This window comes from Schistocerca gregaria, chromosome 2 (genome assembly GCF_023897955.1).
Source record: "Schistocerca gregaria isolate iqSchGreg1 chromosome 2, iqSchGreg1.2, whole genome shotgun sequence".
NCBI classification, from domain to species: Eukaryota; Metazoa; Arthropoda; class Insecta; order Orthoptera; family Acrididae; genus Schistocerca; species Schistocerca gregaria.
The window spans coordinates 1,008,750,009-1,008,822,097 of record NC_064921.1 but is presented as its reverse complement, the minus strand read 5'-3'; positions in this window follow the sequence as shown (position 1 = coordinate 1,008,822,097).

Sequence of the window (72,089 nt, the reverse complement as noted above, 5' to 3'; positions counted from 1 at the left end):
TGTAAAGTACTTCAAAAGTTCAAGATTATTTACACTACTGGCCATTAAAATTGCTACATCAAGAAGAAACGCAGATGATAAACGGGTATTCATTAGACAAATATATTATACTAGAAAAGACATGTGATTACATTTTCACACAATTTGGGTGAATAGATCCTGAGAAATCAGTACCCAGCACAACCACCTCTGGCCGTAATAACGGCCTTGATACGCCTGGGCATTGTGTCAAACAGAGCTTGTATGGCGTGTACAGGTACAGCTGCCCATGCAGATTCAACACGATATCACAGTTCTTCAAGAGTAATGACTGGCGTGTTGTGACGAGCCAGTTGCTCGGCCACCATTGACCAGACGTTTTCAATTGATGAGAGATCTGAAGAATGTGCTGGCCAGGTTAGCAGTCGAACATTTTCTGTATCCAGAAAGGCCCGTACAGGACCTGCAACATGCGGTCGTGCATTACCCTGCTGAAATGTGGGGATTCTGCAGGGATCGAATGAAGGGTAGAGCCACGGGTCGTAACACATCTGAAATGCAATGTCCACTGTTCCAACTGCCGTCAATGCAAAAAAAAGAGGTGACCGAAACGCGTAGCCAATGGCACCCCAGACCTTCACGCCGGGTGACACGCCAGTATGGCGATGACAAATACACGCTTCCAATGTGCGTTCACTGCGATGTCGCCAAACACGGATGCGATCATCATGATGCTAGAAACAGAACCTGGATTCATCCGAAAAAATGACATTTAGCCATTTGTGCACCCAGGTTCGTCGTCGAGTACACCATCGCAGGCGCTCCTGTCTGTGATGCAGTGCTAAGGGTAACCGCAGACCTGGTCTCCGAGCTGATAGTCCATGCTGCTGTAAACGTCGTCGATCTGTTCGTGCAGGTGGTTGTTGTCTTGCAAACGTCCCCATCTGTTGACTCAGGGATAGAGACGTGGCTGCACGATCCGTTGCTGCCATGCGGATAAGATACCTGTCCTATCGACTGCTAGTGATACGAGGCCGTTGGGATCCAGCACGGCGAACCGTATTAGCCTCCTGAACCCACCGCTTCCATATCCTGCTAACAGTCATAAAATCTCGACCAATGCGAGCAGCAATGTCGCGATACGATAAACCGCAATCCGACCTTTATCAAAGCCGGAAACGTGATGGTACGCATTTCTCCTCCTTGCACGTGGCATCACAACAACGTTTCACCAGGCAACGGCGGTCAACTGCTATTTGTGTATGAGAAATCGGTTGGAATCTTTGCTCATGTCAGCACGTTGTAGGTGTCGCTACCGGCGCCAACCTTGTGTGATTGCTCTGAAAAGCTAATCATTTGCATATCACAGCATCTTCTTCGTGTTGGTTAAATTTCGCGTCTATAGCACGTCGTCTTCGTGATGCAGCAATTTTAATGGCCAGTAGTGTAAATGACCTTAGTTCCTTTCTAACCGCTCTCGGACCTCACGTGACGTCGTGTGAAGTACCACACGCCGGACACAAGCCTCTTACAGGTGGGCGAAGCTCGAGAGAAATTACACGACGCATTGCTCCTCAGCCTCACTTGTAGATGTTCATCGGTCGTCCCTGGTTAACCCTCTGCTAAATCAGTTTAAAAAAAAAAAGAATCGCTTACCTCTTTGGCTCACAAAATAGTGCCTAAAGTATCACAACATCTATCCCACTAACAAATGTCCTGTATGCATCCAACTACTTTCCGGAAGACTCTCAGGTCTCTGCATTGGGAAACGTATACCAGAAACCGTCAGCACGCTGTCTCCACGTGGATTCTAACACTTCCGGCCTATAATTTTCTTCTGAATCAAAACAGGATAACAGTGCGAAGTCAAGCCACGAAAATGAGACATAGCACAGTTCAAATTGCCACTGAAACGAAAGGAAATTATAGCCTCAGTAAGTCGACCACGTTCATTAATTACCACCTACAGGTAGTTACTGGCTCTACACTCCTAAACCATCACCTTCACTCCACGGGACCGAGGACTTTAGTCCTGCACGTGGAAGGCTGTCAGCCGACTTCTAGATTTTGCGACTTCCAGACAGCTTCGTGAACTTATTTTACTATCAGGCTCAATAGCAAAATACAGTCAGCTGGACTGGCTGTATGCTGTTCCAGTTTATAACTCCTATGCAGTACGCTACTTGCTTCTAGGAACTTTCTAAAGTTAATAGCTAATGCATGCCAGAAAATGCCAGGTAGCAAAGGAAAGTCACTCATTCTATAGCAATCCATTTAGGAGAACTATGCAAAGACATCTAAAGGATGAACACAGCCCCTGCCAGCGGATAATTAAAAGCAGCTCTGTCTTACACAGCAACCGAGGAGACAAGGTCCCAAACCTGACTGACTAGGTTTCAAGTTTTCTACTTAAAGTGAATCTGCAAAAGAAGACGCCCTACTTGTCCAGTATTAATTTTAGAAAACACATCAATCCACGAGACAAAAAGGGATGTACAACTAAGTTGACTTACTTGACATACAGTTAATTTGATCCCTAAAGCGAGCGTCACTGAACTACTTTTATTAAATCTGTTCTCTGGTTTGATGTCGCCCATCACACTTGTACTCCATGTCTAAAATATCTGTTCAATGTGATCTAACTCCTCTTTTCCTTCAGTTCTTACTCTCTGCAACTCCCACTAGTAGCTTGAAAGTTGTTTCCCGATGTCGTGATGCATATTTATCCTCCTACCTCGTCATCCACACTGTATATTCAATACGGTCTTTCTTCGCCAGTTCGGTGGAAAGCGTCTTCATGACTTAGCTTATCAGCATCCTACTGTAGCTCCAATTCTCAAACGTCTACGTTTTCTTCATTTCGTGTTTTCTCCACGGTGGTCAATAAACGTAATATCGTAGGCAAGTGTGTGTGTGTGTGTGTGTGTGTGCGTGCGTGCGTGCGGTATAGGGCGAGGATAGACGGGGAGAGGGGGTAAAATAGCAGAAAGAGAGCAAACGATTTCTGGAAGCAGATTCCGATGGCTGTGGGTTGCAGGATTTATTTGGAGGTGAAGAGGCTTACACATCATAGAGTGGAGAGCTGCTTCGAATAAGTATTCGGGCTGAAGACCTAACAATATTCTAAGTAGACTTGATTTGGCCAGGACAGTTCTCTTTGCCTAGCTAGTCCACTTTTAATATTCTCTTTGCTTCATCCACCACGTGTTACTTTGCTCCCAAGAAAGCGTAATATCTTAACATTGTCTAGTACGTGGTCATCACTTCGATGGTAAAGCACCCGCTAACTTCATTTCGGCTACTTCTCATTACTTTAGTCTTTCTTATGTTTACTAACAATTAATATTCTGTACACATTAACTGTTCGTTCCCTTCAATAAGACTTGTAATTACTATTAACTTTAACGGAGATGACAATGTTATCAACGAATCTTATCACTGACACTCATTTACCTTGAACTTTAATCCCAATTTTGAACCTCTCTTTTATTTCCGTCATTGGTTCTTCGATGTAAAGACTGAACACTAGCTGTGAAAATCGGTATCACTGTCTTACTCCCTTTTACGAAGGCGTGCTGAAAACTAGTGCCTCCAAATTTCTTACATGAAAACCCCTACAGCTTTTTAAATGAAGCAAATGTTATGAAAGTCTTACAACTTTATTCTTCATGTCTACATATTTTTTATCAACCTTATCACCCGGGCATAGAACACATTTCTCCCAGCGAGAGACCAGCTTGTTGACACTATCACTGTAGAATGTTTGTCTTTGTTGATGGGGCCACACCGTTCTGCTTGCACCGCTTGTGTAGGTACATAAAGGAAAAGCCCCGACACGCTACGATAAAAGTTATTACAAATGGCAATAAACACTAGCGCGGCCACTGTAAGCGTCAGCAAAGAGATACTTTGCTACACCGGAAAGCGAAAGACAAATGATGGAAAATTTTTTAATTTTTTTTACAATTTTTAGAGAGACTCTGTCGTTAGTTCTCGTGGCGAGAAGACGTATTTCGTGTGATACGGTACATCGTATAAATAATAATTTTATGATAGTATGAAGTCTAGGAGTTCGTTTTTGTGCAAAACGACAAAAGTTTTCTTCTGCGTATCATCATAATGTCATGTCACTTTATGTGCCTGCATCAGAAGAGGAAGTCCGATTAAGAATCAATATAGTACACACAGTCAAGAACGAGAACTAATTATGGTGGAAGAAATGGTTCAAATGGCTCTGAGCACTATGGGACTTAACATCTGAGGTCATCAGTACCCTAGAACTTAGAACTACTTAACCCTAACTAATCTAAGCACATCACACACATTCAGGCCCGAGGCAGGATTCGAACCTGCGACCGTGGCGGTGGCACGGTTCCAGACTGAAGCGACTAGAACCGCTCGGTCACTCTGGCCGGCTATGGCGGAAGAAGAAGAGCCATATAACCAACTAGTGTGAATCTCAAACAGCATAGCGAATACGGGAATCAATGTAAGTTAGAAGTGAGTGGCATCGCATTCGTTTAAAAATCTATAAGGAATATAAATGATAAAAGCGCGAAAAAATTAATCTGTTTAATTAATATATTACAGATTTTTAATACAGATTTGCTCACGCACCATCACTAAATGATCTCTTCGAAGGAGTTCTTTACGTTCTGGAAACAGATGGATTTCGGATGGGAGCAAGTGAGAGCTGTATGGAGGGAAATCGATGACAGTGAACTCAAGGTGTCGGATTGTTGTACGTGTCGCAGCGCTCGTGTGTGTTCGCTGCCTAGGTCAGCGTAATTATTTAAATATCGTAAGCCCGCGGTAATCGATATACAGACACATTTTGTGTACGAGATTCTGTTGCAATCTGCTATCGCTCTCTCAGTATAGACATGTCTCACTAATATTAGCCCACTGCAGTTCCTGTCTCCATGAAAATTCCATACCAGTTGTAACACTACTGTCCGCTACTGCTAAATTATAACCTCAGGGCTGGAGGCAGTTTGTATAATGAAATTATTTTTATTCAGCTAATTATAGTGTAAAAAAGAATAGCGGTGTTACTCTCTGAGAGGAATTTTGTTATGAGACCCAACGGAGGTCTCTTATCGGAAGTGAAAGTCAAAATTACATAAATATTTAAACAGTAACAAACAACGTTTTACCTAGCTACACTGTTCACAGAATTAAGAAAACGGTTGCCAGCCTAATTAGGCAAGAGAATGAGTAACATTCTTGTTCAGGAAACTGAAGGTAAGTAACTTCAATGGGCAATCACAGCCTATACTATGTCATACGAGAGCGCAATGAACTATGGCACATACATATGTTAACGTTAAAGAAAGTGCTACGAGTTATAAGACAATAAGGCTATTTGCATAATGGTAACAGAAAATGACATATACTTTTGCTTTCAAGGCATGGTCAAACTGAGTGGTTTTAATAATATTACTGTTACAGTGCAATCAAGAATCAAAATTTGGGCATAGGTTCAATATCACTTTTCAAACATTTTCCTATCTGACATGAAAAATGGATATGGTGCACAGCAAAATTAGTTATTGTGCATAGATTAAGCCTCTCACTACCAAACACCTTCTTACGTAAAATAAAAATCAAATCGAATTCACTAACAGATTACTTCTTACTGTGTTTTGAATAAAGAAGTTACTGTTTTCATAGATAGTAGTCTTTCTATTAATCTTTATGTAGCATGAGCACAACTGACAAATTATGGATCCTGTTACAACATTAATATTCACTTTTAATACACAAGAGAGACCCAATATTATACAGAATTTGACTTGAATAGGAAGAGTAATTGACACTTTCTATAATTAAGTTACTTTGAGCATTTTATCTCCTTCCAATGGAGGGGGGGGGGCTTATTCTTAACCACTATAGGAAAGCAAACTAAACACACTTTCATTACATTAGTGAAACACTTAGCAAGCATTAACATATAACTCTCAACAGTTGCAGCTCTGAACTTTTACCGAATGAAACACAGAATTGAGATATTTGTTAGATCCTTTCAACAGACATTATTAATCTGAGCACACGCTATTGCCATATTAATTTTAATATGCTTACAACAAAGGACACTCGGTAATCATAGTTCAAACGGAGAGAAACCTGAGAGGTGTTGTGACAAGCAAAAAATCAAGGTAGGTATATAAATTCGGTTACATTTTTCCTTATATTTGGGTACACTATAACATCCTATGGGCTGATCCTTCACTGTACATTACTATAGTGTTCCATTACAGTGATTGAGAAATGTGGTGGCGACTACATGTTGGTAGGCGGATTTGCAGGTAGAATTGCTGGACTCTGTCATTTCTTGGTGGCGATGATAGAATCCAATTTCAGGATAGCTCCAGCTCTTTATCCATCCATCCGAGGCATTGGAAAGTGTCAGGAAAATCCTCTCTCGAAACCGGCACAATGCACAACTTTTACTTGAGCAGTTGATAGTTTGGTAGCTCGTCCCCGACTGACTCTTGGTTCCACCTTCTCTACCTAGGCCAACCACATGTTGCGCGCGCTACATGCTTCCGTTTCGTGAGTGGAACATGCAAATTAACTAAAAACCCTAAGTGAAGGTCAGCAGTATACATAACACCAAACAAACATTTTAAATAAAGCAGAACATTTGCATATATTGGTAGTTCTGCACAAAATTAATTAATTATAATTATTTAGTTTTAAAGATAACCAAAGAGATTATATGACAAAGACAAAACATATAATATGCTCATATTGTACATATTACAGAGATTACACTTCCTACACTCTAAAAGACATCAAAGCTTTTACATAGAAAGGAGTATACAATTTTGTGTTATCGATTCAATCAAACACATTAACAGAAGCTCAATGATGTAACATTAAATAAAACAAAACACAATATAAATCAATTGAGCATTAGAGCTGTGGTGTTACACAGTCGCTGTTAAAGAAAAATTAAGCCAAGATGCAAAGAGTTAGGACATCTCTATCACCTTCTTGGCTGTACCCAGAAGCAAAACGCGTCGTTCATCAACTTCATATTAATTCATCTGCCTAATAATGTATATGTTGGGAGAAATCAAGGATGGTGTTGCTCACTCAATAATGATCATATGGGTGGATTAAATGTCATGGAAGCTCTTGATGGTGTCCATGATGTTAATATTATGAAAGGTCTTGAGCTTTTGAACAAATTGTGTGTAAGTAAGACTCAGTACGCAGCTGAATTTAATACAAAGAAAGAAAGGGCAGCAAGAAGAAGGTTTTTAGATGAAGAAGAACCGGAAGGTGACCCTGGTCACACTGCTGGTCACTTTTGTTAATAAAATAAGAAATATTTATGATTTTCATAACAAATTACTACAATCTCATTTTCTGACATTGAACATTTTCAATATTATATGTACATTCATCTCACAAATCACTGAATCAACGATAGTCAAATTTTCTGAAACTCTATAATGTGTGGCACCAAACTAGATTCGTGACAATAACTGGCTTTTTCTCTGAATCACTGCGATTTATGTAAAAAATTTCCCAATTAAAAATGGCTTAAGCGTGAGAAATTTATAAACAATATACCAACAGGAAAGGAATATAGATTCTAGTTCAGTGAGCTAACAATATATGCTGAGAAAAGTTGTAGAAATTAAGTGCTGTATGTACAAAGTTGCAGAGAAAGAAGTACATGAAGATAGCAAATTTAACATTAGCGAGATAAGGCTTTCCAGCTAGACTGTGGGTTTTTCGTTTGTGCATCTGCACGTCCGTCCGTCATACCCCGTCCAAATACAATCCACCATCATGGCAACCGGTTGACCAGTGGCGCCTTCTACACTATCCCGGATTAGTCAGTATGCAGAAGCTGCCCCACTACCGCTGTCATACCGACGCAATGTTCTCCTCAGCAGACATGCATGCCGTTTGTCTGCCATGCCTGGCCACCCGGCCTATGCGTCCTTCTTCGATGACTCCCTTTGACTGTCACTACGCTGCGCATCCCTCTTCTCGGTGACCTTCTAGAATCATCTTTCGGCTATCGCTCCGGCAGCTTCACTTCACGCTACCTGCAACTTCCCTGATGGGTGTGAACTCTTCACCACCTTGGCTTCGTGCTCTAGCCAGTGTTCAACTTGGACTCCATTCACTTACTAAGGACACTATTCCAGACTCGCTCTATCGCCGTAACTTCGCCAAAGTATTTTTGTGTGCAGTGATGGCTCTTGGACCGACAGTGGTGTAAGATGTGCCTTCGTCACTGGCACCGACAATTTTCGGTACCGGTTTCCGGAACACTGCTTAGTATTTACAGAGGAGCTCTTCGACCTGTATTAGATGAGGCAGTACATTCGGCTGCACAGGCTTTTCAATTGTGTCATCTGCTCCGACTCTCTCAGTGCCCTTCAGAGCCTCTGACGCTGTACACAGTCAGCCACTTACTGCAACGGGTCCAAGGAAGCTACTATTTGCTCACTTTGATGGAGCCACAGTGATGTTTAAGTGGGTCCATGGTCACGTCGGTTCGGTCTGACGGCAAACGAGCCTCGTAACGCTGCTGCCAAGGCTTCAGTCCTCCTACCGCGTCCCGCTAGTTCTTCCATTCCTTCCGATGGTCAATGTGCTGACGTCTGTCAGCAGGTGGTGTCACTGGTCTTTCCATCATAGGAACAGGCTCCAGGGAATCAAACCTCTACAAGTTGTTTGGGCGGCCCCTTGTTGGCCCTGTCGCCGCAAGGAGATCATTTTAGCCAGGTTGCTAACTGGACACTGCCGTTTTAGCCTTCCCCGTTTGTTAAGTAGTGATCCCCCACCACTTTGTGCTCACTCTCATAAAACTTTGTGTGGCGGTTTTTGTGTATCATCAGCATCGACAAGTGCAATGCATGTGGATGATACGATACTCTATGGTATTCTGCGGTTTGAATTCATTCTGTTTTTTTTTATCAGTTGCATTGATTTAATTTTGTAAATGATACTGACAATATTATACACATGTATAATGCGTTATACAAATTACAACTTTTACAGGATAATTATTTTGTCCAAATTGTACAAGAATTCCACCTGACATAGTGTAATAATGTTAACTATAAGCTGTGTTCATATCACTAAAATTACAGATCGTACATCAGAACTTTTATATTTTTTTTGTCTTCGATGGATTTAATTATTCGTAGCAAATTGATCATGAAAAGGAACAACAGAATACTACCCACACACAACACTGACATATGCTACCAAAAAATATTCTACGTGATTCGTCCGTAGTTTAATTTTGGCCTCATACATCAGCAATGAAATCTTGTTCAACAACAAATACCATCGATTAATTTTTTTCTTTTATAAAGAGAATTCAGTACCACCAGTGCACATTTATTTCTTACACCTCGTAATATTGTTTGGAGTTTCAAGTAATTTAAATTTGCCGCTGTAATAAAAGTTAAGATGGCGGCCAACAAAACATAGAGGATTGCTTTTTTAATTAAGATTTTCCTTTTCCCAATAAAGAGTTGATCATTTAAATTGATGCCACCAATAAAAAATTATTAAATTGTTTTGAAAATTAGTTTAACACGAACCCATGCTATTTTCAACTAGAATTACAGACGAAGTTGCTATATAATCGCAACTAACAATGACTGCGCTTCTTGCAGCTATGATAAAACAATTAATACAAAATTATAATTAAAAGAGGAAGTGAATTTAAAATAATTAATCATAAAGAGTTTTAACGCATTTGGCTCTATTTGTTTTTATCAGCAAATGAACATAAAAGTATCAAAATTTTACATTAAATGTATTTCATTTAACAGACCTCAGATCGATTCGCGTCTTCCGTCGGCGATGTACATCAGAAAAAAACGACAAAAGGGTACAAAACAAAAGAAAAGAATGACATAGATTAACAAAGAATGTGAGACAAATATTGTCTCTGTTTTAAATAATTATCATCTTTTTAAGGAATAATTAAATAATTGAATAAATATTATCCAGACGTTCATATTCCACTCGTAATATATATATATATATATATATATATATATATATATATATATATATATATATATATATATATCGTGGATATTATATTTGATAGTTGTCCATTTCGTGACCGAATGCCCTTTCACAACTACTTACGTTCTTATTTATGTTTTCCGTCTGAGTCATCGGCCGTTTTAGCGAACGAAGCGCGAGCTGTTGACTGCGTTTTGCTTTCTATCCGTCGTAGCAATGTGGCGAAAGACATTTAATCTTTAGTTCGTTACCACCGCTATTTCTATGGAGTATTTTATGGACCATTCCCCAAGACTAAGTCCCTGTTGTAGCAGTCTTTACTTCCGTCGACTGGGCTAAACATGTAGTCACTTTTCACTCCTTTTCCGTCTTAATGTTCTACGGCTCGGACATGGGCGCTTATGACCTTAGTTGTTTTTGCGCCCTAAAAAAAACAACAAAGAAACAAGCGCAAGGGGAACCAACAATAGTGTTTGCGGGGCTGACAATCCAAACTGTTCCTGGCATCGAACAGCTGTGGATACGCGATTTGCTGCAAAGTAGCTCGTCAGCTGACTCAGGTTACACGGTGTGGCTGCTAATAATACAGAGTGAGTCAGGAGGAAAGGCACAAGCTTTGAGGGGTATGCGTCCTCTTCGATGAAATTCTCGCTGCCGCTGAAAAAGACTAACAAAGATATCCTGGTAGGGCAGATATGTAGCTTCTACGGCAGCACATACACACAATGAATACTAGTGAATAGTATCACCAACACTCACCTTTGGCAATGGTGATTACAGCAATTGTAGAATTCAGTTTTAGCTTATCTGTCCCGTGTTGACCACAGTTCCATGAACACAAACTAAATAATGTTCTCTGAACTAGAGTGGGTTCAAAACAAATCTTCAGTCTTGATGTACTATTCGAAGAACAGAAGGGAGGACCGATAGAGGTACTCAAGGTACCCTCTACCAGACACCATCAGGTGGCTTGCGGAGTATGGATGTCGATGCAGATGTAGATATAGAAGAACAGTTTCATACTAACAGTACTTAGTTATATCTCTAGTCAGGCGGTCTTTGTCCATAGACGATAATTTTATTCACTGTCCTTTCTGCCGAAGACTAACCACTCCCTTTTTATCTGCCACTGTTTCAGAGCCGTGACTTCTTGCAGTGCTCATGACAGGACACTTTCTCTGTCCAAGTTATGCGCTTTGCGGCGTCCTAGTTGGCTAGCGCCCTCTATTTAGGACGGCCACTGCTGGCGAGGTTGAGGAGACTCGGTTGGGGCAGTGACGGATACGTGGATGGCGGCAGTGACAGAAACGCGGTTGGCAGCACTGACGGAGACGCGGTTGGCGGCAGTGATAGAAGGAAGACAGCGCCAAGAGCATCGCGAGTAGTCAGTCAGCACTTGGTGTACTGCTAGGACGCGCAGTTGACATTCCAGCGCCTGGGTCTGGCGGCGAGCGGAACTGGAGTACGGAAGCAGTCATCGGTCAACATAGGCTCTGTTGAAGAGTCGCGTCTATCTCTAATGCTGAGGAGAGCGCTGGAGTTTACTCTGGCGTGCGTGTTAACAGAGAGCTGCTGGACTAACTTTAAATGAAGAGCCATTATGTGGTGGAACTTTCCGATGTGATTGCTCCTTGTTTGTTTTTCGCTAGTCATTCCTTAAACCATGTGGACGTGGGTCTGGGATACTTGGTATTGCAAGGCCTTGTCCTGGTTCTGTTGTTTCATTTCAAGTGCCGCCGACATTCCGTGATTCCTTTTTTGATTATTATTGTTAATATGTTAAGTGGTCAGTTTTATGAAACAAAGTTTATTCTTATATTTTGACTAAAGTTCAGTCTTGATCACACCATTTATGTCTCAATGACAGAGGCAACCGGTTTCGGTTATTTTTACATAACCATCATCAGACCTGTGGATTAATTTTAGGAAATACTAGAAACCAATCTTTAAATAAAATGAAAGTGTCTAATGACGTCAAAATTTTTTAACAAGATAAAATAAAAGTAATTATACCTATGGCTTCCTGAGGATGGTAGGCGGAGCTCTCCTCAGCTGCTACGAAGTCAACTGATGGTTATGAGTGCTGAGCACTAGCTTAAATATGCAGAGGCTCCGCCTGCTTCCTGCCACACTAGTTCACAACTGCCAGTCAGCGTTCATAGCATGGCACCATCGTCAAAGTATAAAAATAGGAAATACACTAATAACATAAAACTGAGTCATTTAAAATGTCTGATTAACAGATAGTTAGTATGTGCACAGCTTATTTATATTTGAGATAAAAACGGTAAACTACGATGTGTAATAGTTGTGCCCTCCATGGGCTACCTTAATACTATTACAGTGTCAGTTACATCAAAGATGTGAAAGTCCTTCGAGTTGTGGTATATATCGATTATACCGAGTCGCCTACATCACAATTGTATCTTTGTTGGATGTTGCAGAATCGTCTTACTTTAACTGTAGTTTTCATAGCAATATTCTTTATAGCAGTAGAGTAGCAGCCAAGAGTACGTTCCGCATTATGCATGTCTGAATAACTGATGAGACCACAGATTAATTTTTTTCGATCTAATAGTTTTTGTAATAATCAACGTAAATTTAATAAAATTTTTATATGCTGTACAGCATATTTTACATACATAGATTTAGCCATGAGTGTAACTAATCTTATATTTAAAACAAAAGAGTAGGTGCTTTTATTATAGAATTTCGTCAAAGAGGTCGTACAAATATTTTTCGCTTGTCACTTGAGCTCTCGAACACCGAATTTCTGACACGCGTCCGATGTGAACGCCAACCGTCGAGAATGTGCTGATTGCTCTGTAGATCTTTCAGGCTATCCTAATATCACATTGCCGAATATTTTCCATAACAGTAACTCACGTAGTTATGAGATCTTGCTATTTGAGTATGTTTTTGAAAGCTAATAGATATCGCAAATTGTTATTTTTGATATTCGCGAGTCCACCGGCTGCGGTGGCAAAGCGGTTCTAGGTGCTTCAGTTCAGAACCGCCCGACCGCTACGGTCCCAGGTTCGAATCCTGCCTCGGGCATGGATGTGTGTGATGCTCTTAGGTTAGTTAGGTTTAAGTAGTTCTAATTTCTAGTTGACTAATTAGGTCAGGTCTGCAGTTATGTTAAGGCTAGATTTGTGCAAAGTATTTTTTTATTAATTTAAAGTTGTGGCCATCAGGCTGTTTTTCTTTAAAATGTTTTGAATTATTCTCATTCGTTTTTTTCAGTAGAATAACTGGTGCAGATCACCACAATTAGCAAATGCTAATTAAGCATTATGTTGTTACCAGTGCTATGTTTTAAGTAATGTGGCGAAAATAAATTTTTGTATCCTCAAATGGGTTTAGCACTCCACTCCAGCAACTAATGTGCCTTGTTTACCAGTCCTGTACCTCACCATTTTCCACCTCCCTCGACTACTTGAAGTTTTGAAGACCTGACGAACGTTCTGCGGGAACTGCCTAGCAAGTCTGGGACTAATTTACCACCTGAAACATAGTTTCTGCTCTTGTACGATTACTTAAGCACTCTTCTCCTTTCCTAGTCGCTCTGCTGCCACAGGGTGTGTGATTCTTGCGGGTAGCATGATTCGTTGGCGCAGCTATGTTGGTGCTGCGGACTGACGTCGATGGTACTCGTGGTACCACTGTGGTACCATTTGTGGTACCACTGTGGCAAACTCTTCTTGCGTCGTATCTCTGTACACCACGGTGTGATGGTGCAAATGGTTCTAAACCAAAAAAAGTCATATGAACCTATGTCCAGCTCTTAACAGTTTCCGAGGGAACTAACAAAATAATGGTGAACAAACATTGAGATTTAATGTTTCGTTTAACTGCTTACAATTTGTCACAAAAACTCCTCTAAAAGTTCACCGTCAGCTGCAACGTATTTTGCGGCTCTTTTAGACACCTGATGTGTTGCTGTATGCTCATTAGCACGGTCCTTTACTTGAACACACACTTGTAAAATACGAGAGAGAAGTTCCTCCTCTGCGTCCCCTCTGTGCATGTAGACTTCGCTCTTAAGGCGAATCCACAAATAGCTGAATAATGTACTAGATTAAGGGGCTTGGGTGGCCAAGGAGTTACTCCACGGCTATCAATACCACTCCCAGTATATGTGTCAATGAGGTGACATGTCACTGGCCACACGATATGTAAAGGAGCTCTGTCATGCTGAACGTACGTGCGACGCCGGGTTACGAAAGGAATATGCTCCAGGCGTTCTGGTGACAAGCACTAAAGGAAATAAAGATGCTGTACCCCTTTGAGACAGATACCTAAATCAACTGAGTCGAAGAGTTGGTCATAAATAGTCAGTGAAGATAACATTACGTAACCTAATGTCGGATTACTTGCATTCGCATATGAATGCTGCTGAATTAGAACATGCTACTGATGCCCGTGTTTTCAAACAACTGTACGTCCGGTATGGCTAAGACAATATGTTCACATGAAGTTATTTGTTCAGAGTCAGCCACACTATCACCCCCGACAGCACGTAACTGTCTGTGTGATCCATTGAGATCCTTCGTGAAACTGAGTCATTTATTTCAGTTCGTATTAATGAAGAGAACAGTGATGATTTTGAAATTATTTTATATGTTACTCACTGCACGTGAATGACTTCATTCGTTTATATTTATTCTGGTGTTACGTGCTAGATGCTGTCGTGACTCGTAACACTCCTAGTCTTTCTAATCAATCAGCATTTCGCTGATAATATTACTCCTGTGAAAGGGTTGCAATTTGACGTCAATCGTAGGTAAGGGAAAGATATCGGATTGTTTTCGTTTCTCGAAAGATTACTGTTGAAAGGCAGCAATAACATAACAAATAGAACAAGTAGGCCATGAGTGTAGCATAGTATGAATAATTGTAACCATTTACTCAGAATAGCGTACAATTCTTATAAAATGATAACTGCACTTCATTAGTAGTGTTATTATAGTATGGAATCCAAAAATGTCTCGACAGCCAAGAAGGGAGCCAGAAATTAATCTATCACTTGACTGAAATCGGGGGTGACTAGTTTTGTTAATACGCAATACGAAAAACGCCATTAACTACAAACACACGAAATATAAACAATATTGCACACCTTTACACTAACTATTCCTTACACTGGAGCTTCAAGTTTACATGTCATAGTTACTTTTATTCCTCACAGTTTTATACCACTAATTTAAATTCAGTACTGCATCCTAATCAGAGTGATGGTTAAACAAAAGAACTTTACATCGTTACCTTGCAAATTGTTCTTTGATGTACCCCTTAGCTATCCGTTTATGAAAAACATGTCGAGAACTTCAGAAACGAGGATCACTGAATAATTGTGAAATTCTCTGCTCCACGAAGTTTATTAAATTTATTTAAAGAACATAGTTAATTTTCAGTTCAATGAAACAGGATTCTCAAAGATAATTACGCACAAGGACTTTGCCTCGGCAAATAACTAGGTTCTAAATAATGGTCTCCGACACAAAGGTTAAAGAAAGAATAGCATTATTGTTTGGATAAGAAATCAAATAACTGGTCCATGCAGTTATGCAGTACAGAACTGCTTCTTTCAGAATAAGGTGGTGGTAGCGGCAATTTCCTGTGGCTACGAAGAAAGGCGGAAAAGTACCCACGGCTGTTGCTGGGTAACAAGCTGTTAATATTCTCTTCTTAGCAACGGATTTTCGTAGTATAGAACTAATCAATGTATGCCATAAGTAATAAGCGAAATTACTTCCTCATCTGAGGCTACATTAATAATAGTGTTCCTGTTCTTGACTCCTTCAGTAAACAAGATGCTAACACTTTGCATGATAGCCACGGACTAACTCTTGCCAAGAAGGAGCCTTGCAGTTCGACCGCTAAATCCTCCTTTACTATTCCAGCAAAGTGGGTTTCGTTGCAGAGGGACTTCCCTCCATGTTTTACATGATTAAAAACCTACGTACCCTTTGAATGGACCAGTATTACATCTAAGGTTTTAACACCTCCATTCTTTTAGAGAACATTACTCTCAAAATTACATCCAAAAATTAATTACATTGGCAGAAATGGACACAGATAATGAACAAAACATTTATATATATGTTGCATCCAGGATAATGGCGATACAGAAGCCACATTAAACGTAAGCAGACAAAGGAGTTGTATAAGTGCATGTAATATCGAATTGGTGTTACAAGCTTCAATAAAAACTGCATGAGAACGACATCATTCGTACATTACTGGTTTGGTGCTATGTGCTTGATGTCTTTTTACCATGTTTTAATATGAGGCATAAATCTGTCGCGAGATTGAATAGAAACTACTATTATTATTCCAGGAGACCCTTTATCACTAAAGAGCCATGTAAATGAAGAGACGGCCAGTGTAGCGATCTACGAATGCCATTTTTTCAGATGGTAACCCGATTAAGCTGAAAGAGCTTCTTGGTAGCTGTACTTGCATTTGTTTTCGTGAGTAATGACGATATCTCGCAACCCGCTTGTGTTCTGTGGCGTCTGGCTCTACATGCAGGTTCTGATTTCGCAGGCCACGGAACTCAGAATCTTCTGCCACGGTGTGGGAACTGCAACACGCTGGTAGACAATCGGACTCACGCAACAAGGGAGATGAAGGGCACAGCTCCCACTGGAGCTGGAGTGGCTCGTTATCCAGGTGAGTAACTGCCCTGCGAGAAGGCGGGCCGACACACCCTCTGCATAGTAGCTTACCTGCCCCCTCGCGCGCGACTCCACAGCACTAGCCCTCCAACGACTCTGTGTGCATAAATCATAACAGCGGCAACACCTGCTTGAGAGGCAGCTTCCCACTTTTGTATTTAAAAGATGTAATCTTGTTACCACCTAGCAGCTTTGCGGGAGTGGCCGACAAGCGGAAATATTCTACAGTATAGATCTTTATAACGTTTTCATAAATAAGGACATCTTCGTAATAAGACAATGAACTTTAGTATTCTCGAAGATCTCTGGACGTTGAACCTTCTATATGGTAGTTTAAAGTATCTACCATCACTCAGTTCAAGGACTGGTGAATACACGTCTTCTTTTAGCGTACTTTTGACGAACAGGATTTATCCACTCAGATACTTAGCAACTGATAGTGCGTCTTTTACTTTTCTTCGACTGGCTTACAGCAGATCACAGATCACAGCTTCTCCACCTGTGCCGATCTCTTCATTCCAGAGTAGCGCTTAAACAGAATGGCCTCAATTATTTGTTGTAATTGTACCAATATCTGTCATCTTATGAAGCCTTTGCCTCGTAAGTTGTAATCCGGAACTTAGATTTATAAAATATATTAATGCCGTTGAATATTGTGCTTGTTCTTGTTTTTAGAGTGAAGTGAAGCTTTAATTCATTGGAAAATTATGTAAAGCGTGGCAACAGTCTCGAAGCAAAGGTGGTTCCTGAGGCTCGCGAGTGATAAATGGTTTGTGATATAAGTTTAGCTTGATAGAGTACTGTTTATCATGCGTCAACTACAGCCATTTCTTATGTTTAAAATCAGATTATAGACTTCTTCTGTCAGTTAACGACAGAAAATACAGGTTATTCAGATTATAGATTTATTCACTCAGCTAATGACAGAAAATACGCGTTATTCGAAATCATCAAGTGGGATGAATACCTGTTTGAACAAGAAAACTGTATCTTTTAAAGAGGAAATGCCCCTTCGAATAACTCTCTAGCAAGTAAGCTGAAAAGTTAAGGGAACAGAACGACTGAGGAGGGGACGGGTTTGAAACCTCATAATGACGCAGTAAGAACGTAATAGTTTTCCGGGCAGAGAGATAATGCTCATAAACATAAAAACGATCACTGTCTCACTGAGTCATTATACCATAAATTAAAATCATAACTTTCAACTGCAATGTTTAATTTAGAGAGACACACAATGGCACTCATTGGTATTACACAGACCCCAATGGGTGATGTATCTCATAGATTTGAGGCCATGAGTGTGTGCCTGTCATATGACGCATGCCGACGTAGCAGTCGAAATATGAAGATAAAGGGATAGAGAAAGTGTATGACGATATTGAAACGGTAAAACAGTACGTAAAGGGAGATGAAAATCTAATAGTCACGAGGGGAAGGTGAAGAAGAAAAGGTTGCCGGAGAATATAGGCTTGGGACAAGCAATGAGACAGGAGAAAGACTAATTGAGTTTTATAATAAATTTCAGCTTTTAATAGCGAATACTCTCTTCAAGAAACGCAACTGGATAGGATGTACTTGGAAAAGGCCGGCTGATACGGGAAGATTTCGGCTAGATTACATCATTTTCTGACATAGATTCCGAAATCGCATTCTGGACTATACGGCGTACCTAGGAACAGATACCGGCTCAGATAACAATATAGAGTACGCTGAAGTTTGAGACATTAGTCAGGAAGAATCAATACGCATAGAAATGGGACATGGAAGTGCTAAGGAATGACAAGACACGCTTGAAGTTCTCTACGGCTATAGATACAGCAATAACGAATAGATCAGTGGGCAATACAGTTGAAGAGGAATGGACATCTCCAAAAAGGTTCACCTCAGATGTTGGAAAGAAAAACATACGCACAAAGAAGGTAACTGCCAAGAAACCATGGCTAACAGAAGAAATACTTCAGCTGATCGTTGAGAGGAGGAAGTGCAAAAATGAAACTCAGGAATACAGTAATGCAAGTCGCTGAAGAATGAAATAAATAGGAAGTGCAAAGTAGCTAAGACGAATATGCTCCATGAAAAATGTGTAGAAACCGAAAAAGAAACGAGTATCGGAAGGACAGACTCAGCATACACGAAAATCAAAACAGCCTTTGGGCGTGACATTAAATCAAGGGTGGTAACATTAAGAATACAAAGGAAATTCCACAGCTAAATCCAGAGGAGAGAGCGGATAGGTGTAAATAATACATTGAAATCCTCTATGAGAGGGAGACATGTTCATAGGATATGTCGACCTGGAAAAAGCGTTCGATAATGTAAAATGGTGCAAGACGTTTGAAATTCTTAGGAAAATAGGGGTAATCTATAGGGAGGGGCGTTCAATATACAATTCGTACAACAGCCAGGAGCGAATAATAAGAGTGGACAACCAAGAACGAAGTGGTCGGATTGAAAAGTGTGTACGATAGGAATGTAGTCTTTCGCCCCTGATCTTCAGTCTGTACATCGAGGAAGCACTGATGGAAATAAAATAAAGGTCCAGAAGTGGAATTAAAGTTCAAGGTGAAAGGATATCAGTGATACAATTCGTTGGTGACATTCCTGTCCTGAGTGAAAGTGAAGAAGAATTACATGATGTGCTGAATGGAATGAACAATCTAATGAGTCAGAATAGGGACTGAGCGTAAATCGAAGAACGACGAAGGTAATGAGAAGTAGCAGAAATAGGAACAGCGAGAAACTTAACATCAGGATTGGTGGTCGCGATGTAGATGATGTTAAGGAACTCTGCTAGGAAATTTGTGGTACGTTGCTATGTGAATTTAAGGAATTCTGCTACATAGGCAGTAAAATAACCAGCGACGTACGGAGCAAGGAGGACGTCAAAAGCAGGCTAGCAATGACAAAAAGTTCATTCCTGGCCGAGAGTCGTCTGGTAGTATCAAAACATAGGCCTTAATTTGAGGAAGAAATTTCTGAGAATTTACGTCTGGAGTACAGCATTGTGTGGTATTCAAACAATGAATACGGTAAAACCGGAACAGAAGACATTCGAAGCATTTGTGATTTGGTGCTACAGACAAATTTGTAAAATTAGGTGGACTGATAATGTAGGAGTGAGGAGATTCTTTGCAGATTCAGAGAAGAAAGGACAATATGGTAATCACTGATAGGGAGAAGGGACAGGATGATAGGACATCTGTTAACACATGAGTTAATGACTTCCACGGTACTAGAGAGAGCTGTAGAGGGCAAAAACTGTAGAGGAAGTCAGAGACTGGAATAAATCCAGCAAATAATTGAGGACGTAGGTTGCAAGTGCTACTCTGAGATGAAGAGGTTGGCACAGGATTGGTAATCGTCGATATTAGAAAAAATAATTTGCAACAAGCTGCGTTTTCGACACACTTTCGAAGTAATGTTTTGTGGGGCAACGTACCAGTGAAATCCTTTCCAGATCTTAAAACTCTGATTGAGTTTTGCGGGAAAGTAATATATCTGACGCGACAGAAGACTCTGGAACATGAATTTTTTGAGAATACTGTTTATTGGGGCTGAAGCGTGGGGTGTCTGTGATGAGGGTAACGAAGTCATCTATATCATTTAAGTTCTGGCGAATTTTAAAACAGTTTTATACATTTTCTGATCTGAGGCGTAATTGAGAATCAGTAAAATTCATAAACCGATCACAGTCTTGGGAAGTGAAACATCTAAAAGATTTATGTAAATATCTTCTAAAATGCTTGGGTATGTGGTCATGCTTATTTGAGTGCTAACTGAAAATGTCACTCTAAGAGAGGGTTTACCTGCAAGCTTGCAATGGATGTTAATAAATGCACCCAATCCGTCAACGGAGCAATTCTTAGATTACCTAGGTTGATGGGGGCGTTAGAAACAAGCAGACTGCAGGTAACCCATACTGAAGGAGACAGCGCCAAACAAGAATTCCACAGAGATTGGAAAGGGACAAACGTACTTTTGCTACAGATGAATATCATATACACGAGCCAAGAAACTTCTTACGTGAAGTGGATGTCTTGTGAACACCAGTGGGGTATGACTCAGAGTCCGCATCTCGTGGTCGTGCGGTAGCGTCCTCGCTTTCCACGGCCGGGTTCCCGGGTTCGATTCTCGACGCTGTCAGGGATTTTATCTGCCTCGTGATGGCTGGGTGTTGTGTGATGTCCTTAGGTTAGTTAGATTTAAGTGGTTCTAAGTTTTACCGGACTGATGATCATAGATGTTAAGTCCCACAGTGTTCAGAGCCATTTGAAACTTTTTTTTTTTTTTTTTTTTTTTTGGGGACTCAGAGCGGATGCAAACGTGTATTACAGGAATACTGTGTTCAAGGATCCAGATTCCTTCAAAGGGTTTTGTGAAGATAATGTTACAAATTAAACATGTGGAGGACGGAAATTTAGAAGAACTGGTTATTTCTCAATTGTTAGTTTGGGTGATCAATAAATAGAAGCTTTACCAGGGATGTGATATACAGACAGGTAGAATTTAGGGTGTCACCTCCACACAAAATAAAATAATATGAATAATACTCTCATTTAGCGTAACTACCCAACAGTAAAAATATAATACAATGTGACAAACCTATAACCTTTCAATAATTGACAGTCAATTTTCCCTGGTAAATTTTAGACGTCAGCAATGCTGCGTCATGGCCCTGATACATCATTCTGAATAAATTGGAAAATCTTGCCTTATTTAGATCGCCGGATAACACGTATATATCTGCTCCTATAAGAAATTTTCCTGGTTCAGCTAAGTGCAATGCTGGCCGATAGATTTGTCTTATAAAAGAGGAAAGAACTGACTTTTCTTTTCAATAATCGGGATTGCCAAGGATTGGAGAAATTAGTGAATTCTTTAAATTGAGATAAATGTCAAAAGTTACTTTTTATGAGAAAGATTAATATTAACAGATTTTTTTCAAACATTTACATCGGAGTTGATGTAACAATACTATATATGCGCGAGGCTGCTTTTACCTTATCCTACAACGCTCAGGCTCCGCCATCGCTGCACACGACCGGCCCAGCCAACACGATACACCAGACACGACAGCTCGGTAGCAAAAACATACAGCTACTGCTACGCAGTTCTTACTGCAGTCAATACTGCTCTTTGGTCTCAGATTCTCTTCTAGCTTACATAGCGCAGGCAGCGCGTGAGCAATACATCGAAATATCAGCTCGAGTGTGCTAGCAACAAGTTCCCTAATTATGGACCTCTTGCATAACCCTCCAGTGGGGGGCAAAAAATTGGCAGCGATGGTGAGTCAATTGGACTTCCCATGAGCAACAAATTTTTCTGTAATCTATTTAGTTTACTAAGGCTACAATCACAGAGTATATACATCACTGATAAGTGCAGAACATATCAAGAAATTAAATAGAGTGCACATGCACTGAGTACAAAACATATTCAGAAATGACAAAGTATATACGCAATGAGAACAAAATATACTAACAAAATAGAGTGCACACGAACTGAGTACAAAACATATCATTTTACAAGAATTTAAATGCACTATATAAGCCTTTACTATTTTACAGGAACTAGGAAAGGAATGGGAAGGATTGCATCATGGTTGTAGCACAGTAGGTTGCACGTAGCTGCACTGAAAGTCCATATCTTTCTACAGAAGCACAACACCAAGTGAGACAATCTGAAGTTCTCTTCCCTGAAGTATTTATCAGTATAGCCAAGACACTGAAATGTTGTATTAATATTCAATGTTATCATTTTGGTAGTACATTAGGTATACCAAACAGTAGGACCATAATAACATCTCCATCTTCCAAGGTGGTGGGCAGCTTGATATGTCAACACCATATTTTTGTAGAATCCATACTCTTACAGCAACGTAGAATTAGTGCAAAAACCAATATACTGCTCCATGATCATGAGGATGGACAGGATAAACGGATATTGCAGTAATTAGGTCAGAAGGTGAAGGACACATTAAGTCTTATGCTAGTCATCATAGAATTACACTAGTGTATCAACCGATATGAACAATATTGAGTATTACGAAACACTATTCATAACTCATCTGACTGAATCAGTGACATTCATTGGCCAGTTACAAAGTATTCATATAGTGTTACAAAACAATATTCAGTGTTATTCACAAGACATCATTTAAAACAGGAGCTATTGAATTATTGACATTCATTGGCTAGTTACAAAGTATTCATATAGTGTATTGGCACTCATTGGCCACTTACAAAGTATTCATATAGTGTTACAAAACATTATTCAGTGTTATACACAAGTCATCATTTGAAACAAGAGCTATTGAGTTACTGACATTCATTGGCTAGTTACAAAACATTATTCAGTGTTATTCACAAGTCATCATTTAAAACAGGAGTTATTGAGTGTAGCATCAAGTTAGTGGTGTTCATATACGATATCATGTAAGTGACATAAGACATATTTAAAATGTAAGACATTGGAACTATTACTCAAGGTCGGTAGTCCAATAGTACATAGACATAAAGGAATCAATACACAGAAAATTTGCATTATCTTTAGGACTAAAAATATATCTTAACCTGGTAGCATTATTTAGTTGCATACTGGTAATAGTTGGGACTCGTATTTTTTTTTTTTTAGCAATGCATTGCACTGGGATCGATAATTAATTGCTGGGGCATGAAAATATTTTCTTTTGACTTATTGCTGGAAATAAGGATTATTAACGTCATTCGTCATGAGTCAGCTGTAGCAAGGTTATGAAACAAGTACAGTATATGTGATCACATTCATAAATGATAGACACAACTGGGTAAAAAAATGCAAGTAATAGAACAGGTTCAATAACTAACTGCTTATAGCATGTTATGTCACAAAAGCTTCTCCTGGAAAAAATACAAAATGGATTATTGAGCTGAAAGAAGAAATGCATATTATGCTGAAAAATAGTGAACTTCGAATTAACAGGTAATGAAATGTGTACTTAATATGTATGTACTATAGCTGTCTTATCCAAAACATTCAGTCATTATACTACGCGACATAAGACATACTGTCAAAAGGAACTGCAACAAATACTTAAATAACTACATAACATTTCTTAACTAACAGTAAATATATAAACTTCATCAATATCATCATCTGCAAAGAAAAACTTTATTATTCATACTAGCATATTCTTCATATAACTATTCATCATCATTTATTATCATCTGCAAAAAATAGACACTTCATTATGCATATTCATATTACCATTTACTTCATAGAATTATTCATTATAATTCATTACTTCATATAGTATAGAGTTTCTTATTTCTAACATATTTCATCACTAGAATTAACATCTGTAGTTCTTTCTGACAATCTGCATCAATCGCCTTGTATTCTGAAAGAAAAATAATTAGTCAAGAGTGCTATCATACGACGTGTACAGTATATTTTGGTTCATGCTTGTTAATTCTGATCCATTTACTCTTCATGACAGTATATTGCATTTTCTTTCCTTCATTCTGATGGTAAAATTTTCGTTTCATAGTAAACCAATGTGGTTGTTTAATTCATATCTTTTACATGGTATTGCTTGTTTTCAAGTGTAAAAAATGTACGCATAGTATCATAATGTAGTAGCAAAAAATGTAAAATAGACAAGATGTTGAGATAACATAATGCAAAATGTCAATGTCAACTGGTGTTTGTTACATCTTACATTTCATAGTGTATACAGACAAAAATTCTCCTCTCGATACGAAAACAATCATACATACACAAAATCGTAAATGTGTCGGTCTGATATATAACGACACGACCTGCTAACCTTACCTTGCCGGGCACTTGCTAAGAAAAAATATGATAATCATCAGTAAATAGTCACATAAATATAATTGCGTGAGTGGTCATATAAATATCAGGAAATGGCGGTACAGTGTGATAAATCGTAAAGTATGTTCAGTCAATAAAGGGTTCAATATTGGAAATATGGTGATTGCCCTTGCTTTTTCTGGTTCTCAAAGTTTCAATATGTACCACATTGGGATGAGGAATGCTCGAATGCTGTATGGACCTGTGTATGGAAGTTCAAATTTACTGCATCTACTCTTTCCTCTGTTGGGTAAATAGTGTGTGCATACTAATATCTTCTGTCCAATGTGAAAGTCACGGCGTGTACAAACCTGTTTTTGCTGTTTTCTCCGGCGTTCTGCGGCACGTTTGATGTTGTTGAGTGCAATCTCAATTATTTCATGGTGGCGTAGTCGACGAGATGTAGGAAAGGATACTAATTCTTTAATTTTGTTAGGTGGTTCAACATTTTTCAATATAACAGTCGGAGATAGCATAGTAGATTCATTTGGTATGGAGTTAATTACATCCTGGAATGAGAGTATGTGTGTATCCCAATCAATATGTCTTTTATGGCAGTACATTCTACACAGTTTACCAATTTCTTTCATCAGTCGTTCACAAGTGTTTGAAAAATCGTGATACTTGGATATATAGATCGGAGAAATGTTTCTAGCTCGTAACACACGTGTCCATATCGCAGATCGAAATTGTGGTCCATTGTCGGAAATTACTTTCAATACATGCCCTACATGAAATAAAAAATGTTTTACAAATGCATTCGAAATAGATTTGGCAGTAGCTTTGCGCAACGGAGTGAAGGTAACAAATTTCGAAGTGAGTTCAACAGCGACAAAGATGTAGCAAAAACCTCTATTAGTTCTGGGAATCGGACCAAAAATGTCTACTACGGCCATGTGTCTCAATTTAACAGGTACAATGGGATGTAACGGAGGAAAATGTGAAGTTGTGTCTGATTTAGCTTTCTGGCAGATTTTACATGACGCTAAAACTCGTCGAATACGTTTCTCCATGTTGGCAAAATAACAGTTCTGTCTCAGTATAAGAAAACATTTCCTGGCTCCATAATGTGCGTAACTCAACTGAGTATACCAAATTAATTTGTTAACAAGCACGTCAGGAATGCATAATAACCAGTTGTTGCCATCAGGATGAGAGCGGCGGAACAGAATGTTATTGCGTATCGTGTAATGGTTTCTAATGGTAACGTTATTCTTATCTTGCCAAAGGTGTTTAATTTCTTTCCATACGTTGTCTTTACTCTGCTCTTGTGCTATGTCTCGTAATGACGATGAAATGAAGTTTTCAAATGCGACTTGTTGAATATACATAAGACTAGAATTTGCTTTGCAGAAGTTGGTTGCGATGTCTTGCTGATTGTTGCAGAGAGAACGGGATAGTGCGTCTGCTACAATATTTTGTGTACCAGGAATGTGAACAATTGTAAAATTAAATTCCTGTAAATACAGTTTCCATCTGCTTATCTGTCATGTGTAAATTTAGCGGAAAGTAAAAACTGGATAGCTCTATGGTCTGTGTAAACGGTAGTATGTCTTCCATAAAGAAAATGCCTAAATAGGGTAAATGCCCATACAACACATAATGTTTGAAGTTCTGTAACAGAATAATTGCGTTCAGCAGATGACAGAATGCGACTTGCAAAAGCGATGTTTTAAATTACTGTATTACCGTCTTCTTCAATTTCCTGAAAAATGTGTACGCCTAAAGCTGTGTTAGAACTGTCGGCGGCAATGGAAAAATTTCTAGTGTGATATGGGTGTGATAAAAGTGGTGCGATCAACAAGGCATGTTTCAAATTAACAAATTCAGAATATGCTTGGCTATCCCAGGAGCAAATAGTGTTTTTACCCGACAGTTGGCATAATCTAGGGGTGTCTAGAGCACAGTAATGAATAAATTTACGGAAAAAGTTAATTAAACCCAGAAAGCTGCGTAATTGTTTCTTCGTCGTTGGAACAGTAATGTCACGTAAAGCTTGAAGTTTTTCCGGTTCAGACGCAATGCCTTCTGCTGAAATTACATGTCCAAGAAATTTTATAGAAGTCTTGCCAAAGTGTGATTTGTTAAGATTAACTGTGAGTCCTTGTGCACGAAAAGTTTGCAACAGTTGTTCCAGAATCAAATTGTGTTCAGACCAGTTAGCTTTTGCAATAAGAATGTCGTCTACATACGTTGTGATTCTGACATTTTATTTCTGTCGGAAGTATAGCATTCAAACCGCGAATAAATGCTGCTGAAGAAATTGTTAAACCGAACGGTAATTTGCAAAATTGATAACAGTCACCAAAACAGAGAAATGCTGTGTACTTTCTGCAGTTCGGGTGGAGCTGAATTTGCCAAAAACCCGATTTCAAATCTAATGTGGAATAAACAGCAGTACCATGAAATTTCTGTAGATGTTCTTCTAGTGTTTGGGGGCGATCTGTTTCATTAATAATAATGTCATTGATGTGACGCGAATCAAGTACGAGTCGAAGTGATCCATCCTTTTTCTTAACAGTATGGAGCGGGTTTATGTACGGACTAACTGCCGGTTCAATAATACCTTGGTCAAGCATAGCTTGCAATTCCTTATTAACTTGTTCTCTGTGAATATACGGAATGGGATAATGTTTGGCTTTAAACGTGTCGTGCTGTTTAACTTGAAATTCATACATAAAACCGGACATAGTACCAGGGATGTTGTCAAAAACTGGAGCTTGCTGTAAAACAATTTTGCGTAGTTGCGTACGTTCGTCGTCTGTATTTGCACTGCTCTGTTCAACCTTATCCGAAATCATTTGTATAACGTCATAGTCGGCTTCGTCTGGTATATTGTAGTTGTGAACATACGTATCTGTGAACAATGTGGAATGACAGTTTTTGTTACGTGATGCAGAAATGACCTCTGTCCGATTAATTCTTTGTTCTTCTGCAGATAAAGAGTGCTGAAAATCTAATGCCAGTTGTACATTTCCATCCTTTAACATTAAATAGGAATTTTGAAAGTCAATAATTGCGTCGTGTTGTATCAAAAAATTCGTACCTAATATAACGTCTGTTGTCAATAAGGGAACAATCCAAAAAATTTGAATGGAACGTATGACCTGCAATACAAAATGATAAGTGTGTCTGTAATTTTACATCTACTCCTTTACCAGATACTGCTCCTTTTACTTTAGTTTTGCCTAATGGTAATGTAGGATAAGTATTTTCTTTGTTACATTCGTTGAAAGTTTCCTCATTTATAACTGACGTAGGTGATCCAGAGTCGATTACTTCCGAAAGTGTAGATGATACAATCTTTACTTAAATGACAGGGTGGGAATTGGTTTTTTGAATAACTGTTTTTTTATGCAAAGGAGTGTCTCGGATGTCGTCGAAAGTAATAACATTTTCGTGAACAAGAGTCTGTGTATCAAACGTATAGCTTACATCGCTGGAAGGTTCAATCTGTGCTGTATCTAGTCAAATTCTATCTGACATGCTGTTATTTGTGGGAGGATGTTGTGGCATTTCCACTATTTGTACTGTTCTGTTATTTCTCCCTGACGTATTACGTTCGGGATGATATCTACTGTCTGGTTCATTCATGATAATCTGTTGTTGCCGATGATTCTGCTGCTGGCAAGACCGACTGTTACGCTGAAAACTGTGCTCATTACTTTTACGTCTGTCATAATAATCGTTGCTATACGGCGCATTGCGTTAGGAGTTGAAATGATGTGTTTTCAGTACGTAATGATTTCCTTGTTGCTGTGCGTTACTGTTTGTTGGAGCCGACGCTATACGTGCAGGCGGCGAAACATTAAAGCTTGGTTGACCTTGCAGACTACATTGTTGGTTTGGTATGCCAACCGGCTGCTTTTGATGCTGTTGCGGAGAAAACCCTCTATTGTTGCCAAAATGTGTTTGCGATAGCTGAAAATTTTGTACATACTGATGATTAAACTTTTCTCTGGTATTAAAGTTTTCGTGGTTATCATTTCGGGAGCGTATAATGATGACTGTCACTTTCAGGTAAAACTCGTCGTATCAGGTTGTCTTTACTCATTCTTAATCCTAGATGGATCGATAGTTGAAGAGCTGTTTTGATAGATACAAAGGATAGTAAAAGAGAAGGCAGCAGCGCAGAAAACTAAAGATGAAATAGCACTACTACGGCTCGGGGCCCTGTGCACGCTACGGCACACATTCATCCAAGTGTAATGAATCCCCTGAGGTCTCTTACGCGCTGCAAATAAATTTTAGTTTCTGCGTTACAGGCAATGTCTGTGAAAATTCAGAAGCAAATTGTTGTATCCAGTCCAAATCTAGTTTCTGCATTAAAGGCCAAGCTGATGAAAATCCAAACGCAAATTGTCGTATCCAGTCCAAAGGATGTATTTGTGTTCTGTCATTTTTAAATACCCTAGATTTTTTTACGGATTAAAATTGCTTATAATCAACGTTATTGTCTCTGAATGTCTGAACAGGTTCAGGATTGTATGATAATCTGTTTGTCTGTGTCTGCCCGGAATCCAAGTCACGTACTCTCTGTAAACTACCTAAATTGTACTGGCTGTGTGAGTGTGAGAAATGTTCTGAAAGTGGTGTATGCTGTGATGTGTTAAAGGCTGAAATATTTTTCATCTCCGTCAGTTCGTGCTGTAAAGATGACAATTTTCTACGTAATGTATTATTGGACGAACCTATCTCACTATTCGTCTGCTGTAAATTTTGTAATTCGGGTGTTTGATTAAACGAAACTGGTGACGTATCGTCTGATTTGGTGTCATTGTTATCTTCGAGAACGTCAATATGACTGGCCAATTCATCAAATTTTTCAGTCAATGCTTTTATCTGATCATCATTTTTAGTGTGACAAGCATTAATTTGTTTTTGGGTTTTACGGGTAGTTTTGTTCAATTTCTTAACGTCTGTTTTAATGGCATCGGGATCCTGTTTTAATTCTAATTGTTCAAGTCTGTTGGTCACTGTCTGAAAGTCTTCTGTGTGTGTGTCTGTTTTTGTTTTAAGATCGGAGATTTCATCATGCAATTCGGTGTTCAACTGTTTAATAGTATTGATTTCGTCTGATACTCTAGCAATGTTATTGTCTACGTATGTTTTTGCTTTCGTAAATAATTTACGCTTATCTTCCTGTCTCTGTGCAGTAATTGTTTCCATGACTTGTTTCTTTACTTTGTTCTGTTCCTGTATGAATTTAAGGTAACGCGTTTCACTGTTTTGTAGGTGGTGATTAAAACGTTCGTCAATTAGGCTGTTCTGTTGTTCGAATTTGTTGTCTACTTTCGCGTCCAGCGTGTGTGAAAGTTCTGCTGACATTAATTTAAACTCGTCGCGTAACTGTGTTGCGTTTTCAGAACATTGTTTAGCGACTGCACTAATTTCATCTCTAAGTAATTTAGTTGTGGCTGCATGTGTATTACTTAATTCTTGTGCAACGGATCTAATTTCTTCACTACTATTCCTAGCACAAGCCTTAATTTCCTCACGCAATTGTTCTTTAGTATCATGACATTGTTCAGCAACGGCTGCAATCTGTTCATTAATATGTTTAAAGTTCTCAGTAATTTCTTTGATCGATCTGTCGTGTTTTTCATTCGACTGTTTGGAATTGTAGTCTCGTTTTTCATTAAGTTGTTTGTTCGATTCATTAAGTCGTTTGAAGTTGTCGTCTTGTTCTTTCTTCGACTGTTTGAGATTGTTGTCTAGTTTTTCATTAAGTTGTTCGTAATTGTTGTCTTGTTTTTCATTCGACTGTCTGAGTTTTTCATCAAGTTGTAGCAACACTGCCATAACTTGATCCATGCCAAAAGTAGCGACTCTATTTTCTATGATGTGTGATGGTGTATCTGCATGTGTCAGGTTTTGAATAACCATTTGGTCATTGTCTGATTCACAAAAAGGTTTGCTAATCGGATGTGCTCTGTTGGCCACTAGAGCGGAATCAGATAAATCTGACGTGTTTTGTGTATGTTGTTCACCTTCGTTACAAACAATTATCTGTTCGCTACGTAAATTTTGCAAATCAGACGTGTCAAACTGGACAGCGTTCATTGTAACGGAAAGTGCCGCGTCATCAAATGTCATTAAATTAACAGAGGACACAATTGAATTTGTTTGCTCATCATTAGCATCAAAATCATTACTAGTGATCGGCACACACTGATTATCTGTAATTAGAGGATTATAACTATTACACTGAGTGTCGCTAGAATTATCGGTCAAATAATTCGAGTCAGCTTTTCACTCCTTGCACATCGCGATGCACTGTTAGCAGTTTTGCGCGGCATTTTCACAACTCGAAGTTAAGCACAAAATCAAACAAAGACAAAGCAAAAATGGAATAAATACAGTTACAACAAAGAGCAATAAATTGCCGATGATCTGTGAAAGAAAAGGTGACAAATTAGTAAATGCGTTGTGCCAGATGCAAACTACTTTTAATTTTAAGTAAATAAGAACAGATACACTCCTGGAAATTGAAATAAGAACAACGAAGGGGAAACTTCATTGACACATTCCTGTTGTCAGATACATCACATGATCACACTGACAGAACCACAGGCACATAGACACAGGCAACAGACCATGCACAATGTCGGCACTAGTACAGTGTATATCCACCTTTCGCAGCAATGCAGGCTGCTATTCTCCCATGGAGACGATCGTAGACATGCTGGATGTAGTCCTGTGGAACGGCTTGCCATGCCATTTCCACCTGGCGCCTCAGTTGGACCAGCGTTCGTGCTGGACATGCAGACCGCGTGAGACGACGCTTCATCCAGTCCCAAACATGCTCAATGGGGGACAGATCCGGAGATCTTGCTGGCCAGGGTAGTTGACTTACACCTTCTAGAGCACGTTGGGTGGCACGGGATACATGCGGACTTGCATTGTCCTGTTGGAACAGCAAGTTCCCTTGCCGGTCTAGGAATGGTAGAACGATGGTTCGATGACGGTTTGGATGTACCGAGCACTATTCAGCGTGCCCTAGACGATCACCAGAGGTGTACTGCCAGTGTAGGAGATCGCTCCCCACACCATGATGCCGGGTGTTGGCCCTGTGTGCCTCGGTCGTATGCAGTCCTGATTGTGGCGCTCACCTGCACGGCGCCAAACACGCATACGACCATCATTGGCACCAAGGCAGAAGCGACTCTCATCGCTCAAGACGACACGTCTCCATTCGTCCCTCCACTCACGCCTGTCGCGACACCACTGGAGGCGGGCTGCACGATGTTGGGGCGTGAGCGGAAGACGGCCTAACGGTGTGCGGGACCGTAGCCCAGCTTCATGGAGACGGTTGCGAATGGTCCTCGCCGATACCCCAGGAGCAACAGTGTCCCTAATTTGCTGAGAAGTGGCTGTGCGGTCCCCTACGGCACTGCGTAGGATCCTACGTTCTTGGCGTGCATCCGTGCGTCGCTGCGGTCCGGTCCCAGGTCGACGAGCCCGTGCACCTTCCGCCGACCACTGGCGACAACATCGATGTACTGTGGAGACCTCACGCCCCAAGTGTTGAGCAATTGGGCGGTACGTCCACCCGGCCTCCCGCATGCCCACTATACGCCCTCGCTCAAAGTCCGCCAACTGCACATACGGTTCACGTCCACGCTGTCGCGGCATGCTACCAGTGTTAAAGCCTGCGATGGAGCTCCGTATGCCACGGCAAACTGGCTGACACTGACGGCGGCGCTGCACAAATGCTGCGCAGCTAGCGCCATTCGACGGCGAACACCGCGGTTCCTGGTGTGTCCGCTGTGCCGTGCGTGTGATCATTGTTTGTACAGCCCTCTCGCAGTGTCCGGAGCAAGTATGGTGGGTCTGACACACCGATGTCAATGTGTTCTGTTTTCCATTTCCAGAAGTGTATATAGCTGACCACTTCTCAGAAATTCACAAAAATACGATCCTGGCCGGTTGTCTCCAAGTGTAACCTCCCCACAAAATAAAATAATATGAATAATACTCTCATTTAGAGTAACTACCCATCAGTAAAAATATAATACAATGTGACAAACCTATAACCTTTCAACAATTGACAGTCAATTTACCCTGGTAAATTTTGGACGTCAGCAATGCTGCGTCATGGCCCTGATACATCATTCTGAATAAACTGAAAAATCTTACCTTAATTAGATCGCCGGATAACACGAATATATCTGCTCCTATAAGAAATTTTTCCTGGCGCAGCTAAGTGCAATGGTGGCCGATAGATTTGTCTTATAAAAGAGGAAAGAACTGACTTTTCTTTTCGATAATCGGGATGGCCAAGGATTGGAGAAATTAGTGAATTTTTTAAATTGAGATCAATGTCAAAAGTTACTTTTTATGAGAAAGATTAATATTAACAGATTTTTTTTAAACATTTACATGGGACTTGTAACAATATTGTATATGAGCGAGGCTGCTTTTACCTTATCCTACAACGCTCAGGCTCCGCCATCGCTGCACACGACCGGCCCAGCCAACACGATACACCAGACACGACAACATACAGCTACTGCTATGCAGTTCTTACTGCAGTCAATACTGCTCTTTGGTCTCAGATTCTCTTCTAGTTTACATATCGCAGGCACCGCGTGAGCAATACATCGAAATTACATCAGCTCGAGTGCGCTAGCAACAAGTTCTCTAATTATGGACCTCTTAAAAGGGTAATGTGCATAAAGGCCGTGAACGAGGAACTGAAAATGGGGGAAGTGGCAAAGGATCCGCGAAAAAAGACTAAATGAGGACCTAAAATGGAAAATGGTAAACACAAGTACTCATGCAACAAGCGATGAAAATACCCAGAAATGTAATGAGACTTAGATCAGGATCTTGGCAAAAAAATAAAAATAAGAGTATTGACAGAAAATTATGTTTTCTTGAGAGATATGTAGATACGTTGATTGTACACCCATTAGCCAAATTATTATGACCACAGGCTTAATATGTTTCTTATCTATCTTTCGAACGACGTACATCACTGATTCAGCGTATCAGGGATCTGAAAACTTGTTGGTTGGTTTGTGGAGGTATGTGGAGTTAGATGTCTACGCACAAGTCATGTAATTAGCGTAAATAACGGGCCTCTGATTTTCGTTAGCTGCAACGGCGTTTAATAGGGAGCCAGATGGGCTCCGCAGGTTTTACATCAGGTTAATTTGGTCACCAAGTCATGAAGAGGAGTTCATTATATTGCTTCTCAAACCACTGTACCACGGTTCTGGCTTCCAGTCACGGATAATTATGCTGTTGACAGATGACGTCACCTTCGGGGAAAACGTCAAGCATGAAGGGATGCAGGTGCTTCGCAGCTATCAGCGTGTCTTCGACTACAACCACAGGTACCCTGCAAGTGAAGGAGTATGTCTTTCATAGCATAATGCAGCTCTCATCAGTCGTCACCGTTGGCACGCTGCACTTTCCGAGATGCCGTTCACCTCGATAACGGCGTTTGTGGAGACGACCATCGATCTACTGTAACAAAAATGTGATTCACTCGAAGAGCCGACACATTCCCACTGATCAGCGAACGAATCCCGATGGTCCCTTGCCTACTGCAACCAAAATTAACGATGTCGTTGGGTTCACATGTGAATACGTAGCAGTGGTCTGCTGTGGAGCTCAATGTTCAACAATGTACGTTGAACGGTGTGCTCTGAGAAACGATGTGCGTACATCATCATTATGCTCTTTCAGCAGACATGCCATAGATCATCTATCCTACTTTACAGAGCTAACAAGCCACCGAACCCCGCGTTCTGTGAAGAATCATGGACGTCCAACCATTTATCTCCTAGGCGTGAGTAGTTTCACTGTCCTGCTAAATCTTTCCAAAGATGCGCATGACAGTAGCACGTGAACATTCGCCGTTTTCAAGATACTCGTTCACAGTCTCTGTGTAATAATAACCTACCCTTTGTGAAAGTTCATTGTCTCACTATTTTCCCCATTTGCAACCCATACCTTTGCGAGGGTGATCCCCCTCCCTTTTGTGCTCCGCTTCAGACGGCTTTCATCGGAATCAGACTACAGCCAATGTCCTGGTGGGCAGTGGTCATAATGTATTGGCTTATCACTGTATATATTTGTGCAAGATATGGACACTATAACTCACAGAAATCTGTACAGAATCTACGATAGAATGTCTGTTGTTTCAGAATGACAAAGAGTTAAGAGGCCCTTAGGAACATTTGACAAATATGGATCAGTGAAGAGGCCATACAAATGTAGTAGAGGAAATAAGCAATGTATTACTCCAGAGAATCTGCTAACGATTAATAGCAAGGGACATGCGGGAACCCTGCCAAAATCAGATTCACGATTCTTCGAAGTCATGGTAATTTTTTAGATTTTCACGCTACTTATCAAGCTCTGTCCACTCACGAATCACAGAGGTTGACAAATCATGCAAAGAGTGATGAAGGACCATTTCGCACAGGCTGGGAAATCAGCAACAACGTTAATAATGTGCATCAAGTGCCTGGAAATCGTAGGACGCACGAAAGGAAAAACACGTGATGAAAATTAATTGCTAGTGTAGAAGTTATTGTAGAAGAGAGAATGGCGCCTGAATCAATTTCTGACACAGCTTTGAGGAAGTAATAAAAATTTGCTGAAAAACATAATCAAATAAAAAAATGACGAAATTCCTCAGAGTAAAGCATTGACATCTCTAGAAAGATAAATAATTGTGGGAAATTACAAGGGAAATATGCAAATGAACGAGACGCTGTTGCATCTACCTAGAAGCTATTCATCGGGGGGGCTATAATACCAATAGTTTATGAAATGGGTGACTGGTTTAGAGCAAGACTCAAAAACCCTTTGATATATATTTACTCAAAGTTTTCCCTATTGAATATCCTCACTCAAAGGCGTACAGGTTAAGTACTAAAATCCAAATTGAATATCCTCACCGAAAACCGTACCGGCTAAGTACTAAAAGTCAAATAATATGTTAGAATGAGAAAACTCAGGGAAATGAAACTGTATATGCATCAAGAAAGAAAAAGAGAAAGATACAGGGTATGGATGTAAAATATAAAGATATATTAAGATAGTCATCTTAATTGCTCGTTGGAATAAAAGCACTTGAAACTAATCCAAAGGCCACCATATGTTCACTTAAAACTTATCCCAACTAGCAAACAGTATTGTTTGTAAACATTGTGAAGGCCGAAAGTGCTGGAGGTCAGGTCCATATGTAGGAGAATGAGAGTGGAGAGACTTCAAGATAAGAAGATCAGGCACAAGTAGAGCGATCTCAGAAAGGTACCAGTTAGTTGAATGTAGTCAATTACATTCATTGGAAAAGGAATGGACAAGGTACAGGGACACAGTACTAGAAGTGGCTAAAGAATGTCTTGGAACAGTAGTGGGTAAAAGTAGGATGAGGCAAACAGCTTGGTGGAATGACACAGTCAAGGCAGCCTGTAAAAGGAAAAAGAAGGCGTATCAAAAATGGCTACATACTAGAACTAAGGTAGACAGAGAAAGTTATGTTGAAGAAAGAAACAAAGATAAACAGATAATTACAGCATCCAAGAAGAAATCTTGGGAAGACTTTGGAAACAGGTTGGAGACTATGGGTCAAGCTGCAGGAAAACCATTCTGGAGTGTAATTAGCAGTCTTCGAAAGGGAGGTAAGAAGGAAATGACAAGTATTTAGGACAGGTCAGGAAAACTGCTGGTGAATCCTGTGGAGGCCTTGGGCAGATGGAGGGAATATTTTGAACAGGTGCTCAATTTAGGTGAAAATACGATCAGTAATGTTCTGATTTCGAGCTAGAATGGGATAGGAATGATGATGGAAATAAGATCACATTTGAGGAAGTGGAGAAAATGGTCAATAGATTGCAGTGCAATAAAGCAGCTGGGGTGGATGAAATTAAGTCAGAACTCATCAAATACAGTGGGACGTCAGGTCTTAAATGGCTACACAGGAGAACTGAAGTGGCCTTGGAGTCGGGACAGGTTCCATCAGACTGGACAAAAGCAGTAATCACACCAATCTTTAAACATGGAAACAGAAAAGATTGTAACAACTACAGAGGTATTACTTTAATCAGCGTTGTGGGTAAAATCTTCTCAGGTATTGTTGAAAGGAAAGTGTGAGTATTAGTTGAGGACCAATTGAATGAAAATCAGTGATGGTTTAGGCCTCTTAGAGGATGTCAAGACCAGATATTTAGCTTACAGTAAATAATGGAGAAGTGTTATGAGTGCACCAGGGACTTGTATCTATGCTGTATAGAGCTAGAAAAGGCATATGACCGGGTTCCTAGGAGGAAGTTATTGTCTGTTCTACGAGATTATGGAATAGGAGGAAAACTTTTGCAAGCAATTAAAGGTCTTTACATGGATAGTCAGGGAGCAGTTAGAGTTGACGGTAAATTGAGTTCATGGTGCAGAGTAGTTTCAGGGGTAAGACAAGGCTGCAACCTCTCTCCACTGTTGTTCATATTATTTATGGATCATATGTTGAAAACAAATGACTGGCTGTGTGAGATTAAGATATGTGAACACAAAATAAGCAGTCTTGCATATGCAGATGACTTAGTTGTGATGGAAGATTCGATTGAAAGTTTGCAATGTAATATTTCAGAGCTAGATCAGAAATGTAAGGAGAATGGTATGACGATTAGCATCTCGAAAACGAAAGTAATGTCAGTGGGAAAGAAATATAAACGGATTGAATGCCAAATAGGAGGAACAAAGTTAGAACAGGTGGACGGTTTCCAGTACTTAGGATTCATATTCTCACAGGATGGCAACATAGTGAAAGAACTGGAAGCGAGGTGTAGCAAAGCTAATGCAGTGAGCGCTCAGCTAAGATGTACTCTCTTTTGCAAGAAGGAAGTCATTACCAAGACTAAGTTATCTGTGCACCGTTCAATCATTCGACCATGGGAGCGAAAGCTGGGTGGAATCAGGTTACCTTATCAACAAGGTTGAGGTTACGGATAAGAAAGTAGCTAGGATGATTGCAAGTACTAGTAGATGGGAACAATGGCAGGAGGGTGTCCACAAGGAGAAAATCAAGGAAAAACTGGTAATGAACTCTATAGATGTAGCAGTCAGGGCGAACAGGCTTAGATGGTGGGGTCATGTTACACGCATGGGAGAAGCAAGGTTCCCCAAGAGACTCATGGGTTGAGCAGTAGAGGGTAGGAGGAGTCGGGGCAGACCAAGGAGCAGGTACCTGGATTCGGTTAAGAATGATTTTGAAGTAATAGGTTTAACATCAAAAGAGGTACCAATGTTAGCACTGAATAGGAGATCGTGGAGGAATTTTATAAGGGGCTATGCTCCAGACTGAACGCTGAAAGGCATAACCAGTCATAAATGATGATGATGATGATGATGATGTACATTATGAAGTTAAAGAACTAGAAGAAAATGTAAGCACAGAGGGCAAATTATTTTAACTATTATTTTTTATTTTCTTGAATATTTTTCTTATCAGTTTTATTTAAATACAGGAAAATATTGAATGCCTAATTGAATCACTAGTGTAAATCCTCCACAGATAAAGTACATTTTACTCATAGTATAAAAAATATATTTGAATGCATTCATCTTCGTATCTCACATGTTTCTATGACGACCTTTGCCGATCGATGGAAGCGTGTCGACTCTTCTCGTGAATCACATTCTTGTAACACTAGGTCAATGGTCGTCTCCATAAACGCCGTCATCGAGGTGAACGGCGGCTCGAAAAGTGCAGTGCACCACAGATACAGACTGAGCAGAGCAGTACTATGCTACGGGGTACATTGTCATGCGCTTGCATGGGACCCATGGTTGTAATCGTAGACACCCTTACAGCTGCGAACCTCCTGCATCCGTTGCTACTCTATGTCTCACGCGACGGCGAGGTCATCTTTCAGTAGTAATAATTGTATGTACCTCGCAGCCAGAACCTGTTACAGTCGCTTGAAGAGCATTATAGTGAAGTCACGTTGATATCTCGGCGACCAAATACGGTTGATGACGACCTGAGTCGAAACAAGGCGCCCGGAGTAGACAACATTCCATTAGAACTTCTGACGGCCTTGGGAGAGCCAGTCATGGCAAAACTCTACCAGCTGGTAAGCAAGATGTATGAGACAGGCGAAATATCCTCAGACTTCAAGAAGAATATAATAATTCCAATCCCAAAGAAAGCAGGTGCTGACAGATGTGAAAATTACCGAACTATCAGTTTAATAAGTCACAGCTGCAAAATACTAACGCGAATTCTTTACAGACGAATGGAAAAACTGGTAGATGCGGACCTCGGGGAGGATCAGTTTGGATTCCGTAGAAACGTTGGAACACGTGAGGCAACACTGACCTTACGACTTATCTTAGAAGAAAGATTAAGAAAAGGGAAACCTACGTTTCTAGCATTTGTAGACTTAGAGAAAGCTTTTGACAATGTTGACTGGAATACTCTCTTTCAAATTCTGAAAGTGGCAGGGGTAAAATATAGGGAGCGAAAGGCTATTTACAATTTGTACAGAAACCAGATGGCAGTAATAAGAGTCGAGGGGCATGAAAGGGAAGCAGTGGTTGGGAAAGGAGTGAGACAGGGTTGTAGTCTCTCCCCGATGTTATTCAATCTGTATATTGAGCGAGCAGTAAAGGAAACAAAAGAAAAAATCGGAGTAGGTATTAAAATTCATGGAGAAGAAGTAAAAACTTTGAGGTTCACCGATGACATTGTAATTCTGTCAGAGACGGCAAAGGACTTAGAAGAGCAGTTGAAGGGAATGGATAGTGTCTTGAAAGGAGGATATAAGATGAACATCAACAAAAGCAAAACGAGGATAAAGGAATGTAGTCAAATTAAATCGAGTGATGCTGAGGGAGTTAGATTAGGAAATGAGACACTTAAAGTAGTAAAGGAGTTTTGCTATTTAGGAAGTAAAATAACTGAAGATGGTCGAAGTAGAGAGGATATAAAATGTAGACTGGCAATGGCCAGGAAAGCGTTTCTTGAAGAGAAATTCTGTAACATCGAATATAGATTTATGTATCAGGAAGTCGTTTCTGAAAGTATTTGTTTGGAGTGTAGCCATGTATGGAAGTGAAACATGGACGATAATTAGTTTGGACAAGAAGAGAATAGAAGCTTTCGAAATGTGGTGCTACAGAAGAATGCTGAAGATAAGGTGGATAGATCACGTAACTAATGAGTAGGTGTTGAATAGGATTGGGGAGAAGAGAAGTTTATGGCACAACTTGACTAGAAGAAGGGATCGCTTAGTAGGACATGTTTTGAGGCATGAAGGGATCACAAATTTAGCATTAGAGGGCAGCGTGGAGGGTAAAAATCGTAGAGGGGGACCAAGAGATGAATACACTAAGCAGATTCAGAAGGATGTAGGTTGCAGTAGGTACTGGGAGATGAAGAAGCTTGCACAGGATAGAGTAGCATGGTAGCTGCATCAAACCAGTCTCAGGACTGAAGACAACAACAACGACAACATACGGCTGATGTAAAACATGGAACCCATGCGGGTAGCTGTTGGGCGCCATCGTTGCGTACTTCAATCGGTGGTCCATCATTTAAGTTAAGTGCATAAAGTGTGCGTACACATTTAATGCTACAGACCTTCACAAACCTATCAACAAACCGACGGGTCCCTCATACACAGAATCAGTGATGTGTTTCGTTCTAAAGACGCACAAGAAACATTAAGCATGTGGTCATCATGTTTTTTCTCATCAGCGTATTCCTTTAGTATGTGATTTGTAATGGTATTTTCCTGTTTTTCGTGTACATTTTTGTATTTTCTTTTCCCGTCGATCAGTTAAAGTATTTTTTCAGTACCCCTAGGCTTTTCGCACTTGCTTTTCTTCTACCTATGTTTACCTATCAAACATCCTTTTTTAGAAACCTTAAATCCTATTTAACTGCCTGCTGACTGCAGTCTTCGTTTATCTACGTCTTTAGCAAACTTCAAACGCGTTTCACCGCTCCTCAGTATTTCAGTATGCCACTTCCTTCCATACTGGTTCTTTTTGTTGTGGTTGGCAGGAGAGCCAACACTGTATTACTAGAGGAGGCCGAAAGGCACCCGTTTTATCTCGTAGGCTGGTGTGACGTCTGGAATAGAACAAGGAAATTAGAATTTAGAAAAACGGACGTAGCTGGTGGAGTACTTATCATTAATCCATTAATGATGAACGTCGCTCTTGATGGTACATGATTTACATTATCAATAGTAACTGAATATGGCGCCTTGCTAGGTCGTAGCAAGGCTATGCTAAACTATCGTCTCGGCAAATGAGAGCGTATTTTGTCAGTGAACCATCGCTAATAAAGTCAGTTGTACAGCTGGGGCGAGTGCTAGGAAGTCTCTCTAGATCTGCCGTGTGGCAGCGCTCGGTCTGCAATCACTGATAGTGGCGACACGGGGGTCCGATGTATAGTAAAGGACCGCGGCCGATTTGAAGGCTACCACCTAGCAAGTGTGGTGTCTGGCGGTGACACAACACTTTTTAACGGTTCTCTAAAGTTCAGTCTACTCTTTAGCTTTACTAAATCTTGATGAGAATCTATAGCTGCACCTGGGTACGCCTTGCAAATCAATATCTGATTTCGGAATCTCTGTTTCAATACACCAATTGAAATCTGCCTTACGTCGGAGCCTTTTCCAAGAAAACCTCTTGCTCTTTTGATTCTTGAATAGTGTATTCAGTGTTATTATCTGTATATTTTGCAGAACTCTATTCGTCTTTATGCTGTCTTACTCCTTCTACGAAGTGAGTATTGTTCTGTAACTGTTCCTTCTGTTCCTTGACCTACAACGGTTCTCCAGTCTCCCATCGTTATTAATCTTTCATCGTCCTTTACATACTGAGTTACTCATTCAGTATCTTCATATACTTTCTCCATCACTTCATCTTCTACTTGCGACGCTAAGGTATATAAATCGTTTGGAGGCATTGATTTGGTAACAATTGTGATAAGGATTACAGTATCACTGAACTGTTAACAATATTTCTTTCTTTGTCCTATGTTCCTATTCGCAATGGATCCTATTCACGTAGTACCATTTTCGTCTGATGGGAAATCATTATCTTCTTTCTAGCTCACTTTGCTAACATGCTCTGCATCTGGATTGCGCGTCTGCTTTCCTGCAGCTTCACTACCACATTCAGACTTCTGACATAACATGCCTTTGTCGGTTATTCTTGAACACTTCACCCTCTGGCAAGTCCCATCCTGAAGATCCGATTGAGGGACAAGTCCGAATCGTTTGCCTGTGGAGAGATCATTATATCACTTGTGACACTTTTCAAATGGTGCCCAGGGCGCTCATAGTGGATAATATTGTAGGGATGGATCAGGTTTCAGATAAACATAATTTTCCGTTTGTAAACTATTCATTACAAAAGATCATCAGTGCAAATTTCCAGTTTCACGTTAGAGAAACATTCAACGCCTACCCAACAGCTATTGCCGCTTTATAAATTTAAGACAGAGTGAATACAAAAAGTATCTAACAATTTAGAAATAAGTCCACAGGGCTCTTAAATACAACTTGGATAAGAAGTAACGCAGTTTGCTCTAATTTACAATTTTCGACTTTTAGGAGCTAAAAAGCTGTAAATGCGAATATGCGGAAATAATTATTCCGATAACCATGAACAGTTGTTCCTCATGCCACTCTTCAAATCTACAAATGTGATTGCGACTAATATAAAATCAACAATATGACGGGTACTCAAGACCATTACTTATAAACGAACCCCCTGGACATACCCCTTACATCTAAAAGCCCCGGTAATTAAAACAGTGGCCAGGCCAGTGTAACATTACAGGACATATTGGGACATATTGAAGTATTCGATACTGTAGACTTTTAGGGGATGTCGATAATGATATGCAAAATGTAAAGGGAAACTTTGGTGATGTTTAAATATTGTACTGTGTCAATATTAGAACATTTTGCACAGAAAGAACAAAAATAGAATTAATGTAAATATATATTAGTGTTAGTAACCTATTTTCATTCAATTTTGTAATTATATTTCATTTTGTAAAAGAAAGACTCACTGTTTGCTGTAGCTCTGATTAATTGTATAAATTGTCAGTTTTGGGCTGAATTGTTTCGTATAATATGGACGGGATACTTTTGAAAACTAGCCAGCTAGGGAGAGGGTCTGTGAATGAACGTTTGATGCACACTTCTGGAGCTTTCTATGGAGAAGTTCTATATTATGATCGCAAAAATACGAAAACTTGTGAAAACTGTTTCATAACCTAATTTCGAAAGACGATTTGTATCCAGAAATATTGCTAAAAAGATTTATTTACGCTTTGAAACACGATTTAAATCATTTTACATATAAATAGTTGTTCTAAATCACTCAAGAAATATCCAGAATCAAATGTCAAGATATTTCTGGAAACATCGGTACAAATCTGGTGAAAGTTATCCAGAAGCTGGTAGAAAAATGTTATAAAATCTATTTGGAAATTATGCTTGTAAGAATTTATATGTGCTGATCCTTTTACTTGCTTTAATCTGTGCTAAAGTTCTGTAATGTCTGATTTGGTTTTAAGTCGTGAATTGCTATCGTATTGTGAACAAAGCATTGTCAAAGACTCTCATTGTTTGGAAGGATATTAGTATACCTGGGAGTTGTCAGTTGCCAGTTCGGATATGCACTGCGGTTAGCTCGAGAGTCAGTTGTTGAGTCTGTGAAGTCTGTCAGTGCTGTTTGTAAATAAACGTCTGTAATGAAGAATTACTTGTTGTCGTCAATATGAACTCAAGACCTTTTGCACGAAGCAGACACCTCCTAATGCAACGTTTTAATTTGGTGTTGAGGAGCTGAAATGTTATACCAGATAACAAAACTGTAAAACTAAATTTAACAAACTGAGCAACGGACAATCACGCGCCTTGTGAAAGTCTGAACCTGACCAGCTCCAGATGGCGAAATTTAAGGAAATTTTCTAACCTGAGGAAAGGCCGTTCACGGCCCTCCTAAAGATTAAGCCAACAGAGTGAAACTCTTAAACTCACATTAATTTTAACACGAGAAAAGAGGCTACACTTTTTAAAATAGGAGAATAAAACAAAATGCTATAACTTTGCGGGAGAAGTCCGTATTGAATTTACATAAATTAACTCCCTGTGGCTTGAGCCGGTACAGGAGGTGGCAGGCTCGGTGAAGACCATGTCGGCAGCAGATGCACAGGGGCGCTCAACAGATCTATGGGTCCAACAGGTCCGAGGTCCTTCGCGTGTGACACAACAGCATCTAAGATGCAGCGCCATTGACTCCTTTTACAGCAGCCTGTAATCGGGTGTTCAGTCAGGAAAGGGTTATTCTACCAGGGGCAAACCTCCATCAAACACACCAGTTCTCTGTACACGGAATCTCCAACCTTTTTTACACTTTTAAATACTTTTGCCCTGTCAGATTGACTGCTGAACACACATTTACTTGAACCACATCTCAACCATTGCACTCCTTCTTTCTGCTCAGCACCGGGAGGCAAGATACCAGAACAGGAAACAAACCCAGACACCACCAATATCGCATCTCGTGACTTAGCCGCTCTTACGTGCTTAATCTGCTCCAATCTCACTGGACTGACGGACAGCACGGTGATATCGAAATCCAAAGGCCAAAGCACATAATGATCAGTCTCTCCTAAGCATCAGACACTCCAGTTCATACAAACTGAATCTTGAAGTGAGAAGATAATTACTTTAACACACAAATAAAGTAAAGTTTGGCGCTCAAGGAACATACAGGGCCAAGATCACGTACAATAGTGCCCTCTCGGGAATGACGTCGGAGCTCCGTCGTGTCTACAGGCCTCTATCTAATACTATCGGCCAAGGTGGCCAAAGGCGGGTCCCACGGAGCGAATCACCCCGACTACATGCGGCCAAACACACTGCCGATAAGAGCAGCCGCTCGCGTCATTGCGGTCACACCCCATAGTTGGAGGGTGCCCTCAGTGGCGAGGAGACGCTAGAGTGCACTAAGAGATTTTTGGAAGAAGGAAGCCGCCACGGGCGCTCTTTTTTCAATGACAGGTCACATGTCTTATGCATACGCCTTACGTTTCTTAAATGCAGTGGTCTCCATTATCTTCGGAAACCTCGTGTCGTTGACGCTTCAAGGCATTTTCACATCACAAGGGTACGAGAGTGCTCCGAACCTCTATATGCTTCTCCACACTGTTTGATAAGGCCGTTACAGGATGACGTTTTACGCCGTATGTCCTCAGCCGCCATTATCGACAATTTTTATTCACATTTATAGCATGCGCTAGGTGTCGATCCGGTGTACAGGACTTATTGATTACTGGTCAGAGACGTTACGCCTAGACCACGGACTCATACTACTCATTTCTACTGATTCATTACATCTTTGTAAGTGACTTAGTTTTCGTCAGTGTGATTCAGTGCCACCATTTCTGAAAACTTATTTCACTTCTTACGGGAATCAGTATACTCAGAGTGTTGATCTGAAACAGCATAACCTTAATGTTAAATAGAAACGTGCTATGATTTTGAAATACGCATTCCATTATGTGGGTAATACAGACACACGCACAGATCAGATGAAGTAAAAGCAAAATTCTTGATTAATTTATCTCCCAACTTAAAGAAATATAAGAACCTGGGGAAGGCCGTTTCCCCTATATGACCATCGCTTCCAAATACGTACATAACAATTTTGTCTAAGAAGTACTTTAGTGTATATTAGACTAATTTTGTATAAAACATTTCCAAAATGAACTGTTTCTCCACAGCGGAGTGTGTGCTCATATGAAACGTCCTGCCAAATGCAGTGTTTTACATAGAATGTAACATGGAGTTAGCCAATTGTTTAATCAAGTGGCCTGCTACTAAGAGCCTGTTTCTTCTTCAGTAGGAACATTAATTTGAAAATAAGTATCACTTGCTTACATAACACTATTATTTAGAACTTTTTGCTCAATTAAAATAAGTATCACTTGCTTACATAACACTATTATTTAGAACTTTTTGCTCAATTAACAAAATCTACAATACATCATTTATCTATTAATTATATATTTTGTATTTTATGTTGTTGACTTGCCTTACCTCAAGTGTAATGTAAATAAACCAACTGCATTTTTGTTGGCAAATAAATCTATCTTATTTAACCCTTCTCTTACGTCTTAACTTATTTCAGAATAATTTATTATACACATCTTACAACCCTTTTTTGCGAACACTTAATCAGAATAATTACCTTTCATGTTACTATGTGCTGAATTTGATTATATTTATATATTGTATTGTATTGTATGTTAACCAGGGGCCTAGAAACGATGGAGAGGCTCTGTCCCCGCTGTAGACGCAGTAGTCCACATCCCCACGACTTCTCACACCAGACGAGTGTAAAACTTACGATTGCGTGGTAGAGTAATGGTTGTGTACGCGTACGTGGAGAACTTCTTTGCGCAGCAATCGCCGACATAGTGTAGCTGAGGCAGGATAAGAGGAACCAGTCCGCATCTGCCGTGGCAGATGGAAAACCGCCTAAAATCCATCCAAAGACTGGCCGGCTCACCGGACCTCGACATAAGTCCACAGGGCAGATTCGTGCCGGGGTCCAGGCGCCAACATTTACATTTGTTATTGGCAGTACTGTGTTACTAAGAATGTTGGCAGCGCTCCCTAAGTAGTCAATTGTTATAGTTGAGACAAAGATTGCCTGGTTGCAGCTGTTTTAGAGACAGTTCAATTCAGATGGGACGTTCTTAAGGTTTATTTTATGTATAATGTGTTATTAAGCAATAACTAAAGAGTATTTCTACTTGCACTTTTAACCATAAAATATAAATATTTTTATTGTTATGGACAATTTTTGTGTGTGTCAGGTATTTGTTGGTTATTGTTCAGAGAAGTAATGTTTCGGCAAGAAAATTTGCGACTATAAAACTGTTACTCATAGGAAAACAGTATTCACAGGGAGAAATAGCCTACAGGTTATAGATCTCAAAAAATCTGTAAGCCACATTCGTCAGGCAGAGAAAGACGTCATTAATTTCAGAATACCTACAGAAGAGCTTCAGAAGAACAGAACAGCTACAACTCAAGATTTGAAGAAGGCTTTGGAGAACTATGGAGTTAACGTTTGTACTTCCGCAATCCACAGAAAACTTATTAGCGCAGGTATTTCAGCTTCTACTCCACGCAAAAATGCAAACGTACCCCAGCAATGAGTTCAAAGGGGCTTAAATAGGGTCATGAAGTTAGAAATAAGTTTGAGAAGGACTGGAGAAATTTACATAAACGTTATGTAAAGCAGTTGAGAGATTGTATGTGAAAATTTCTTTTCAAAAATGAATAATTGTTTTCAAGAAGATATTCCAGAAAGACATGGAGAAATTTTTTTATACACAGAATGATTCATATGAGCCTATAACATCTGAAATCACATACTTTTTATTATTAAAATATTTTATTCGTTGCAGGACTGCCTTTCTGACGAGTCAATATTCTCCATATGTGAAGAAAGTAACTAATCTGGAAGCCACGCGTTCGACCGCACGGCTAACAGGGTGGTCGCATTTATATATACTTCTACATGGGTTTGGAACAATATGCACAGCTCCCGTATGAGCTAAGTCCGGATTAATGAAATGAAATCGGTATATTGAGAGTCCTCCATATAATTTTTAATTCCTTTCAAAATTCGGGGCGAGCACTGTGATATACTTCTGTTGAATTATCGTTATATCAGTACCAGATCGGTTGCAAGCATTCAGACGGACAGGTCATAACTTAAATTTTCATGTAACGTAACCTGATTGTAATGTAACATATTACACATTTGGAGCTCCAACATAAAGAATGTGCTCAGCTACACTGTCTCTTTTATACCAGTAATGTTGTTTATTGTTACTCCGTCAGCTCCCGTATTGTAAAGCACATGTTTGACTTCGATTTCCTTTTTAAAAATTCTGCTTACAATTATTAACGTTAATTGAAGTAAGAAACATATTTTTTCTCAATGTTAATACATGTGTTTTGAGGATAAAAATTCTTTTAACAAATCCTGCGAGCCTGATATAACAGTACAGTGAAACGTTTTGTTATTGTTGTTGTTGGGGTCCTCATCTCGAAGAATTGTTTGATGCAACTCTCCACGCTACTCTATCCTATGGAAGCTTCTTCATCTCCAAATAACTGCTGCAACCTATATCCATTCGATTCAGCTCACTCTGTCTCAAGGTTGTCCTTGCATCCTAGTTTCTTTCTAAAGCCCTTTAGTTCCTTTATTCGTTGGCGTAAATCAGTTAACGGAACGTAGGATATAGAGCCGATAACCACATGTTTGTTGCATTTGAGTGAACTTCGTTAACTCATCGCATTTCCATCATTCGATTGGCTATGAGACACATTTTATCTGCACCTTCTTCAGAAATATTAAAAATACTTAGACAATGTGAAGTTTATCTAAGAATAAGGTGTTAGGAACCTTTTCGCACTCTCTCTCTTTATTATATAATTTTTTTATCGAGGAAATCTTTAATTTTTTTCCAGACAGCTGAATTGATTTGAGGTAACCAACTCCAGTTTCCTTCCTATATTTCTATTACTCTTCTGTAACATAGTGAAGATCCTTTTTTCAGTTGAAGAATATTTATAAGACTGGTGATCGGCAGAAAAATCTGTCTCCAACAAGTCGCAGCTCTCGTCGCGCTAATAAATAAGTAAATTTTGTGATTTAATCTGCTGTGCTAGCAAAAAGAAATTATGTTACAGCTTTACAAAATCGAACATTTGGTTCATCCACCAGAAATGGCGGCAATGTAACAACGGCTTTTTCCATATCACCTGCAGTCTTTGCGTTGTCTGTGTCCATGGGATTTTATTTTTGATTCTTCATCAGCTGGAGGCTCCCAATTACTCCTTAAATTAAGCAAGCATTCATTACGAAATTTAATAAGTGAAATACTGGTTCCTTCTATATTTCTTTAATTAGCAATGAGTTAAATCAAGATTTTTGCAAAACAAAATGTAGGTTTGGTAACATGCAGAGATCCTCCATTAAATTTTCTAAAGATATTTATTAAGTCAAATGAACATACTACTATGAAACGCTTAATCTAAGATTTACCAACCTACCACTGTTTTTATGTTTGTATGTCCTTAAACTGATACTACTTCTGAATGTATTCGAAGGTGAAGATACAGTACTTATGTTAGCACCGGAACGCCAGTCAGGAACGATAGAGTGGAGAGGGCTGGAAAGATCTCAGTGAATTGCAAGCTGACTGACCCCTCTCCCGGACGACAATGCTACAGCAGTGGCCTCTATGCAAAGAGAACGTAAGCGCCGGACCCGACTGGCCGCAGCCCAGTTCTACAAAAGCTTCATGACAAGTGACTCGAATGGAAGAGTCAACTGTATTACTTCACTTGTATTAGGAATTGTATATACTGAAGAGATTTCTTATTTGTATGTCGCCCTTTGCATGCGGCACTTCTGTGTTATTATCAAAGTAAAGTATTGCCTTTGTACTTTTCGCAATAAAACTCATTATACGATTTGTTTAAATGTTGTCTAGCGTTCCGAGAAAGCAGGTTTACTAGACACCCCATATTCGACGATTAGGCAGGTTTCAAGAAGTCATAGGATCGTCAAATATAGCTACGTTTCCCTGTCTTTATCCTTTATTGTAACTATTAAGGGAGTGCCATCGGGAAAAAACTATAAGTGCAATGAATGAAGGAGAAAGAAATTAACGACAAAAATGAAACAAGCACTACAATGAATTAAATTGTCAGTTGGTGTATTGCCGCATCTGTTCGTATAATTATAATAACAATCTGACTATTGAGACTTCACAGTAGAGATTGCTCAACCCAGTCTAGCGCTTAAAGACTGTTCGTGCGAATAATGACTCCGGTAGATAAGGGGTCCGCCATTCTCTGAAGCGACGTCCAGTTGAAAGACTGCCACCCGACAATAGAGCCACACGTAGTTGTTATTGTTAATATCTAGGCGGTCTGTCATTCCCTTATCTTCGCGTTCCGATGACATCTAAAAGTTCCATCGACAGTGGAATTAATCTTTCAAGTCATCTCTCTGCCTATGGTAAAAGGTATTGATAATTTTTTTTACCCATCGTATGGATTGGAGGAAGCGGATTTAAGTCAGTAGTTATATTCATTTGGCATAGAAGCACGCTCAAACAGTGAAAACACATAGCAACGCGATTTGAGAATCACGCTCTCGACATCTGAATGCCAGTTTATGAATGGTTAAAAATGATGTGCACTGACGATACGGCGTTAACATGAATTTACGCAGTGATGGATCGTTCTCATGGTATGGTACATTGTTTGATTATTTTTCAACGGACAGCCACACGATGAGAGCTTGTAAAGGTACAGATATCGATACAGTTAAGTATGTATGGAATATTACCTTTAAGCACTATTTACACCCTCGTCTTCCATGTCCCAGTTGTATACCCGAGACATGTGAGTTTACTGTAGCCGTCTTACTCAGCAAGGTGGCGCAGCGGTTAGCATACTGGACATAGGTTCGGGAGGACGATGCCTAAACTCCGCGTCCCGTCATCCACATTTAGGTTTTCCGTGATTTCCGTTCATCGCTACAGACAAATGCCGGCATGGTTTTTTGAAATGGTACGAACGTTTCCCTTACCCATCTTCGACGCATTCAGAGTTTGTACTCCATCTCTAATGACATCGATGTCGACGGGACGTTAAACCCAATCTTCCTTCTTCCTTTTGTAAAGTCCCTGGAGTTTTATTCCTGTACTGAATCTTGTCCGTTTCGAGCGGCTATTTTCGCTTACACGTGAGCGAAAAGATAGCTTGTGCTGTGGGAGATTCTCCTACACATTTAGGCCTCTTATCGGTGAAAACGCAGTTATGCGTACATTTCTTTTTACGACAAACTCTAAATTTTAAAATAAAAGCAACTGATGGTACAAATATGTATTTTATACATTACTTAACGCCTGTTGGCACTCACCTTCCACAAATGTTTAAAATGATAATAGCGTTTACTACAGACCAATGTGGGATGTCTTGTCGAAGGTTGTATAGTAAACTCTTTACACACCTGAGACCTGCAAGAATGCGTGAAATGTAATACAAACATTTCACAACATATATATTGATTTTTTCCAGAAAATATATACTCGCAAACACAGCAGACAATATCTAGAACACAGAAAACAGCTCATTTTTGCTTTCTCTATTCTATCTTGCATTCTTTCTAAGCGCCAAGTTACGTCGAAAGTTATTTTCCTCGGCAAATAATTCTGACTTTTCCACTGCTGAAGTAATTTTCATCAAAACCAGTTTTTCTATTTGCTCTCTTATTTAAGCGTAGTGCAGGCCTTTTTTCTGTAAAACGTAAATGGCTTTTTGCTTTTAGATATTTCGTCTCTCTCTTGTAGGATAACACCAGTACGAGAAATTAACACGACCTTTTTCTGTAAAACGTAAATGGCTTTTTGCTTTTAGATATTTCGTCTCTCTCTTGTAGGATAACAACAGTACTAGAAATTAACATGACCTTGTGTAATTTTTAATGTATTACGAAAAAAAAACAACGTCGTAAGGAATGAGCAGACATGAGAGCGCAAAACTCATTTATGTAATGGAAGTCAGCTCGGCCAGGATAGTAGATTAACAGCGATGTTAGCAGACGCCGGCGTAGTCCCTAGTCTCTGCGCTTGCGCGGTGTGCTGTGTATTCGGAGAGATAGAAATTCACATATTTACTCGATATATATAAATTACTCAGTATGGCGACGGATACAGCAACAGCTAACTCCAATGAGGAAACGCGAATTTTGTGTACACACGTGAGCCGAGTGGACTTCAGATCGATGCAGAAAGTTTTTTTAAGCATTCTGTGTAAAACAAAAGCTATTTAATTCGAGGGCCCTTTTCCATCACACTGTGGGTCAGTTACAATGAAGAGAACAAGTCTCAGATGGAGAGGACACATGCCACACAGGCGCATGGCTATCGAAGCTACCACAGTGATCCATGCGGCTCGGAGTAAATTTGCCCAGTAATGCAGTCTGCAGTTAATTACTCGTAATACTGAGTCGATACCACACAACCAACATGTGAATCGAATGAACGGTCCAAAATATCAACGGATAGACTAGGCCACTTATAAGCTTGATTCTCGAAACGCTTTCCTATTAATTTTCATTTTTTCACGCTGTTGTATATTATATAAATATGAAGAAATCGATAAATTAAGAGCTAACGTGCGCAGGAGTAAACTGCGGAACCAAACGGACAAAGATACGTCATACGAGAGAGATACGACACTTAAAACCGAGTGGGTAGCTACAGATGAATGTATGTTCATAAAAGAAAAAAAAAACAGGTAAAGTAATGTGTACTCATTCGGATTAAGTCAGGTAAAGATGAAGCAGAAAGATAAGAGAGTGAGAAGCTGAAAGCTGTAGAAGAACTTTTGTACTACAAAAGAAGAGTAAGAATGATACGAAATGTAGACTGGCAACAGCATAAAAACTTTTCAGCAGAAGTTGAGACTTATCAAATGCAGATAGTATAACCTGTTTCCTCATTAAAATAAGTCTAACAGAGAATATGTATTTTTTAAGATGTTTTCTGAAAGGATTGGGTCAAGTGCAATTTTACACAATAGTGAAAAGTGGGTGAAAATCGGTACAGAGAGGAAAAATAGAATCTTCTGGCAATTTAAAACAGTTGGCGGGATGTGTGGCGCTCTGGAACATCGGTTTTTGAGGCAAGATTCTAACTTTCTGAGCTATCAATGATTGAATGAAGATTTTGCCTCACATCTATTCTTCATGTAGAACGCCCCTCCTACATTCTGAAACTGACGAAAGCCCCTGAAATGTTGGCGGTTCTCATCTAATAAAAGGTCTCGTGCACATTTTGGAGGACTACATCTCCTGAAAGAAAGGATACTGCACAACAATGGCTTAGCATCAGCGTAAGTAAATGTTTCGAGAAAAGGCTCTGAGCACAATGCGACTTAACTTCTGAGGTCATCAGTCGCCTAGAACTTAGAACTACTTAAACCTAACTAACCTAAGGATATCACACACATCAATGTGTAACACCAGCTCTAATACTCCAATGACTTATGTTGGCTTTTGTTTCATTTAATATTACATCGTTAAGCTTCTGTTAATGTGTTTGATTGAATAGATAACACAGAACTGTATACTCCTTACTATGTACAAACTTTGATGTCATGTTTTGATTCTATGCAATGAAGTGCATCTGTCATTTAAATTCTTTGTCTCATTTGGAGGGGACAAAACTTAATGTACATAATTATAAATTCTGTGTGAATAATTTTTTGTAGAAATGTCAATATGTGCAAATATTCTGTTTTATTGAATGCATTTTGTTGCTGTTACGTAAACTGCTGATCCTCACTTAGGGTTCTTAGTTAGTTTGTATGTAAAAGGTGTTGTAGTTCCCCTCGGGAACGGAACTGTGTAGCGCGCGCAAATTGTGGTTGGCCTAAGTAGAAAAGGTGGTACTGAGAGTCAGTCGGGGACAAGCTACCAGTCGGGGACGAGCTACGAGTCGGGAACGAGCTACGAAACTGTGCACTGCCGTGTAAAAGATGCATATTGTGCTGGTTCCGAGAGAGGTTTTGTTCTGCTACCTTCCAATGCCTCGGATGGATGGATAAATAGCTGGAACGACTCTGGAATTGGTATTCGTCATCACCACCAAGAAAGGCCAGAGTCCAGCAATTCTGTCTTCAAATCCGCCTACCGACTTGCGGTTGCCACCACATTGCGCAATCACTGTAAAGGAGTACTATAATAATGTACAGTGAAGGATCCGCTAAATGGATGTGTTAGTGTGCTCAAATATAAGGTAATTTATGACTGAATTTATGTACCTACCTTGATTTTTCTCCTTATCGTAACACCTCTCAGGTTCCTCTCCGTTTGAACTAAAGTGATTTTCGAGTGTCCTTACTGAAAGAACATTAAAGCCCAGTGTTTTGCTCATTGATGCCTCTTGAACATAGTTAAATGAAAGTTAAAGTTAATGTGGCAAGAGAGTGAGTTAAAGTTAATGATGCTTGCCGAAAATAATTTTCCTAGTAAAACTGCTTATTAATGTTTTGTTGCCAACTTCAAATTAAAAGTTCTTAAGACTGAGGCTTATAAAGTTTTGCTTGGTAAATGATCTCATTACTGCCTGTTGTAAATCACAAAAGGTGAGTCAGTATCTTACATATATGTTAATTTTGTCTCTCAATGTATTAGAGTGGAAAACTGCAGTATCAAACGTATATACTCATGTTTCCTAAATGTTTGTCTCTCTTGTGTATTAGAAGTGCATATGAATAGTATACCAGAATCCACAGTTTGTCTATTGTGTTAATACTTGGTAACAAGTAATGGGAAGACCACTAATTATGAAAAACATTATTTCTTTATTCAAATGATAGTGAGAAGCAACCTGTTAGTGGATTCCGATTAACTTTCATTTTAAATAGTAAAGTATTTAACTGAGAGAGACTTAACCTATATCCAATTAATGATTCTGCAGTGAATAGTAATAATAACGTTATAAAGACCATAAAGTTTAAACAAGCCCTGAAAGTAATAGTGTGTTTCGAAATCTGTTATAATTTTGCAAATAGTTTGTGCTGCTCTAGCTGCTAGCTTCAATCCTAACGTAAAAACATGTATGTGTCAGAGTTCATTGCACTCGCGTGTGGCCAAGTATAGGTTGTGTTTATCCATTAAAGTTACTAATAACTATTTTCTTGAACTAGTTAGACTGTCAACCGTTTTCTTTATCAGTTTAACAGTGCAGATAGGAAAAATTTTGTTTGTTACTGTTCAAATATTTACGTAGTTCTGACTTTCATTTCCATTAAGCCACCTCCGTTAGGTACAACACGGTCAACATAACAAAATTCCTCTCAGAGGGTAACACTGCTCTGTTGCTCTATACCATAATTACTTTAACAAGATAGTTTTATTTCACGACCTGCTTCAAAGCTTAAGGTTATGGTATAGCAGTAGCGGACCGTAGTGTTATAAATGCCCGAGGCAGGATTCGAACTTGCGACCGTTGCGGCCGCTCGGTTCCAGACTGTAGCGCCTAGAACCGCACGTCCGAAAGAATTTCACACTGCAGTAAAGTTTGCGCTGTTTCGGAACTTTGTTACATATTAACAGTGTTTGTTGGATCGGAGGTCTATCCCGAAACCTTCCATTCGCCGTGGTTCAAATGGCTCTGAGCACTATGGGACTTAACATCTGAGCTCATCAGTCCCCTAGAACTTAGAACTACTTAAACCTAACTAACCTAAGGACATCACACACATCCATGCCCGAGGCAGGATTCTAACCTGAGGCCGTAGCGGTCGCGCGGTTCCAGAATGAAGCGCCTAGAACCAGTCGGCCACAAAGGGTCGGCCGCGCGTCGTGCATCCCGCTTCAGGCTAATATTTTCAGATCCGACACTAGAAACGTCCTCTACTCCTGGCATTTTACACCTGTAAGTTATGTAGAAAGCCTACTGCGAAGTGTGTAAAATACGGGAGAGGTAATGGCAATACTACGGATTTAGAAGTGGGTAATATATCGTATCTGGTTCGGCAATACCCACAAAAAGAGAGTATCCAGATTCGAATATCTAACCAGCGTACAGTTTTCTGTATCAGCGTACATTTAGGTAGATAACAGAAGTTTTTAAAACGTGTTACTAGAAAATAATGACTAATAATAGATGGATAAACCATGAACTACGGAGAAGTAAAACAAAATCTGAAAGAACTAATTGGACGATAGGACGCATAGTGGAGTGTCAAGGCTTAGTTACTTATGTATTGGGGGTAAACGTGTCGGAGGTCTCGGAAAATGTGAGGGGGGAAGTGATAAAAATGTTAGGTGCCTGGTTACACTAGTTTCAAATACATGTAGGGTTCAGTATGTATGTGAAGGTCAGGCTTCAGCATGGTATATTAATATCGAGAGTAGCATCAAAACTGTCTTTCAACTGATGACTTCAATACAGCGCATACGAAATCATTTTTCCCGTGTTTGTTTCGTGAAATGTTTCTAAGCGTTGTTCTGCAGACATTTAATGACAGATTTTGTACCACATCTTGTCAATATGAAATATTGCCGTCAGATCGATCAGTTTTTTCTCATGCAGTGTAAAGTAATATGACACGAACGTCAGTGGCGACGGACTTTTAATAAGCATTGCGTTCATCGTACGGTTGAGTGAAGCACAAGATATCAGATTCACGAAAGTAATTATGAACGTTATGAAAGCAGAATATTAGAAAATATATTACAGATCAAAGGAAAACAAGGCAAGCACGAAAAATTAACGTAATTACAGGCCACGACAGCAAACGGTGATGCGGCACTATGACGCAACAAACCTTTAACTGTTAACAGTTGTCAGCAGCTCATTGAATTTATGCTACGTGGAAACACGTTGGAGCAAAACAATGACTGTGACAAAAGGAAAATGTAATACAACGGTACTGAACACACATTTGAAGTAAAAATGTGTACCTTGTAAGGAAAACATCTGAATAGAGGTGTACGATGAGGAAACAACAGCCAGGCACAAAATGAATATTTGTAGTTTAAGCACACAACCATGATGGGGTCATAATACGGTGAGTGATGTATAAGACGAAGACCTGCAGCCACTTTGGTGTACTCTCTACAATAAACATGTTGTCACATGCTTTCAAAGAATACCATCCACAGGAGGATAACTTACCTAGTCATTACGAGTAATATTGACGAAAGTCTGAAAGTGAGCTACAAGACCACTGGTCTTGTTACAATGCTTACAATATATCGTCCTCAGATATACAAACCGCCGCTTCACACCAAGTGCAACAACAGTTAATGACAAACTATCTAAAATTGTATTTTCATAAATATAATTAGATGGTCTTGAGTCTGTGACTGAGGAGGAAGGAGAGGGGGTTGTACGAAATAACTGAAGTTTTCCTACATATAAACACAGTCGCAACAGAAAACCTTATACAAAGTGAATATAATAAACAGGAGATATTATTATAATTATTAATGCTATCTCATAAATATTAAGGTAAACAATGCTGCAAAAACAAGTATACAAAACGCCGTATTTCAAGTAAGAGCGTCATTATCAAAAACGAAACCCGTGTTACCAGATCTCTTCAAGACTATCATTGTAACTTGATTGATTGTGGACCACCATTTAATGTAGTTCCAGTAACTTTAATGTTTTTCGAAAAAACCTGAGCGTTGCTAAGCAACAGAGAGCAACATGGAAGAAATGCGTCTTCACTTATCATCTTTTAGTAACACGGGTTTCGAAAAAACAGTAAGCACTTTGTTCCATAAAATTTCGGAAGTGCTGCAGTATAAATTAAGTTTCGTCTTCTAATATTTCAGCTGAATTCCGTCCAGCCATCTTCAGAGTGAGCCGAGGTGACTAACGCTCCAGCACTTGCTCCGTCCTTTTAACTCGAGAATCGAACCACTGCGTATGCGGCCAAAGATACACAAGGGGCCAGAGACGTTGATAGGCGGCAAAAACGTGTGACATATGCATGGAAATTAAATCTGTGGCTGCGCAGTCGATCCACGCTGATATATCGATGTGTCCCGGAAAGCTGTACCGTCGGTACGTCTTTGTGATTTAATTACGGAAATTGCCGGATTCCATGATTTGTCCAAGCTGAAGCCGCTCTCTCTATTAATTAAATTAGTCGCCAACCGAGTTGTAATTGCTTCTTTCACCTGAGAACAGTTTTTGAAGCCACCGGGTACTCTCCGCAGCAGATACGTAAGGCACTACAAATGAAATCAACAGTGGTCACAAGAAAAGCGGAAGAAGACACGGAAAGTTTTAAATCCACAGCTTTCCTGCTATGCGTGCAAAGCCTTTCGTCAAAAATAGGACGGATCCTCAGGAAACACAAAGTGAAAGTGATTTTTCGCCCTCCACCAAAGACTGCAGCTCTCCTGGGTTCCGTTAAATATGATTTGGTGCTCCGGAAGCCTAGGGTTTATAAGTTCCCCTGTGAGTGCGGCTGTTCATACATCTGGAAACGACACGTACAGTCCAGGAGAGATGCACAGAGTACCGCACGAACACCCGGCTCTTACATCGTAATAAATCTGCGGTGGCGGACACTGGACTCTCTATGGTGTACGATAACGTCGAATTTTATCCTCGACTTCAGCTTTCTGGGACTCAGTAGTGAAAGAAGCGAATGAAATTCGGTTGGCGAGGAATTTAATTAATAGAGATAGGGCCTTCAGCTTGGACAAATCATGGAATTCGGCAATTTCCGCAATTAAATCACAAAGACGTAGCGACGTTACAGCTTTCCGGGACACATCGATATTTCAGCGTGGATCGACTGCGCAGCCACAGATTTAATTTCCATGCATATGTCACACGTTTTTGCCGCCTATCAACGTCTCTGGCTCCTCGTGTATCTTTGGCCGCATACGCAGTGGTTCGGTCCTCGAGTTTAAAAGGACGGAGCGAGTGCTGGAGCGTCAGTGACCTCTGCTCACTCTGAATTTCATTTCTCACGTGTTTCCGGACTCAACATTTGTTACGGTGAAACTTGCCCATTGAGCCGTCTTGGGCTCATGTTTTGCGTTGGTTTAAACATTGGTCCATATTCTGTGGTTGGATTCCAGCGGTTATTGCGATTATGCTGCTTTTCGCTCTCTCTGTGAGAGGCAGCAGTGGTGTGTATCGATATTCGCACCTTGTACTATCTTTGGTCTGGTGCTTATAGTTTCCGGCTGTGCTGTGTGCGAGCAGTCGGTCGGTTGTCGTGGAGCGGCAAGGAAATCTCCGTGGGCCGTGGTTTGGCCGGGCCCACTGGCGGTCTCTACGCAGTGTCAGAGTGTATGGGCTGTTCCCATTGCTACGAGGTCCGTGGCTTACCGATGCTGGACACGAAAGTTGAGTAAGGATTTAAATTATCAGCAAGTCAAGACTCTTCACATTGTGCCGTCTGGTTCTCGTTGTTGGCTGTTGGGACATTCCCTTGAGCAACAACGTGTGTGTTCGAGTTGGCGAAGTTTTAGCCACCGTCCGGTGAAGTCTAACTGTATTTGGTTATTTGCAATTTAATTTTCAGCCTTGTGGCCGTAAACGTTCCGGTTACTTGCCCTGGCCGTTGACGTAAATTCAGGCAGTGTCCTTCCCTCACCAGGCTGCCGCTGTCCAGCACATTGTGTACTTTTACATGCCTGGATGTGGGCGTCCATGCCTTTTACGTTTTGCATTGAACTTACGGTTGTGTGCTGGTCGAGTGGAGCGCAAGTTACCTTGTGTTGGGTCCGTTGACTGTCAGTTGGTTGGGTTGTCGTCGGATCGAGAATGGTTGGGCCGAATGCCTCGCACACCAGCACGGAGACTGCACTAAAATAACTGAGCAGTCGACATCACAAAATACACACAATTTCACAAACACTAGGACGAAGAACGCTACAAATGCTAAAAGTAGCTACCGAGCAATGACACGGCCGAACCACGAGTTGAGACACACACCGCCAACCCATAAGCGACCGGCGAGCAAATACACGTCGTCCGGTAAGACAACCAACCGACGATCAACCAAGGCCGTCTCCAGTTAAAGTCATGTGTGGCGGCGACGGTCGGGCAAGCCTCACTACTGCTCCAACCCGACCGAATTCCGCCGCGTCCCAACTGTACGACTGCCAGGTTAGAACTGCAATGCAGCCGCGTTCCAACTCGCTCTACTACAGATGTCAATGGGGAAGTTATAGCAGTCGGCATAGATAATACGGCAGGGCTATATCGATAAGCGCTGCTGCTGTCGCTCACGGGTAAGCAGAGCAGCAATTCAGTGTCAACAGAAATTCGAACTAACATAACCAGGTAGCAGTACGGTAAGAAAAAGCAGGATGTAAAATAAGAGATGGCGCGAACACGAGCAACGCACGGCTCAACCATGAAATGCCCGTTAACTTGCCTGGTGCACCTACAGGGTGTTTCAAAAATTACCGGTATATTTGAAACGGCAATAAAAACTAAACGAGCAGCGATAGAAATACACCGTTTGTTGCAATATGCTTGGGACAACAGTACATTTTCAGGCGGACAAACTTTCGAAATTACAGTAGTTACAATTTTCAACAACAGATGGCGCTGCAAGTGATGTGAAAGATATAGAAGACAACGCAGTCTGTGGGTGCGCCATTCTGTACGTCGTCTTTCTGCTGTAAGCGTGTGCTGTTCACAACGTGCAAGTGTGCTGTGGACAACATGGTTTATTCCTTAGAACAGAGGATTTTTCTGGTGTTGGAATTCCACCGCCTAGAACACAGTGTTGTTGCAACAAGACGAAGTTTTCGACGGAGGTTTAATGTAACCAAAGGACCGAAAAGCGATACAATAAAGGATCTGTTTGAAAAATTTCAACGGACTGGGAACGTGACGGATGAACGTGCTGGAAAGGTAGGGCGACCGCGTACGGCAACCACAGAGGGAAACGTGCAGCTAGTGCAGCAGGTGATCCAACAGCGGCCTCGGGTTTCCGTTCGCCGTGTTGCAGCTGCGGTCCAAATGACGCCAACGTCCACGTATCGTCTCATGTGCCAGAGTTTACACCTCTATCCATACAAAATTCAAACGCAGCAACCCTTCAGCGCCGCTACCATTGCTGCACGAGAGACATTCGCTAACGATATAGTGCACAGGATTGATGACGGCGATATGCATGTGGGCAGCATTTGGTTTACTGACGAAGCTTATCTTTACCTGGACGGCTTCGTCAATAAACAGAACTGGCGCATATGGGGAACCGAAAAGCCCCATGTTGCAGTCCCATCGTCCCTGCATCCTCAAAAAGTACTGGTCTGGGCCGCCATTTCTTCCAAAGGAATCATTGGCCCATTTTTCAGATCCGAAACGATTACTGCATCACGCTATCTGGACATTCTTCGTGAATTTGTGACGGTACAAACTGCCTTAGACGACACTGCGAACACCTCGTGGTTTATGCAAGATGGTGCCCGGCCACATCGCACGGTCGACGTCTTTAATTTCCGGAATGAATATTTCGATGATCGTGTGATTGCTTTGGGCTATCCGAAACATACAGGAGGCGGCGTGGATTGGCCTCCCTATTCGCCAGACATGAACCCCTGTGACTTCTTTCTGTGGGGACACTTGAAAGACCAGGTGTACCGCCAGAATCCAGAAACAATTGAACAGCTGAAGCAGTACATCTCATCTGCATGTGAAGCCATTCCGCCAGACGCGTTGTCAAAGGTTTCGGGTAATTTCATTCAGAGACTACGCCATATTATTGCTACGCATGGTGGATATGTGGAAAATATCGTACTATAGAGTTTCCCAGACCGCAGCGCCATCTGTTGTTAACAATTGTAACTACTGTAATTTCGAAAGTTTGTCTGCCTGAAAATGTACTGTTGTCACAAGCATATTGCAACAAACGGTGTATTTCTATCGCTGCTCTTTTAGTTTGTATTGCCGTTTCAAATATACCGGTCATTTTTGAAACACCCTGTATTAGTTCTGATAGATGTCTAACTTCTCGTTAATATCAGTAACGCTATTATTTCTTCCACATTATACACTTTTGGAAATTGAAATAAAAACACCGTGAATTCATTGTCCCAGGAAGGGGAAACTTTATTGACACATTCCTGGGGTCAGATACATCACATGAACACACTGACAGAACCACAGGCACACAGACACAGGCAACAGAGCATGCACAATGTCGGCAGTAGAACAGTGTATATCCACCTTTCGCAGCAATGCAGGCTGCTATTCTCCCATGGAGACGATCGTAGAGATGCTGGATGTAGTCCTGTGGAACGGCTTGCCATGTCATTTCCACCTGGCGCCTCAGTTGGACCAGCGTTCGTGCTGGGCGTGCAGACCGCGTGAGACGACGCTTCATCCAGTCCCAAACATGCTCAATGGGGGACAGATCCGGAGATCTTACTGGCCAGGGTAGTTGACTTACACCTTCTAGAGCACGTTGGGTGGCACGGGATACATGCGGACGTGCATTGTCCTGTTGGAACAGCAAGTTCCCATGCCGGTCTAGGAAGGGTAGAACGATGGGTTCGATGACGGTTTGGATGTACCGTGCACTATACAGAGTCCCCTCGACGATCACCAGAGGTGTATGGCCAGTGTAGGAGATCGCTCCCCACACCATGATGCCGGGTTTTGGCCCTGTGTGCCTCGGTCGTATGCAGTCCTGATTGTGGCGCTCACCTGCACGGCGCCAAACACGCATACGACCATCATTGGCACCAAGGCAGAAGCGACTCTCATCGCTGAAGGCGAACGTCTCCATTCGTCCCTCCATTCACGCCTGTCGCGACACCACTGGAGGCGGGCTGCACGATGCTGGGGCGTGAGCGGAAGACGGCCTAACGGTGTGCGGGGCCGTAGCCCAGCTTCATGGAGACGGTTGCGAATGGTCCTCGCCGATACCCCAGGAGCAACAGTGTCCCTAATTTGCTGGGAAGTGGCTGTGCGGTCCCCTACGGCACTGCGTAGGATCCTACGGTCTTGGCGTGTATCCGTGCGTCGCTGCGGTCCGGTCCCAGGTCGACGGGCACGTGCACCTTCCGCCGACCACTGGCGACAACATCGATGTACTGTGGAGACCTCACGCCCCACGTGTTGAGCAATTCGGCGGTACGTCCACCCGGCCTCCCGCATGCCCACTATACGCCCTCGCTCAAAGTCCGTCAACTGCACATGCGGTTCACGTCCACGCTGTCGCGTCATGCTACCAGTGTTAAAGACTGCGATGGAGCTCCGTATGCCACGGCAAGCTGGCTGACACTGACGGCGGCGGTGCACAAATGGTGCGCAGCTAGCGCCATTCGACGGCCAACACCGCGGTTCCTGGTGTGTCCGCTGTGCCGTGCGTGTGATCATTGCTTGTACAGCCCTGTCGCAGTGTCCCGAGCAAGTATGGTGGGTCTGACACACCGGTGTCAATGTGTTCTTTTTTCCTTTTCCAGGAGTGTAGAAAACCGACTCAGTCGCGATATCTGGAATTACCTCCTGTTTCACACTGTGTTTCCCAGTACCCTGCTGACTCGTCATACGCACATTACTTACAACTGAGAGAGTTTATTATGATTTTTTAACGAAAACATTAGGAAAATTCTCTTTCTACCAAGTATCTATACCTTTGTAAAATAAATATGTAGTTAATTAATCACATGGTATCGGAATACTATTAGATTAGGCAAGGGCATCAGTCATACTTGTATTCTGTTACCAATTCAATGGCACAAATTTTCTGATGAACAACCGATAGTTCCCGTTCAGCCTAAAGGCCATAGGATATACGTCTTCATTTTGTATGAATCATTGATGCTGAAGCATATGGCGATTCTTATACTGACTCAATAGGAGAAATGAGCAGCAACATCTTATATACTCATCCCATAACAGACCTTATAATGTGCATCTTACGTGAGGAAGACATTTCTACCAGTTTTAATAAATAATTATCTCTTGTTGATGTATTCACGCCGGCCGCGGTGGTCTCGCGGTTCTAGACGCGCAGTCCGGAACCGTGCGACTGCTACGGTCGTAGGTTCGAATCCTGCCTCGGGCATGGATGTGTGTGATGTCCTTAGGTTAGTTAGGTTTAAGTAGTTCTAAGTTCTAGGGGACTAATGACCACAGCAGTTGAGTCCCATAGTGCTCAGAGCCATTTGAACCATTTTTTTTATGTATTCACGATAGTTAGTGAGTGCTATAGTCCATAGCCGGCCACGAGTATGAGAGCATTTCCCACGCTGGCTGGGTAGGTGACGAAGCGACCACATGTCGCGCGTAGTGGGGTGGGGCTCGGCGCTGGACCGTAGCAACAGGAGTCAGCCTGGGAAATAAACACGACGGGAAGTACCGCCATCTTAGCGCCAAAGTCACCGATTTTGTTTATTTACATGACAACATGAATACTAGAAGGAGCCTCTGGATGTTTAAAACTATTTATCATAATTTTGCCTCGTTAAAATTCAGAACCGTTCATTAACAAAGGAGCATATCTTAGTAAGTACGAACTTTATGGGAAATCCACGAACTGTGACGCAACTAGTAAGAGATACGGACTGCGCGCCGAAGTCGGCACTCGGCGTTAAGAGCTCTTCGTGTCTTGTTCGATGGTAGCCATGCTCTCGGTTACGAGTAGTTTGTGACATGAGTATTTCATTATTGATCTAATAGGAATCAAAATGATATTACGGCATTCTGAATGTTAATTTCGAGTAAATAGATTCCCCAAAGTTGATCGACAGCAATTTCAGATAATTAGCTTCCACCAACAGAGACATCCAATGCGCCAATGAAGAATCTGCACGGGACGACATTCACGAGAGCTGCACAGCGCACAGGTAGGAGGAAATCCGACGACACGACCCACCAAGGCGGATCGAGGAAAGTCCGACTTACACTCGCAAATTCCGGGCGGTAATGCTGATCAGCTACACTGTACGTCGCATATACCACCCTCTACGGACTCGCTGCTAAGCTGAGTAATAACAGTACCAGTTTCATTCTGGAAGTATCAGTTTAGATGCGAGAGGATCTTGCAACCTCCTTCATTTCCTTTCACCCTGCATAGGTTTCTTTATTTCGATCACCATGCCAGGATACTTAGATACTCTTCATTAATAGATTTCTTTCTTTTCCTGAACCCTGCCTCAGGATTTTCGAAATAGCGCGAATCTTCTGATAAATAGTCAGATTGTACCACCAGATTAAACACACTGTCTACAGCAAGACGTCTAATGTTTTACCGTTTCCCAAAATAAAATAGTTTTCATAGTATTCCTGCGATTTACTATACTGTGTTACTTGGTGGTTTGATATGATTCTGTGATAATATTTCTAATCTCTTATGATTTTGGGATTTTTCCTAAGATTTTCTGTGTATTTTGATTTTTACAGGGATAACTGCCGGGAGATCGAGAGACGTGTGTCACTAATTGATTCTTTATGTGGTTATTAAGTTCGTAATTTTGCGTGCGTGTTTGAAGTTCATTTGAAACGATCTCACGAAACCGTTATAAGAAAGCTTTCTGGCAGACTGATACTTTGTGTCTTTCGCATGCCAGTGTTCTTCCACTGAGCTACCCAAGTGAGTCCCACCACTTCCGCTAGCACCTCGTCTCCTGCCTTCAGCACTTCACAGAAATTCCCGCCCGAAACTAGCAAGACTAGCTCTTCTGGAAGAAAGGATATTGCGAAGACACGGCTTAGCTACAGCCCGTTTCGAGAATGAAATTTCCACCTTCTAGCGGAGTGAGCGCTGAAATGAAACTTCCAAATAAATTGAAACTGCGTAACGGAACGAGATTCGAAGTCGGTACCTTCACTTTTAGCGGGTAAGTGCTCTACCGACACTTCCGCGCGGAATGTAAACGTCCCGAGTTCAAGTCTCGTGCCGGCACACAGTTTTAGCTTCTTTAAAGTTTCCTTACGGCGACCACGCCGCTGTGGAGTGAAAATGTCAGTCTGGACTAAAAAGAGTTCAATTCGAGTGAAGAGTGATCTGGGAGAAGATCTCCAGAATTAGAAACGCGAAATGTGTCTGACTGTGAGGCAGATGCATTAGCGAAAGTGCACATCAGGTTTATTCTCGAGTGGGCAAGATTCTGTGATTGGTGGCGAAATTAAAATACCTACCGATTGTACAACGATGCATATTAGTTGAACGCAAGAGATTTCACAATATGCTGACTCTAGCAATAAGCAAATACGTGAAAGCGAGAACAGTGTTCCTAGTGTGTTTTAATAATATAGCCCAAAATTTAAGTGAGAAAAAATAAAAACACCAACAGCTTTCCTTATGATTATATTTTATTTTGTCCCTACCAGTTTCAACGCTTCACTACGTCATCTTCAGGCCTGTATGCATAAAATATTAAAGACAGCATTATCAACTTATCAATCAAGTTACATAGAAACAGAATGAGAACAATGGTAAGACTCTACAAAATAATTTAATCCGAACTTGTGACAGAAAGCACAGATACATCCATTGTCACTAAAATGTACCATCACGATAAATTGTACAATTATGCTGTCTATTAAAACTTCTTTAAATACTATTCATGATTTTTATTTGACAGTCGGTCATGCATTCTCTCCACAACCCTGAAATAACTTACTTGATTGATACGTTGATAATACTGTCTTGAATGTTTTATGTATAATAGGCCTGAAGATGACTCAATGAAGCGTTGAAACTGGTAGCCACAAAATAAAAGAAAATCATAAGGACACCTGTAGGTGTTTTTTTCTCTTGACACAACAGTAAACGGCCATCGTCCCAGAGACCTCCTGCTGAAAGGATGGGCATACAAAAGCAAAATTTAAGCGACCTATATAAAGATTTAAGTGCGAAAATCGATACAAAAGTAATCAAGCAGAAAATTAATACAAAAGGAAACACTGGCACTAGGCTAACACCAGAACTAAAAGCTAAACGAGGTCAGCAAACTGCAACAAACATGCGAGAAGCTGTGTTGTGAAACAAAAAAGAAACCTGGTAAAAAATCGAGGAGGTCAACGATAGTTTAGATGACTAGTTCCAAACCCTAAGTCTTGAACGGAGGGAAGAGTTCCTCAACCAATAAGACGCAAAATCTAAAAGGACTCAGGAAAGGGTCGAAGCCGTAGAAACGCAACATATGATATTACGAGGAGAAGCTGAAGGGAATGGGGAAACGTTGCATCACGATATCGAAGCAATTCGACACAGGATCAGCAAGATCAGGCGCAGATTACGGCTGATAGTAGTTACACTCAGGGTGGGAAAGATAAATTAGAATCCTTAAAGTTAAGTAATCAGAAGAACAATTTAGCTTTGAAAGGGTGTAAGTAGGCTGTTTAGGTTTTTTTATTGGTAACGCCACATAGCGCTATGTATGAAAGGTTTTTTTATTGGTAACGCCACATAGCGCTTTGTATGAAAAATCACTGGCTGTGCTGGTGCAGTCAGTGGCTGGTTGGCATTGTTGTAATACTCGCCATTGTAGTGTTGGGCAACTGGATGTTAACAGCACGTAGCGTGGCAGTTGGAGGTGAGCCGCCAGCAGTGGTGGATGTGGGGAGAGAGATGGCGGAGTTTTGAAATTTGTAAGACTGGATGTCATGAACTGCTACATATATATTATGACTTTTGATGACTATTAAGGTAAATACATTGCTTGTTCTCTATTAAAATTTGCTAACTATGCCTGTCAGTAGTTAGTGCCTTCAGTAGTTTGAATCTTTTATTTAGTTGGCAGTAGTGGCGCTCGCCGTATTGCAGTAGTTCGAGTAACGAAGATTTTTGTGAGTTAAGTGATTTGTGAAACGTATAGGTTACTGTTAGTCAGGGCCATTCTTTCGTAGGGATTTTTTAAGTCAGATTGCGTTGTGCAAAAAATATTGTGTGTCAGTTTAAGCACAGTCTTGTATAATTTTTCAAAGGGGACGTTTCATATATCGACCCTTAGCCGAGGATACCTCACTGGAATCTTCTGATTTTTTCTTGTAGTTTGTGTAATTAGTGTAGCTTTTGTTTATTGCTAGCGCGTAATCATAGAGAGAATTTCCTTTGTAGTTGCAGTTTTTCATTGCTGTACAATAAAACAGCTGTGGCATGCATGTAGTTTAGCACGAAGTATTTCTCAGCTGCGCTTGCAATTAACTAGATATTATTTTCAGTGCTATGTCAATGAGTTTTCTTATTTTGCTCTTCAAATTGTGCTTTTCTGTGTTGTCGTGTGAAATATTGTGACAATAATGGCGTGTGAAAAACGTAATACTAGGCTCCAAAGTAAACTGAGAAATGACAGTGAAGACGAAAGCAGTGTGTTAGCGCCACCGAGTAATGAATTAACTAATGTTCAAAGTAGTAATTTGGTAATTGTGCATAGGGAAATGGGGCGTGCTGCAAATAATTGTGTAGACAGTAAAATAATTAGTGAACAGGGAAGCATTATCGATCGATCGGTCGGCAATGGCTCGCCTCAGGATTCTAAATAGACAGGACACAATCTTGCAAATACTGTAGATTCAGGTTTTGCGTCCTTACCGTTTTCTCAAATAGGCCTAAGTCAAGACACATTTTTTGCTTTTCAAAATGCGAATATTGCCGGTTCAAATGCACTGCCGAATAGCACTGAGGAACATGTTTTAGACACCAGTGCATTGTTATTACAGTTAATGCAACAAATGGGACAAAGGATACAAAAGTTAGACATAATGGAACAAAATCTTCAAAAGTTAGACACGATGGAACAAAATTTTCAAAAGTTAGACACAATGGAACAAAATCTTCAAAAGTTAGACACAATGGAACAAAATCTTCGGAAGTTAGACACCATGCTTGAACAAACACGTGAAGATTTAACTAATGAGTTACATAACATAGAATCGAAATGTCAAAAAGTCTGTAATGACGTAAGAACACAAATTTGTGAACATTCCTAACCTATTTTTTCGCGTCATGAAAATGCATTACAGAATTACGAAGCAGTCATAAAAGAACTGCAAACTATTGTTCATGAAAATCGCGACAACTTGGAAACTAAAATGGACTCCGTTGCATCCACCGATTCGGTTACGCAACGATTTCAACACATATGGACACTCTAAAACTTGGTTCAGAAAAACACACTGAGAAAATAATTACACTATCGGATAAAGTAGCCGAACTTTCAGATCAGTTCACTAACTTATCTACAAAGGTAGATGATGATCTGAATGACACAAAACCTGTAGCCTTCACTGACACTGAAGAGTATGAACAAATTAGAAAATTCAAACAGAATCAAAATCAAATCAATACGCAATACAAAAGAGAAATCCGGGAAGTACAACATCAGTTGACGCAGGTAATACAAAAATTACATATTTCAGAGGACACTCGCGCTCCAACACGGGAAGAGGAACTTAGAAATACGGAAAAGCCACAAAATAATAACAGAGGGCATTTCGGAAATCATGAAATAAATTGGCAAGGTGCACCGAATTTTGAGATGGAACCGCCGACACGACGTAACAATGACCGATATGCGACTCGCCGACACAATGATTTTGACTATAAGCTGTTCATTACTGCACGTAAATTCAAAACATTTAAGAATTCTGGCAACGACATTCATCCACAAGCGTGGCTTCATCAATTCTCTCATTGTTTTCCTCCCAACTGGTCACTGGAACACAGATTAGAATTTATGTGTGGCTACTTACAGAATGAACCAGCTGAAAGAATGCGATCGGTCATTCACGATTGTCACAATGAAGGAGAATTTTATCATGCCTTCCTCTCGGCATAGTGGTCTCAAGCTGCACAATACCGAGTAAAACGTAGCATCATAATGATGAAACATTTCGAACAATCTGAATTTTCCAGTCTTGTGAATTATTTTGAAGACATGTTGCACAAGAATCAGTACCTGTCAAACTCATACAGCCCCTCAGAACGCACCCGCATTTGCTTAATCAAATTGCCTGAACATTTACGGCGTATTATTTTGACTCTTACAAGAATTAGAAATTGCCACTGACAATCGCGGAACGCGAAAACAGGAACACAACAATTACAGGTCACATCCGTCGCCATTCCGCGATGAAAGAAATAGTAACTGGACACGACAAGGCTATTCTCACCACACAAATCGTGACCAAAACAGACATCACCCGTATGACAACCGTTGGCAGAGTAGTAATAATTACAGGGAAAGATCACCTCTCCGCGGTAATGACTATCACAGAGACAATCAGAGAAACAGACAATATGGGAACCAAAATAATTATTATCAAGGGAGACCGAATAACTTTAGATGCAACAGTCCAGCGCGCTGTTACGATTCAGGAAGAAATTCTCCACCGCGTGACCGACAAGACAGAAACTATGGAATCTACCGACATGACGACAGACGATATGATCGTAACGACAGACCTGAATTGCTTCAGAACTGGCGGGATTCAAACAGAGCACGGCCCTCTCGACAAGGTGAATTTGTAGAAGTTAGGTCTCCAAATCCCAATAACGACGCCCGCCAACAAAGAGACAATAGGCAATGACTCACACCGCTAGTGGTTGTTGTGGTGGTTGTTGGGATGTTTAAGGGGGACTAAACAGCTAAGGTCATCAGTCCCCCACACCGCTAGCAGCCACAAAATGTACTTATGAAACTGACGACGCAGCTGCCGTAGCTAGTAATTACGTAAAAGTGGAAGACATTAGGGACATCTTACTCCAGGAACACGACGTAAAACATAACAACATTGCATATTCTGTGATACACATTACAGTAAATGACGTAAAATTTACGGCAGTACTTGACTCTGGCAGACCCATTTCAGTAATTAGTGAAACAGCCTTTAGCAAATGCAACAAATCAAACGATTGCCCCGTTACGTAAGATTGCCCGTTACGTAAGATTAAATTACAAGGTGCAATCTTTGGAAAAAGTGTAGATGTACGCCAACAAACCAACTTAGAATTCTTTTGCCAAATCCACAGTTTCTCTATGAACTTTCTTATTGTTCCATTATTGTCGACGGAAATTATATTGGGAGTAGACTTTTTGAATGAATGCAAAGCAATCTTAAACTTTCATGATGCTGAAATAAGTTTAGAGAACGAAGGTAAGTCAATAGCTTTGAAATTTGAAGATTGCCTCTCAAACCATGACGTAGAAATTAATCGGCTTTACCTCCTGTTAGACAACAGCTCCGAATTTTCGACGGAACTAGACACTAACAATCACTCTGCAAGTACTGACAGGGATCCAGAACGAGATTTTCACTCTGTAGCGGAGTGTGCGCTGATATGAAACTTCCTGGCAGATTAAAACTGTGTGCCCGACCGAGACTCGAACTCGGGACCTTTGCCTTTCGCGGGCAAGTGCTCTACCAACTGAGCTACCGAAGCACGACTCACGACCGGTACTCACAGCTTTACTTCTGCCAGTATCCGTCTCCTACCTTCCACACTTTACAGAAGCTCTTCTGCGAACCATGCAGAAGTTCGAGTTCGAGTCTCGGTCGGGCACACAGTTTTAATCTGCCAGGAAGTTTCACTGACAGGGATGATATCGACGGCGCATTTGAAAGTAATGAGTTAATTCAGAATAAAATTCAAACAATTGAGAATTGTAATGACACTGATAGGCAGGACCTTTTTGAGATTTTACAAGCACATTCCACAGTTTTTACTCACAAAACAGGAACAATCAAGGGATTTCAATACCAATTTCGTGTTCGTGAGCGTACTAAATTTTATGTTAGACCATATGTAATTCCAGCACATTATAGGGACCGAGTTAGAACAGATATACAATCTATGCTTGACGAGGGGATTATTGAGGCTGCAGAAAGCTCATACAACAATCCATTACATGTTGTTGAGAAGAAAAATGGATCGATCAGGCTTGTCTTAGATTCGAGACAAATCAATACTATCATTATTCCTGAAACAGACAGGCCGCAAACGTTGGAAGAACTTCGTCAAAATTTTAATGGTGTAAAGGTGTTGTCTTCCATTGATCTCAGATCCAGCTTTTATCAGATCGAACTTCATCCAGAATGTAGAAAATACACAGATTTCCTTTGCTTCGGCGTTTGTTATCAGTTTCGGAAACTTGCTCTTGGTTTGAACATTTCTTCGGCACCATTCATTCGCGGGCTAAATTCCATATTACCTGAGCTCTTAAAACGTCACATCACCTTATATGTGGACGATATTCTGATAGCAGAAGCCTCATGGGAACAACATAATCGCATCCTCAACAGCGTGTTACATATTTGTGCAAAATCTGGAATTACAGTTAACTTGGAAAAGTCTGAATTCGGTAGGACAAAGGTGAAGTTTTTGGGACATATTATTTCTTCTGGAGGCATTCAGCCGGATCCTGAAAAGTTTGAAGCAATCAGAGCCATTCCAGTTCCATCCACAAAAAAAGAAGTCTGTAGTATTCAAGGTCTCGTAAATTTTTACCGTTGTATTCTGAATATGCAAATTCTAGTTACACAAAAACATTGTTCTCTCACTGGAAAAAGTACTATTTGGACCTGGGACGAACAAGCACAGTTGGAATTCAATTCTTTGAAAGAATCTCTACTTTCTCTTTCTTTATAGTAAGAACGTAAAAGTATACAGTAATCATGCATTACAATTTCTTATGCCTTCAAAATTTAAACATGACAGGTTAAAGCGTTGGACATTGTTTCTGCAAGAATGCCACTTCACAATAGTGTACATTCCCGGCAAGGAGAACATTTTTCCGGGCGCACTGTCACGCGCACCGGCTGGGCTTGAGAAAAGTAACACAGAAGGCAACCTCGAGACAAATTTCAGTATTCTTTACATTCAGAAAGTCGCCTTTGAAAATTTCATCACCGCATCTTTAAAGTACATTGCTCATGAACAAGATAAAGATCCGATTTGGAAAGACATCAAAAGCAAATGGCACGAAAAGACACACACTCAGATTCGGCATTATTATCTG